General features: G+C 43.4%; 2 long non-coding RNA genes across 2 annotated transcripts, besides 1 other annotated feature; one reads left to right on the top strand and one right to left on the bottom strand.

Annotated features, from left to right (window-relative positions):
• Window positions 1–27375: 27375 nt before the first annotated feature.
• On the bottom strand, window positions 27376–39813 carry LOC102723427 (uncharacterized). The gene is made up of 6 exons (NR_120514.1): window positions 39726–39813; window positions 36406–36454; window positions 35501–35570; window positions 33850–33923; window positions 28374–28502; window positions 27376–27475 (listed from the first exon to the last, which is right to left on the bottom strand). It is a non-coding gene; the product is annotated as an uncharacterized LOC102723427 (long non-coding RNA).
• Window positions 38716–42419, top strand: LOC107986741 (uncharacterized). Its single transcript, XR_001745022.3, has 3 exons — window positions 38716–38746; window positions 40830–41057; window positions 42008–42419. It is a non-coding gene; the product is annotated as an uncharacterized LOC107986741 (long non-coding RNA).
• Window positions 44055–44861: an enhancer, noted in NCBI's record as "OCT4-NANOG-H3K27ac-H3K4me1 hESC enhancer chr7:67480192-67480998 (GRCh37/hg19 assembly coordinates)". NCBI's record gives its function as "activates a minimal SCP1, AML or CMV promoter by ChIP-STARR-seq in naive H9 embryonic stem cells {active_cell/tissue: H9 hESC(naive)}" and the evidence as "EXISTENCE:reporter gene assay evidence [ECO:0000049][PMID:30033119]".

Here is a 72089-nt window from a genome sequence, read left to right as displayed (position 1 = left end):
ATCTCCTGCCAGACCCCACGTTTAACATTGAAGGTCATATTTGAACATGAAATTTGGAGGGGACAAATATTCAAACCATATCACTTACCGTGGGCCAGCATTGCCTCTTTTTCATGGTTTATATGTTTGAGCCCTTTTAATATTCACAACACCCTATGATGTACACATTATTTTCTACTTTTTACTTATAAGTCACAGAGAGGTTAAGTAACTTACCCAAGATCACACAGTCAGTAAGTAATAGAATGGGGTTTTATACTCAGTGTACTTGCCTTCCAAATCTGTCTCCCAACCACCATGCTATACTGCCTCTCCAGAAGGCTTCATGCTATACCAGGGATGTTACAGGGTGGTACAGGCTGTTGCAGAAGTGGAAGATTGAAGATCCATTTAGTTATTCAAATAGTATGTGGCAGGCACTGTGCTAGATCCCAGGAATACAATATTGATGAAGATATACATAGTTTCTGTACCAAGACTTTCAACATATTTATTGAACAACTACACCATGTCTGGCACCATCCTAAAACTAAGCAAAGAAGAACAAGCTTGATTGTTCTAGAAGGCCTTTCAATGGGTTTTGTTCAAAATATTTCAGTTTGCCGGGTGCGGTGGCTCACCCCTGTAATCCCAGTACTTTGGGAGGCCGAGACGGGTGGATCACCTGAAGTCAGGAGTTCGAGACTAGCCTGGTCAACCTGGTGAGACCCCGTCTCTACTAAACATACAAAAGTTAGCCAGGCGTGGTGGTCCATGCCTGTAATCCCAGCTACTTGGGAGGCTGAGGCAGGAGAATTGCTTGAACCCGGGAGGCGGAGGTTGCAGTGAACCGAGATCATGCCACTGCACTTCAGCCTGGGCAAAAGAGCCAGACTCCGTCTCAAAAAAAAAAAAAAGAAAAAGAAAAAGAAAAAGAAAAAGAAAAAATTTCGGTTTGTGTCCATGTATATTTATGTGCCTCATGAGATTGTGGGATTGTGGGGCAGGCAGGCAAGGTAGAAGGAGAGACAGGGAGGGACACAATGAAAGGAATTCACGACAAAATAGTCACTTTTTTTTTTCAGGGCAAGAACTTAGTTGATTTTCACTCACTAGAAACTATGATTAATAATGATGTTACTGTTATTTTGACAAACATAAAACAAAAATAAAAATACATAAAAACATAAAACAAGAACATAAAACAAACAAAAAAAAACAAAAAACAAAAATAAAAAAACAAACAAAAAATAAAAATTCTGGGTGAAATTTTATTTTGACCTGGAGAGACAATTATAGCTATCTTTTGCCATGGGAGAAAACACATCAGCTCCTCTGGAAGCTCACATTCTGTCCTCTCTAGAACTCTACAAGAGTCTAATCCTTGTTAGAAGTAGATGAACTTGGTGTACAAAGAAAAAGGGGCTAGAAAGAGGGGCAGGAGAGAGAGAGGGAAAAATAAGGAAGATACAGAAGGTGGCCAATGCCTTTCTGAAATCTGGTGATCCTGAACCTAAGGAATAAAAATTAGAGAGAAAAAACGTCCTCGACAGGGAGGTTGATAGGCAGCTACAACTGCTAGCCTTGTTTTGCAAAGAGTATCTGCCAGACACTTGAAATTTATACCACATTCAGGAAGGATGTCAAAAAAAAAAAAAGAAGTCTCTGCTTCTTTTTTACCTTAAGCGTAGTGAATTTACATTTCTCTCACATCACCGTTCTAAAGACAGGGACTGGGGTGGGCCAGGGTCCACACTTTTAAGAGCTGGCATCACCACACCAGGATCCAGTCCTTACCACCCTCTCCAGACTCAGGGAAGACAGCTACAAGGCAAGGGGTTCTACCCTAGGAAGGGTGAGAAAAGCAATACTCTCTTTGTAACTGAAAAGAGATAAATTAGCATTAAATCACCAGCAAAAGCCCTGCATATCCCAGCTTCCCTCTGAGCCTGCTCTCCTACTTGAGTTCTCTGCTCATCCCTAAGGGAGAGGACAGGAAAGGTGAGATAAAGAGGCTCTATCAAAGTTTGTGCTGCAGACAACACACTTGAAAAATGTGGCCACCTGCCATAGCTCTCTCCAGCACACCTCGATTATTCCTGAGCAAACAGCAATCCAAGATGAAAAAATAAGCACAGTGCATTCAACGTGAGTCTCCTGAATGAATAAATAGATCAAGAAAAAGAAAGACACTTAATGAGTAAAAGGACAATGAAGACTAGCTATATCAAGAAACAAGACATTTTCAGACACATTTCTCTGGACTCTGTTAGAAATTACAGAGAATATGTATTTTTTTTCTTTTTGTTGAGACAGAGTTTCGCTCTTGTTGCCCAGGCTGGAGTGCAATGGCGTGATCTCGGCTCACCACAACCTCCCAGTGACTCTCCTGCCTCAGCCTCCTTAGTAGCTGGGATTACAGGCATGCACCACTACGCCCGGTTAATTTTGTATTTTTAGTAGAGATGGGGTTTCTCCATGTTGGTCAGGGTGGTCTCAAACTCCCGATCTCAGGTGATCCGCCCACCTTGGCCTCCCAAAGTTTGCTGGGATTACAGGTGTGAACCACTGTGCCTGGCCCAGAAATTACAGAGAATATATATTTTCTAAGAAGAGAAATGGACATTCTTTTAGCACTGAGCTGGTGGGGTGGCTCTGCCATGTGCCAATTGGATATGAACTCAGTAGGAGCCTCTTAAACATGCTCCATGACCCAGCCAACTCTTATTCCCTGAATTCCTAATGAAACATATCATTAGGGATATGTTTTCTAAAGAGTAGTTGCTGCCTCTGATAGATGCCTTCTAATGTCAGCATTAGAAGAGGTTGCAACCATTTACCAACCACTTTTCACATGTCATCTCATATGCAACTCATATTTAACAGGAGATAATATCATCTTCATTTTACAAATGAAGAAGGGGAGTTGGCAAAGAAGCAACATGACTCAGTTATCTATCATCCAGTGTTTGCAGGTGGCAGAATCCAGATGTTTCAGTTATCTCTTGCTGTGTAACAAATAACCCCAAACCTGAGTGGCATGAAACAATGACAATCATTTTATCATGATCTCCTGGGGTTGATGGGTTCGGCTAGATTCTCACCTAGGTCTCTCCTGACGTTGTGGTCATACTGTGGCCAAGGTGGGTTACCTGAAGGCTGGCTTACTAGCATGTCTGTTACCTGAACTCGGGGAAGACTCAAAGAGTTGGTCTCTCCAGCCCAACCTCTTCCACAGCAGCTCAGGGCTTAGAGCAAATATCCCTAGAAAACAGCACAGAAGGTAGTTGGCCCTTCTCCCATTCAGCCTGATGTTGATGAATCAGCATCACTCTGCCACATTCTATTAATTCCTGTGATCACAAATGCCTGCTCAAGTTCAGCATGAGGAGATGAGAGAGAAACCCCTCCTCTTGATAAGAAGTATGGCATAGAATTTGCAGACCTGGTTTCCAAACCACTACACCAAATCTTTTGATCCCAGATACCAATGTGTTCTACTGTGTCATTTTCTCCAGGAGTTAGAGTTACCCTTATGGAAAGGAAGGAAAGGAATTTCCTGTTGATGCCTTGCCAGTTTTTTTGTTTGTTTTTTTGTTTGTTTGTTTGTTTGTTTTTGTTTTGTTTTGTTTTTTTGAGACGGAGTCTCGCTCTGTCACCCAGGCTGGAGTGCACTGGTGTGATCTCAGCTCACTGCAATCTCCACCTCCCTGGTTCAAGTGATTCTCCTGCCTCAGCCTCCTGAGTAGCTGGAATTACAGGAGCCCACCACTGCGCCCAGCTAATTTTTGTATTTTTAGTAGAGACAGGGTTTTGCCATGTTGGCCAGGCTGGTTTCGAACTCCTGACCTCAGGTGATTCGCCCGCCTTAGCCTTCGAAAGTGCTGGGATTACAGGCATGAACCACTGTGCCGGGACCAGGCTTTTGTTTATTCCATTAGCAAAGCCCTTATGAGGGCTTATGTCTCCCTTTTGGGGGGACACAGTGATACAAGTTCAGGACAGAGTTGAACATAGAGAAAATGCAGATGGAAGGCACTGTGGTTCAGGGTGGAGATAAAAAAGAGAGACAAAGTCCAGCCTGGGCCAACATGGTGAAAACCCGTCTTTACTGAAAATACAAAAAAATTAGCTGGGCATGATGGTGCGTGCCTGCAGCCCCCGCGACTTGGGAGGCTGAGGTGGGAGAATTGCTGGAACCTGGGAGGTGGAGGTTGCTGTAAGCCAAGATGGCCCCACTGCACTCTAGCCTGGGTGACAGAGTGAGGCTCTGTCTCAAAAAAAAAAATAAAAATAAAAATAAAAATAAAAAAAGAGAGAGAGGGGGAGTGACAAGAGGATTATGATAGGTGGAATGGTTGAGGCACAAGAAGAAATGATAAATGCCTTCTCCATTTCCTCCTTTATTTTTTTCCATCTGCTCCAATATTCCCCAATACCCAAAGTGGCAGGAAAACTGGCTTTTGCAGGTGTACAGGATTCCATCACGCTACCGTGTCTCTGGCCACAGCTGAGCTTCGGCTGCATTTTTACAGTTGAACTGGCAGGAGAGTAAAAGTTTAAATTGATGCCTGCTTTACAAATCATCAGTGAAATCGATGTTTCCAAGTTCCTGTGTGTCTGTGAGACTAGGCTCTAAACACTTTGTTTATGTCTGGTAGTAAAGTTTTCATCAAACCATCTTTTCTTTTTAATTGAGCTAATAATTTCACTCCTGTCCACTGGGTTGAGTCGTACCAGCTATAACCTGACCAAGTCTGTCTGAACAAATACCTGAATAGAACATGGTGCAGTAGTCATGGAAAAGTCACCAAAATTAGCATGAAAGGGTCTGGTTCCTGCTCTGTTGCCTGCCTGCTGGGAGTCTCTGAGCCACTGACTCAACCTCTCTGAACCTGTCATTATTATACATAATATGGGGAGAAAACCTTCCTGGCAGGTCAGCATATGAAATGGGTATGTTAGAAAACAGACCCTAGGCCAGGTGTGGTGGCTCACACCTGTAATCCCAGCACTTTGGGAGTCCGAGGCAGGAGGATCATGAGGTCAGGAGATCGAGACCATCCTGGCTAACATGGTGAAACCCTGTCTCTACTAAAAATACAATAAATTAGCCGGGTGTGGTGGCAAGTGCTTGTAGTCCCAGCTACTAGGGAGGCTGAGGCAGGAGAATGGCGTGAACCCAGGAGGCAGAGCCTGCAGTGAGCTGAGATCACGCCACTGCACTCCAGACTGGGCGACAGAGCAAGACTCCGTCTCGGAAAAAAAAGGAAAGAAACGAAAAGAAAAGAAATCACACCCCCCTAGCCCAGGACCTGGTATTCATGAAATGATCCATAAATGTAGTTTGAATCTATTTTTAATTAATTTTGTTCTAGATCTGACACATCCATCTTGCCATTTTCCTTGCTCACTCTTCATGCACTTGAGTGCTTGCTTCTCTTTCTTATTGGGAAGGTAATTATTCTTGTTGGATAATATTAGTAAAATACTTAAAAGGGCAAAGAAGAAATTAATAGCCACTGCCACAGAGGAATAGCCTCACTCTAAATAGTCTGATGTCTTTTTATAAAGCTTTATGCATGTAGTTGTATGTGTGTCTGTACATATGAGTGTATGTGTCTTAAGCCATCTGTGCTGCTAAAATACCTTAGACTGGCTCATTTTCAAACAATAGAAACGTATTGCTTACAGCTGTGGAAGCTGAGAAGTCCTAGATCAAGACACTGGCAAGTTCAGTGTCTAGTAAGGGCCTGCTCTCTGCTTCATAGATGGCACCTTCTATCTGGATTCTTTTTTTTTTTTTTTTTTTTTTTTTTTTTTGAGACAGAGTCTTGCTCTGTCACCCAGCCTGGAGTGCAATGGCTTGATCTCGGCTCACTGCAACCTCCGCCTCCCAGGTTCAAGCGATTCTCCTGCCTCAGACCCCCAAGTAGCTAGGATTACAGGTGTGCGCCACCACATCTGGCTAATTTTTGTATTTTTAGTAGAGATGGGGTTTCCCCATGTTGACCAGGCTGGTCTCGAACTCCTGACCTCAGGTGATACGCCCACCCCGGCCTCCCAAAATGCTGGTATTACAGGCATAAGCCATCATGCCTGGCCTCTCCCTGGATTCTTACATAGCAGAAGGAATGAACAAAAAATCCTTTGGGCTTCTTTTATAAGGGCACTAACCCCATTCTTAATAGTGGAGCCCTCGTGATCTAATCATCTCCCACAGACCCCACCTCTTAATACTATTGCATTGGGAATGCTATTTCATCATATGAATTTAAGGAGACACAGACATTCAGGCCATAGCAGCACATATGTATGCATGTGCTAGCACATGGCTTTGCATGTATCTTCATTTGCCATTTTATATTGTTTCCATCATGCATATATAATCAGCTTTCTGTAACTTTGAATGGAAAGTATTCCAAAAAATAAAGAGTAACAACACTACCATGAAATATGACATACATTTAAACATTCAGTATAATAACTACTTACATGGCACTTACATTATATGAAGTATTTTAAGTAATTTAGAGGTGATTTGAAGCAGTGATCACCAGGCCGGGCGTCACTGCTCACTCCTGTAATCTTAGCACTTTAGGAGGCCAAGGTGGGTAGATCACTTGAGGTCAGGAGTTCAAGACCAGACTGGTCAACATCATGAAACACATCTCTACTAAAAATATAAAAATTAGCCAGTTGTGGTGGTGTGTGCCTGTAATCCCAGCTACTCAGCAGGCTGAGGCAGGAGAATCATTTGAACCCGAGAGGCGGAGGTTGCAGTGAGCCAAGATTGCACCACTGCACTCCAGCCTGGGGGACGAGCAAAAAAAAAAGCAGGAGTCATCAACCTTCATGTTGCCGACTGGTACTAGTCCATGGCCTGTTAGGAACAGGGCCAGACAGCAAGAAGTGACCAGCAAGTGAGAGAGCATTACCCTCTGAGCTCTGCCTCCTGTTAGATCAGCATTGGCACCGGATTATCATAGGAGCGCAAACCCTACTGTGAACTGCGCATGCGTGGAATCTAGGTTGCGCACTCCTCATGAGAATTAATACCTGATGATCTGAGGTGGAACGGTGTCGCCCCGAACCCATGCCCCCCACCCATCAATGGAAAAATTGTCTTTTGTGAAATGGGTCCCTGGTGCCAAAAATGTTGGGGGCCACTGATTTAAAGTATACAGGAGGACGTATGTACGTTATATGCAAATACTATGTCACTTTATGTAAAGGACTTGAACATCCATGGATTTTGGTGTCCTCAAGGGATCCTGGAATCCATCCCCTACAGATACCTAGTGATGACTGTATTGTTCACCAGGAACATTTTCCCAGGTCACTCCATGGTCATTAAAATCCTGATTTTTGGATGGGCACAGTGGCTCACACCTGTAATCCCAGCACTTTGGGAGGCCAACGCAGGTGGATCACCTGAGGTCAGGAGTTCGAGATCAGCCTGGCCAACATGATGAAACCCCATCTCTACTAAAAATACAAAAAATTGGTCGGACGTGGTAGCAGGTGCCTGTAATCTCAGCTACTTGGGAGGCAGAGGCAGAAGAATTGCTTGAACCTGGTAGGTGGAGGTTGCAGTGAGCTGAGATCATGCCACTGCATTCCAGCCTGAACAACAAGAGTGAACTTCTGTCTCAAAAAAAAAAAGAAAAAGAAAAAACACACTCAACAAGAAAATCTGATTTTTAGGGGCTGGGTGATAATCGATTGTTTGAACATGTTCAATTTAGCCAACCATTCTTCTACTGTTGAACATTTAGTTTCTCTCTAATTTTCTCTACTAGCTTATTAATAATAGAGAAATATGAATAGTCTTGTTCATACGTCTTTGTCCACCTCTCTGATTATTTTCTTGAGACAGATTCCTCAGCATTAAATCACTCTGCAAAGGGCATAAACAATTTAAAAGAGCATCATACATATTGCCAGAAAGCTTTTCAGAATTGGTATTAATTTATGTTCTCAACAGCTGTTTGGAGAACTACACTCTCACTATAAACTGCCTGATACTATTGTCTGTGTTTTATTTCTTCATACATTTGATCAGGAAAAATCAACTTTTGTGTTTCATTAATTTTTTATGTCTTTGTTTCCTTATTAGGTTGAACGATTTTAATTGTTTCTCATTTGTTATTTGTCTATTTATGTTCTTTTTACATTTCTCCGTTGAGATGTTCTGTTCCTTATAGATTTAAATATCATTTTAAATAAAGAAATGATAATAGCCCTTTCCCCTTAATATTTATGTTGTTTTTTATGATGTTTTGCACAGATATAAGTTTGAGATATTCATAGAATACTGTTTTGGCTAGGCGCGGTAGCTCACACCTGTAATCCCAGCACTTTGGGAGGCCGAGGCGGGTGGATCACCTGAGGTCAGGAGTTCGAGATCAGCCTGGCCAACGTGATGAAACCCCATCTCTACTAAAAATACAAAAATTAGCCAGTGTGGTGGCAGGTGCCTGTAATCCTAGCTACTCAGGAGGCTGAGGCAGGAGAATTGCTTGAACCTGGGAAGCGGAGGTTGTAGTGAGCCGAGACTGCACCACTGCACTCCAGCCTGGGTGATGAGAGTGAAACCCCATTAAAAAAAAAAACATATATATACTGTTTTGTATACAGATGGCTATGGTCTGAATGTTTGACCTATAGATTTATATGATTAGAATAGTAAGTTTTTTTCTTTTTATAGCAATCATTTAACTTATTCAAATTTATTGTGAACTTACTTTTATCTTCGACACTTTAATACATCTGGGATTTATTGGGGAGTGTATTATAAGGTAAAAACTTAACAAAATTTTGCTCCAAAGGAGTTTCCCAAATTTCTTTTTCTTTCATCATTATCTTATATATAGAAAGAGTTTCCTGGCTGGGCACAGTGGCTCACACCTGTAATCCCAGTACTTTGGGAGGCCGGGGCAGGCAGATCACCTGAGCTTGGGAGTTGGAGACCAGCCTGGCCAACATGGAGAAGCCCTGTCTCTACTAAAAATACAACATTAGCCAGGCGTGGTGGCGGGTGCCTGTAATCCCAACTACTTGGAAGGCTGAGGCAGGAGAATCGCTTGAACCTGGGAGATGGAGGTTGCGGTAAGCCAGGATTGCGCCATTGCACTCCAGTTTGGTAAACAAGAATGAAACTCGTCTCAAAAAAAAAAAAAAAAAAGAAAGAGTTTCCCAAATTTCTATCACCAGTTGTTGGGTCATGACCTCCCTTCACCATCGATTGCAGTTGTTTCTTCATCATTCGTGCCGTCGCCTGATTCAGGATTCTGTCTGCTCTGTCTCCCCGATCTGTGTGTTGATTCATTACTCCATAATACATTTTCATCATGTGGCTTTATGATATGCTCTGTCTGTGCCAGGGTGCATCAGATCACACCAATCTTCTTATTTTAAACTTCATATTTTTTTTGAATCTCATAATTCTTTGTAATTCTTACCACTCTTTTTTTTTTTTTTTTTTTTTTTAAGATAGTCTTGCTCTATCTCTCAGGCTGGAGTGCAGTGGCATGATCATAGCTCACTTCGGCCTCTACCTCCTTGGCTGAAGTGATCCTTCCACCTCTGCCTCCCAAGTAGCTAGGACTACAGGGGCATGCCACGACACTCAGCTATTTTTTTGTTTAGTTTTTGTAGAGATGAGGTCTCACTGTGTTACCCAGGCTAGTCTCAGACTCCTGGGCTCAAGAGATCCTCCTGCCTCAACCTCCCAAAGTGCTGAGATTACAGCCAGGAGTTTTGGGCCCAACCTAATTCTTACCTTTTTATTTATTTTAAAACTTTTTTCTTTTCTTTTTTTTCTTTTTTCCTTAGAGAGAGGGTCTTGCTCTCTCACCCAGGTTGGAGTGCAGTGGTGCCATCATAGCTCACTGCAGACTGAAACTTCACACACCTGGGGTCAAGCAGTCCTCCCACTTCAGCCTCCCAAGTAACTGGGACTATGGGTGTGCACCATCATGCCCACTTAATTTTTTGGGGGGGTGGGCGGGGGGGGCACAGACAGAGTCTTGCTCTGTCGCCCAGGCTGGAGTGCAGTGGTGCTATGCTATCATAGCTCACTGTAACCTCAAACTCTTGGAATCAAACAATCCTCCCATCTTGGTTTCCCAAAGCACTGGGATTACAGGCAAGAGCCACCGCACCTGGCCCAAAACTTTTTACTTTATAATAGTTGTATAATAGATACACAGGAAGTTATACATATCGTAACTTTTATCCATCGTCTCCCAACAGTGACATTTTATATAACATAGGACAATATTAAGCCAGAAAATTGGCATTGTTATAATACTGCTAAGTAGACAACCAACATGATTCTGTTTCACCATTTTTACGTGCATTCACTCGTGTGTGCTTGTGTGTGTGATGTTTTATGCAGTTTTATCCCATGCACAGATTCATGAGACATAACCACACTCAAGACACAGAGCTGGCCAGGCACGGTGGCTCCCTCCTGTAATCCCAGCACTTTGGGAGACTGAGGCGGGTGGATCACCTGAGGTCAGGAGTTTGAGACCAACCTGGCCAACATGGCGAAACCCCACCTCTATTAAAAAATACAAAAATTACCCATGTGTGATGGTGGGTGCCTGTAATCCCAGCTACTCACGAGGCTGAGGCAGGAGAATGGCTTGAACCTGGGAGGTGGAGGTTGCAGTGAGCCAAGATCATGCCACTGCACGCTAGCCTGGGAGACAGAAGGTGACTCTGTCTCAAAAAAAAAAAAAAAAGACACAGACCTGCCCCATCCCACAAAGGAACTCTCTCCCCTGTCTTACCATTTATATTTGTACCATCTCCACCAGAGTCCCCTGGCAACCACTAATCTTTTCTATAGTTTTGACATTTAAAAAAATTCTATAAATTAAATCATGGACTATATAACCATTTAAGACTGACTTTTTTTTTTTTCCTAAGCATAATGCCCTTGAGATGCATCCAGGTTTTTGTGTGTATCCGCAGCTGATTCCTTTTTATAACTTAACAGTATTCCATTGTATCAGTTTGTTTAACCACTCATTTATGGAAGGACACTGTTTCCACTTTGGGGCTGTTACAAACAAAGCTGCTACGAACATTGGTGTTCAAGTTTTTGTGTGAATATTGTTTCTATTTATCTGGGATAAATGCCCAACAGTGCAATTTCTGGATAGTATGGTGAATGTATGTCTAGTTTTATTAAAAACCTGCCTGTAATCCCAGCACTTTGGGAGGCCGAGATGAGTGGATCACCTGAGGTCAGGAGTTTGAGGCCAACCTGACCAAGATGGCAAAATCCCGTCTCTACTAAAAATACAAAAATTAGCTGGGTGTGTGGTGATGGGAGCCTGTAGTCCCAGCCACTCAGGAGGCTGAGGCAGGAGAATCACTTGAACCCGGCAGGTGGAGGTTACAGTGAGCCGAGATCATGCCACTGCACTCTAGCCTGGCAACAGAGTGAGACTCCATCAAAAATCAAACAAACAAACAGACAAAACCCTGCCAAACAGCTTTTCACAGTGGCTGTACCATTTTTTGCCACCACCAACAATGTATGAGAGATACAGTTTCTTTGCCTCCTGTCAGCATTTGCCATGATTATTTTTTATTTTAGCTGTTCTCATAGTTGTGCCATAACATTGTGATTTTTGCTCACACCTGTAATCTCAGCACTTTGGGTGGCTGAAGCGGGTGGATGGCTGAGTCCAGGATTTTGAGACCAGCCTGGGCAACAGAGTGAGACTCTGTCTCTACATTATATTTTTTTAAAAATTAGCTAGGCCTGGTGGCAGGTGCTGGTAGTCCCAGCTACCAGGGAGGTTGATGTCGGAGGATTGCTTGAGCCCAGGAAGTCAAGGCTGCATAAAGGAATGATCGCTCCACTACACTCCAGCCTGGATGACAGAGGGTATTAGTCCATTTTCATGCTGCTGATAAAGGCATACCTGAGAGTGGGCAATTTACCAAAGAAAGAGGTTTATTGGACTTACAGTTCCATGTGGCTGGGGAGGCCTCACAGTCATGGCAGAAGGTGAAAGGCACATCTCACATGGTGGCAGACAAGACAAGAGAACGTGTGCAGAGAAACTCCCATCTTTTAAAACCATCAGATCTTGTGAGACTTAGTCACTACCATGAGAACAGCATGGAAAAGACCCACCCCCATGAGTCAATCACCCCCTACCAGGTTCTGCCCAGAATGCATGGGTATTATGGGAGTTACAATTCAAGATGAGATCTGGGTAGGAACACAGCCAAACCATATCACAGAGTGAGACCCTAAAAAGTAAAGTGAGTGACTCTCCAAAAAGTAAAAAATGACATTGTAGTTTTAATTTGTATTTTCCTAATTGCCAATGATATTGAATAATCTTATCTCTTAATTTTTTCCAGATGAACATGATCCAAAGATTTCCCCAAAAACTTCCATTAATATTTTTATTGGATTATGTTAAAATATACCTTTAGTTGTGAATAATCTACAGTTTTAAGACAGGAAGTCTTCTAACCAAAGAATCTCTCCATTTATTCATCAGTATTTTTCTCCATAAGGTTTTATATTTCCCTTCATATAGGTCATGCATATCATAAATATTATTATGTACATTACTCATTTTCACTTTTCTCTATTTTGTTTTGCTTCATTTTTAAAAAACTTTCCTAGGTGGAATTTTCTCACTACATCTTTGAGCATATTGATAGAACATAGTAAATATATTTATTTTAGTTCATTTGCCTTTTATTCAGACACTTAACTGAGCTCCATTATTAGTTCTAATAGCTTTATAATTTTTCTATGTGCACAAATATATGTAATGAAGTAAATGATCTAATAGTTGATGTGTATTGAGCACTTGAAATGTACCAGCTAAGCACTACACTTCACACGCATTAGTTCACTTGAATCCATTTGTCATCTTAAAAAAACCTCATTGCCCAGATGTCCCTCTGTGCTTGAATTAATTGTGCCATGAATTGGTATCTGCTATTAATTGTAATTATAGGTTGTTCTATAAACATGGGGCAGTTAGACTTGAAACCCCTCCAAATAATCATACCTTAGGTTACCGTGTCATATGTGAATGGGTGCAGGAAGGGAGGCAAAAAGGTATAAAGTTCCAGTTGAATAAAGAAGTAAGGGGAAAGCCAGGGTTTGGTTGGGCAAACATAAAGAACTGGAGATTTTATAGAAATAGCCTGCAATTCTGCACCCCTCCTTCTGTGCCCATCTTTGCAGACAGATCTAGCTAATTACAGAAGAAGCAGGCAAAGTCCATCCCTTCCCTCCAACCCTTTCCTCCTCCCCTTCTCCAGGCACTGTTTCTGAGAAAAGGAGGTTTTTTTTTGTTTTTGTTTTATGAGACAGGGTCTTGCTCTGTCACCCAGGCTTTAGGGCAGTGGTGCGATCATAGCTCACTGTAGCCTGGACCTCCAGGGCTCAAGCCATCCTCCCACCTCAGCTTCCCAAATAGCTGGGACTATAGGAGCACACTACCAAAACAGGCTAATTTTTAAAAAAATTTTGTGTAGTGACAGAGTCCCACTGTGTTGCTCAGGCTAGTCTCAAACTCCTGGGCTCAAGTGATCCTCCTGCCTCAACCTCCCAAAGTGCTGGGATTAGAGTTTCTGATTTCTTGAGTTGAATAAGCAGTTTGTTTATTTACTTCCTTCTTGTAAGTGCTGGGATGGGAGTTTCTGATTTCTTGGGTTGAATGTGCGGTTTGTTTATTTACCTTCTCTCTTGTTTAAAAATTTAAGTGATCACAAGTGTACACTTATCTCTCGCTTCTACTTTAACAGCATTCCGTAAGAGTTGATAGACACTGTTTCATTGTCATTATTTTTTTAAATGGCCTATAATTATGGCTCTGATTTCCTCTTGGACTCAAAAACTTATTATAGTTTTTGTTTTAATTTCTAAGCAAGTGGGTATTTTAAGCATTTATAATCATTATTATTATTTGCTTTGTGATCAGAAAATCTGAACCCTACAATTTCTGCTTTTTGAAATTTATTACGTTTTCCTCAAGGCCTGGTATACAGCCAACTCTTTCATGAACGCTTAATCAGAAATTAATTCTCTGTAGATTGGGAAGGTTTACATTACAGATACATAGAGATGTGACAGAAGTGGATAGATAGACATAGATATCAATGATTCCAATCTTAATTATTTTAGTATTCAAATACTGTATTTAATCTTAAACCACAGAAATGCTTAAGGAGTTGCATCTTCTTTCACAATGTTTTTCTGGTAATTTTTTTTCTGTTTCTTTTTTGTTTGTTTGTTTTTTGTTGTTGTTTTTTTTTTTTGAGATGAAATTTCACTCTTGTTGCCCAGGCTGGAGTGCAATGCGATGGCGTGATCTCAGCTCACCGCAAACTCCGACTCCCGGGTTCAAGCGATTCCCATGCCTCAGCCTGCCCAGTAGCTGGGATTACAGGTGCCTGCCACCACTCCTGGCTAATTTTGTATTTTCCACAGAGACGAGGTTTCTCCATGTTGGTCAGGCTGGTCCGGAACTCCCCACCTCAGGTGATCTGCCCGCCTCAGCCTCCTAAAGTGCTGGGATTACAGGCGTGAGCCACCTCACCTGGCCTCTTTTCTATTTCTAATAGCTGTGATTGTATATATTTGATGCTATTCAATATTATACTTATTATGAAAATGACATGTGCCTTTATATCCGGGGTTCCCAATCCCTGGTACCTGGTCCGTGGTCTGTTAGGAACTGGGCCACACAATAGGAGGTGAGCAGTTGGTAAGTGAGCGAAGCTTCATTTGTGTTATAGCCTCTCCACATCGCTCACATGACTGCCTTAGCTCTGTCCCCTGTCAGATCAGTGAGGGCATTAGATTCTCATAGGAGCGCCAACCCTGTTGTGAACTGTGCATACAAGGGATCTAGGTTGCACACTCCTTACGAGAATCTAACGCCTGATGACCTTTCACTGTCTCCCATCACCCTCAGATGGTACCGTCTACCTGCAGGAAAACAAGCTCAGGTGTCCCACTGATTCTTTTTTTTTCTTTTTCTTTTTTTCTTTTTGAGACGGAGTCTCGCTCTGTCGCCCAAGCTGGAGTGCAACGGTGCGATCTCGGCTCACTGCAACCTCCGCCTCCCCAGCTCAGGTGATTCTCTGCCTCAGCCTCCAGAATAGGTGGGACTACAGGCGCCCGCCACCACGCCAGGCTAATTTTTTGTAATTTTAGTAGAGACGGGGTTTCACCGTGTTAGCCAGGATGGTCTCGATCTCCTGACCTCGTGATCGGCCCCCCTCAGCCTCTCAAAGTGCCGGGATTACGGGCGTGAGCCACCGTGCCCGGCCCCACTGACTCTACATTATGGTGAGTTGTATAATTATTTCATTAGATATTACAATATAATAATAATGGAAATAAAGTGCACAATATCTGTAATGTACTTGAATCATCCCAAAACCATTTTCCCACCAGTCCGTGGAAAAATCATCTTCCACAAAACCAGTTCCTGGTACCAAAATGGCTGGGGAGTGCCGCTTTATATTATTTAATGTATTTGCCTTGAACTTGACTGTTTCTAACGCCTTTTACCTTGAGTTCTGCTTTTTCAAATGAGATTTCTCATTCTTGCTTTTGTTTTGTTTGTACTTTCCCCATAACGTCCAATATATTTTTGCTCATCCTTCAAAAGATAGGATAGAAAAAATATGTAGTGATAAAAATGAGTCTTGTATCCTCAGGCAGATAGTTAGAAAACTCCAACCTCATACCTTCCCTTGTATTCTGGCAAATCTACCTTTTGGCACAGATGTCACTAATACGTCCTTTAATATTTTATAGAAAGCAAAAAGAGATATTCACACCTTTACTTGACACCTAATCCAACGGTGCAGAGATTATCTTTCTTTAGTTTTTGTGGGAGCAAATGATGCTGGGTTTCCACAATAGCCTCTTGCTTCTGGTTAAATACCAACTCGGTGGCTGTATGAGTCAGGGTTCTCTAGAGGGACAGAACTAATAGGATACATGTATCTATAAAGGGAGTTTATTAAGAATTGGCTCACACAATCACAAGGTAAAGTCCCACAACAGGCTGTCTGAAAGTTGAGGAGCAAGGAAGTCATTGGTGGATCAGTCTAACTCCTGAAACCTCGAAAGTAGGGAAGCCCACAGTACAGCCTTCAGTCTGTGGCCAAAGGCCCGTGAGCCCCTGGCAAACCAGTGGTGTAAGTCCAAGAGTCCAAAAGCTAAACAACTTGGAGTCTGATGTTCAAGGGCAGGAAGCATCCAGCACAGGAGAAAGATAAAGGCTGGATGACTCAACAAGTCAAGTCATTCCACGTTCTCCTGCTGCCTGCTTTATTTTAGCCGTGCTGGCAGCTTATTAGATGGCGCCCACTCAGATTGAGGGTGAGTCTGCCTGTCCCAGTCCACTGACTCAAATGTTAATCTCCCTGGGCAGCACCCTCACAGACACATCCAGGAACAACACTTTGCATCCTTCAATCCAATGAAGTTGACCTTCAGTATTAACCATCACAGTGGCCCAAAGGAAAGAAGGTAGCATTAAGGTACCGCTAGATGAAGACGGGCTGCCTAATTCTGATTTATCTTTCAAGACCTTTCTCACCTTCTGATTGAGGTCACTCAGACCCTTGACCCAGATGGACATCACACTTGACATAGAAGGAGAAATCAGAGCAAAGCTTTCCACACTAGACTTGCAGTCCTTTTACTGGCATGCATTTACCATCCCACCAATCAAAGCTAAACAAATAGCAGGGTGGCAGTAATTTATACACGGGAAGAAGAACAATTTAGAATTTCTAGAAATGTAACTATGGCAACAAATTTAAAAAGTTAGCTACAATTTGTCATTCCTTAAAGTCATGCATATTACATTATCCTAATAATTTACGTAGTAATTACTTAATAAGCCCAAATGAGAGGAATGAGTAATCGTGTGAGCCTAAGGCTGGATTAATGTGTGGTTTAAGAGTGGATGGCCTTGTCTTTTCCATTCAACCTTGCTAACTTCTGTGCATTGCATATTCAGCAGAATGGATGACCTCTGCTTCAAAGACAAAGATCATCTCTACAAAGATGGCCATAGAAGTTTAGTGCTATATGCTTGTATTAGTGAGGGTTCCCTAGAGGGACAGAGCTGGTAGGATAGATGTATATATAAAGGGTAGTTTATTAAGGAGTATTGACTCACAGGATCACAAAGTCCCACAATAGTGTGTCTGCAAGCTGAGGATCAAGGAAGCCAATCTGAGTCCCGAGGCTGAAGAACTTGGAGTCTGATGTTCGAGGGCAGGAAGCATCCAGCACAGAAGAAAGATGTAGGTTGGGAGGCTAAGCCAGTCTACTCTTTCCATATTCTTCTGCCTGCTTTGTATTCTGGCCACTCACAGCTGACTAGATGGTGCCCATCCAGATTGAGGGTGGGTCTGCCTTTCCTAGTCTACTGACTCAAATTTTTTTTTTTTTTTTGAGACAGTCTTGCTCTGTTGCCCAGGCTGGAGTGCAGTGGCGTGATCTCAGTTCACTGCAACCTCTGCCTCACCTCCTGGGTTCAAGCGATTCTCCTGCCTCATCCTCCTGAGTAGCTGTGACTACATGCGTGTGCCACCACACCCAGCTAATTTTTTGTATTTTTTTTTAGTAGAGATGGAGTTTCACCATGTTAGCCAGGATGGTCCCGATCTCCTGACCTCATGATCCACCCACCTCAGCCTCCCAAAGTGCTGGGATTACAGGTGTGAGCCACTGCATCCGGCCAAACTCAAATGTTATTCTCTTTTGGCAACACCCTCACAGACACACCTAGGAATAATACTTTGCATCCTTCAATCCAATCAAGTTGACACTCAATATTCACCATCGTAATGCTTAACTTTTGCACGTACATAGAGGAATTCACCAGATGACAAGTGGAAATTTTGGTTAAACAGTCATATTTCAGGGTATCTTTGGTTCCAATCTTTAATGGAACTATATACTGGCCACTTTGTGATGACAGAATTATCCACTGCCTTAAAACAGTTGTTTGGGGTATGGGGGGCCAAATTCATTGATTAAAAATGAGCATTGGAAAGACCAAATCTAGAGTCAAGTCATCGATTGCTGGGAGAGGAGGTTCCCAGGGGACCCATTGTTGATTAGGACCTGGGGAAGCTAAGGGAACTTGGCCAATTCAAGCAATTTGGCAAAACTCACTTTTCTAACTTTTCTTTTAAAGTCAACACATAATCTGTTCCTTCTGGCTTTTGGGAAAAGGGTGTTTCTCTTGGCCATTGCAGGCTTACTAGTAGAGATGGCATAAAACGAAAGCAAAGCAGTTAATTCCACAGCTCGTTCTACTCACAGAATGGTTGGAACATTCCTCCCCAGTGAATTCCTTCCTCTGACGTTTCCTCCCTCTTTTCACATTTGTCCCGAGTTCCCAGGTCCCTGGATGATTTTCCACTTCAATTCAGCGATGTTTATTGCACACTTACCATGCGCTGGCACTGTGGTAGGCATTAGGATGTAACAGTGACCCAGGCCATGTCACCTTCTACCCTCTTGGAGTTTACAGTCTACGTAAAGTGGAGGGGGTCACTGATTCATGTGGATGCCATTTCCAGAGCATTCTACCCCTGTTTGCTTCCCAAGACTTCATTCATTGCTGGAGCCACCACTATCCTGGCAGGTGTCATTGTCCCCAGTGATACAGAGACACTTCTTTCTTGCTCAGAAAAAGTACTGCAGCCATAAAGCCCAGCCCCATTGTTATTTCCAACTTCTGCTTATCCTTCTGTTCCTTGGGGCACCAGCAAAAAAGTCAGTCACCTGGAGTTTTGTTCAACTGAATCCATGGGCCCACCCCTAAACCAAAGGATCAGAATTCATGGGGTGGTAAAAAAAAAAAAACTTAACCAGGTGATTCTTAAATACATTATACTAGGGTGCTAAAGGCCCTTGGATCTAGTCCCTAGGCAAGGTCAAGACTCCTGCAAGCCAGGAGCTTGTTACTGCCACATTGGCCAGCTTGTCCTGACAAATACACCATACCAGGTAGTATATAGTAACGATCATATGCTTATATAGAGAACCTTTCTTGCCCTTCAACTGCCTCCACTTTTCATTCATTCATCTTCCTCTATTTGAGAGAAATAAACTCCCTTCTCCTGGCAACCACCTCACCTCTCTTTTCCTAATAGCAGCTTTGATTTCTCCTCTTCCAGATAAATCTCATCACCCTTAATAGATTAAAGTCTAGGCATCCCTTTTCTTCTCCTATATCTTCAATTTTTTGTTTTGCTATAATTATATTCCATAAAATTAGTTTCAGAGATCAGGGAACTCCTTCTTCAAACAGAGTTGTATTTGCAGTCAACACCTTGGCAAAGTAAGCAACAATAAGCATTTTTAAAGGAGGATAAACTAAATCTCTTGTGTGTGTGTGTGTGTGTGTGTGTGTGTGTGTGTGTGTGAGAGAGAGAGAGACAGAGAGAGAGACAGAGAGAGAGAGAGAGAGACAGAGTCTCACACTGTCAGCCAGGCTGAAGTGCAGTGGCGTGATCTCAGCTCACTGCAACCTCCACCTCCTAAGTTCAAGTGATTCTTCTGCCTCAGACTCCCGAGTAGCTGGGATTACAGGCATGTGCCGCCACACCCAGCTAAGTTTTGTATTTTTAGTAGAGACAAAGTTTCACCATGTTGGCCAGACTGGTCTCGAACTCCTAATCTTAAGTGATCTACCCGCCTCAGCCTCCCAAAGTGCTGGGATTACAGACATAAGCCACCACTCCTGGCCTTAAATCTCATTTTTAAAGGTACCTAGGAGGGTTTGCTTTTTGAAATAATCACATATTGGCTGGGTGCAGTTTTAGGTGTTCGTGCCTGCAACCCCAGCACTTTGAGAGGCTGAGCCAGGAGGTTTGCTTGGGACCAGGAGTTCAAGACCAGCCTGGGCAACATAGGAAAATCCCATCTCCACAAAAAAATAATAATTAGCCTGGTGAAATAGTGCACAACTACAGTCCCAGCTACTTGGGAAGCTCAGGCAGGAGAATTGCTTGAGCCCAGGAGTTCAAGGCTGCTGTGAGCTATGATCACAGCACTGTACTCTAGTCTGGGTGAAGGACTGGGATCCTGTCTCTATAAGAAAAAAAAGGAAAAGACAAAATAATCACATTAAACCTTTTTTGAAATAAATAATCTCTTTTTCTTGCTTATATAGACTGCTAATCTATCTTTAAAAATAGAGTCTGTTCACACCCACACACACACGTCCCTGTGCTTGTGTGTGCTTGTGTGTAAATCTGATATTGTTTAATATGGAAGCATCTGCAAAGTGTTTAACAGAATGTCATGTGTGATTAGCTTTTATTTAAGGGGCTTTTTGTTTTTCTTTTCCTTCTGCTGATGATAGTAAGAGGACATGGGAAATGATTAACAGGTTAGAAGCAGACTGTAAGGAAAGACTAAAGGAATTATGGATATTTGCCTGGAGCCACAGGCTGATACGTAGTTAATTACAGTCTTCAAGTTAATGAAGCAATATTTTATGGGTGATCGTGAGCAACTGTATTTTTTATTCTAAGAACAAGAAGACCTTATGTTAGAACAAGACAGACTGGATTTAAAGTAGGAGTTTCAAAAGTAGATGTCTGGGAATGAAGAAAATCAGCACCTAGAAAGATCATGGTATTACTGTCTACATTTTCTTTTTTTTTTTTTCGAGACAGAGTCTCACTCTATCACCCAGGCTGGAGTGCAGTGATGCCACCACGACTGGCTAGTTTTTTTTTTTAATTTTTATTTTTGAAGAGATGGGGCCTTGCTGTTTCCCAGGCTGGTCTCAAACTCCTGAGCTACTGCAGTCTTCCCGTCTTGGCCTCCCAAATTGCTGGGATGAGAGGTATAAGCCACCACACCTGGCCCTCTCTAGATTTTTAATAAGGGATAAGCAACTGCATGGAATGGTTTATGATACTCGTCTGTAGCTGCAGCCTGGTAGCCCACAGCAAACACTGACTTATGTTACAACCTCTGTACCTCTTTTCCCATTATCCTTCTAATTGAATTTCCCTCCTTCCTATTTGTATAAACCTTCTCATATTTTTAATTCTCTAGCTCATTACAAAGTTTTCCCTCTCTACTCCTGATTATTCTTCCACCTCTTGGCATTCATTATCCATTGTATTGTTACAGTGCATTAGTCAATAAAGCTAACCTTTGTTGCAGTAACAAACAAACCTCCAAGTTCCGGTAGTTAAAATGTAAGCGTTCATTTCTTTATTTACACAAAGTTTGCTGAGGTCTCATCAACTCTCCAAGGCAGCCCAGTGACTAAGCAGTGACTCAGGGATTCCTTTTTGTGGCTCCACCAACTCAGGGTTATATGGTATATGAAGTGTCTTCAAAAGGTTCACAGAAAATACATATTATGGAAAAATTATGCACAGATTTTATTTTGTTTTGCATCAAAATAAACTCATACTGACTTGTTATGACATATCTGAACAGGATCTATTTTGAGGCACTAAAGATAAATCATCCTGAAAAGAGCCTCTATCAGAGCAACATTAGTTCTGTTAAAATTGAAGAAGGAGCAAATATACAGTTTATGGTGAAGCTTGGGTGGAAGAATGGCAAAATCATTGATGTTTTACGAAAAGTTTATGGGGAAAATGCCCCAAAGAAATCATCAGTCTACAAATAGATACATCATTTTAAGAAAAGATGAGATGATGAAAATGAAGCCTGCAATGGCAGATCATCCACATCGATTTGCAAAAAAAAGATTAATCTTGTTTGTGCCTTCATTGAAAAGGAGCCACACATAACAGCAGAAACAATAGCTGATACCATGAACATCTCAACTGGTTCAGTTTACACAATTCTGACTGAAAAATTAAAGTTAAGCAAACTTTCCACTGGATGGGTGTCAAAGTGATTGCACTTAGATAAGCTGCAGACAAGGGCAGTGATTTCAATAGAAATTTCAAATAAGTGTGATCAAGATCCTGAAATATTTCTTCAAAGAATTGTAATAAGAGATGAAACACGGCTTTACCAGTACGATCCTGAAGACAAAGCAAAATCAAAGCAATGGCTACGAAGAGGTGGAAGTGTGAGTTTCTCTCCACCACGACAATGCTTCTGCTCACTCCTCTTATCAAACACGGCCAATTTTGCAAGAGTCTCAATAGAAAATCATTAGGCTTCATGTAACAGTCCTGACTTGGCCCCTTCTGACTTCTTTTTGTTTCCCAATCTTAAAAAATTCTATGAAGGGCACCCATTTTTCTTCAGATAATAATGTAAAAAAGATTACATTGACATGGTTAAATTTTCAAGACTCTTGGTTCTTCAGAGATGAGCTAAAGTACTGGTCTCAACACTTACAAAAGTGTCTTGAACTTGATGGAGCTTATGTAAAGAAATGAAGTTTATATTTTTACACTTTTAATTCCATTTAATTTAATTTCCATTTTTCCAGATTTTGAAGTCCTCTCATATGTGGCAAGGGAAGAGGCTCTTGGACAGTTCTGTGCCATCTCTTAAACACATTAGCCTGGAAGTGATGACATGACTCCCACTCATAGCCCATTTGCCAAAACCACTCTTACGCCAATCTGTCTAACTGCAAGGAAATTAGGAAGATGTAGGGGATGGTGAGGGGTTGCCTAAGAGTATGAAGACAACTATCACTTTCTCTACCACATGAAATCTCTCTACTGAAGGATCAGTCTCAAAGGCCTTATACTTTTTTGATCTGGAAGCTTGATCTTGGTACATGCCTATTGATCATAATGGTGGCATCACTTGTTCTACTTATGAATGTCATTTAGATTTAAGGCACAGATTACTGGAACTACAAGTGAGTGGAGGAGAGAGGAAAAAGGATACCAAGAGACTCTGTTCCTCACCTAAACTTCCAACATATATGTCTAATTTCTTAGTATTTACCCTGTATCAGTCCTTGCTAATTATGGCCTCAGATTCCCTGGGACTCTGGGTCTTAGTCTGTTTTTGTTACTTTTCCTCTTCAGTTCATTTTAAACATAGGTCTTGTCTATAACCATCCTCGACTTAGGTGATAAGCCTATTTCCAGGCTAGAATCAAACCTAATCCTGTAACTGGCTTGAAGTTTTGCAACCCAATAATGCCAAGTAATGCTGTCCAACATTTGATATGAGTTTTATTGTGTTTGTTGAAGTATGACTTGAGAATCATGCAGACCTGGGTTCAAACCACATCTGTCCAATGGAGATAAGAGACAAATGGAGATTATATTAGCTTTGTGGATTATTGTGAGAAGGAAATGAGGTAATAAAGTGTAAAGTATCTAGCGCAGTGCCTGAAATACAGTAAGCACTCAACAAAGTTATCAATTCTTATTATTAGGTTATTAAAATCAGCAAGCTTAAAATATTTAGGCAGAAGCATTCTAATATCTGCAATTTATATTGTACAAAAAGATAAGCTAGATTGATGAACAAGTAGATGGATAGAGATGTGAAAATGAAAATGCAGTAAAATGTTAACAGTAGAATCCAGATGGTGGGTATATGGATATTCACTGTATAATTATTTCAACTTCTCTGTATGTCTAAGTATTTTCATAAGAAAAACATTGAAGGATATCCGTAGGTTTATACCTTTCACCTGCCCTCTCCAGACATACATAAGACATACATAAAGCTTAAAATCTGCCTTGGACAGGATCCTACAAATTTAAAAATCTTATAGAGCACCTCCCTGCCCCTTAACTTCCAGAACTGGCAACAGGTTACTTTGAAATTATCAGCATACAATACAAACTTCTCTTGTCTTATACATTATTTGCCGGGGAAAAATATGGATGAAATATTATTCACAATGGGTCATGTGCATTCTATGTGGCAACCACTTGTAGTCCATTTTCTGTTGCCTATAAGAGAATATCTGAAACTGAGTAAGTTATATGAAAATAAATTTAGTTCTTATAATGATGGAGGCTGAGAAGGCCAAGATTGAGAGTCTACATCTGGTGAGTGCCTTGTTGACAGTGGGGACTCTCTTCAGAGTCCCAAGGCATCAGAGGGCAAGTGGAGAGGGGGCTTAGTGTGCTAACATCCTAGCTCAGGTCTCCCATCCTCCTCTTCTTATAAAGCCATCAGTTCCTCTCCCATGATAACCCATTAATCTATTGACCCATTAAACCATTAATCCATGAATTGATTGATCTGTTCATGAGAGCAGAGCCCTTATGATTTAATCATCTCTTAAAGGTCCCCTCCCCTCAATACTGCCACACTGGAATTAAATGTCTCCATTTCACATGAGTTTTGGAAAGGAAAAATATTCAAACCACAGCAGACTCTAATTTAATTTGGAATATAAAACAGACTATGTATTCCACAGAGACACCAGGAATTTTAGGGACATAGAAGAAATTCTGTGTAAATAGAGGTTATGGAAGCACAGCCCAGCAAGTTATGCTTAGAAAATCCACCTCAAAGCGGCCAGGTACGGTGGCTCATGCCTGTAATCCCAGCACTTTGGTAGGCTGAGGTGGGCGGATCACAAGGTCAGATTGAGATCATCCTGGCTAACACGGTGAAACCCCATCTCTGCTAAAAATAAAAAAATTAGCCAGGCGTGGTTGTACGCTCCTGTAGTCCCAGCTATTTGGGAGGCCGAGGCAGGAGAACTGCTTGAACCCGGGAGGCAGAGTTTGCATTAAGCTGAGGTCACGCAGTTGTACTCCAGCCTGGGTGACAGGGCAAGACTTCATGTCAAAAATAATAATAATAATAAATAAATAAATAAAATTAAAATTAAAATTAAAAAAAGAAAAGCAAAACCACCTCAAAACTACAGCTACAACCATCCTCTGGCTTCCTGAAGCCTCTGGTAGCAACCATGAAAATGACAAAAATTGGCAAGATCTACTCTTACAAATCAAACCACAGAATTGACAGACTCTCAAGGGAAACAAGCATGAAATCCATAGATTCATAATGTTTAAAGTAACATTGCATAAAATCCATTAGATTCTTCTCATTTTACAAGGGAAGAAAGAGAAGTCTGAAACCTAATTAAGACATTGAAGGTGATAACGATTTTGATTTCAAACTCATCTCCACCCTCTTTTCTAGTGAAAATGCTAAAAGTGTATCTTGGGGGTAATTTACTCTACCTCTCATTATCTCTCCATGAGCACTCCCTGCCATACACATACACAGCTTCTGTAAATAACCAAGATGTTGAATCTGAGTTAGAGCCCTGATCTGGCTCTGCACACCCATTTCAAGCCAAGTCTTCTAGGCATCCCTCCAAGCCAATTGCCAGCCCCAAGTACCTCCTACATGCAAGTTCTACAGCCACTATTTCATACGTTCAAGTTCCTTGGTTACAGCCCTAGTCAAAGACATAATGACCCCTGACCTGAACTTTCTCAATGTCCTCCTTACACCTTCCCAACCCTAAGTCTCTCCCCTCAATATCTCTTATAGGTCCTGCAGACCAATCTTTCTAGTTATGCAGTTGTGATCTCATCATGACTCCAACTGGATGGTTAGGGCTCGCCATGTCTCATTCCTTCACCTCTTAAGATAAAAGACCACCCAGGAACCCCTCAGTCCTTGGAATGCATTGACTTCCACCTTTCCTGGCATGCCCAGGCAGTATAAAGTATCAGTTGGCACTGGTTGAAACCCCTACTTTTTGTTTATAGTCTAGAATATCCTACTCACATCCACGCATATGGAAATTCTACCTATTCTTCAACACCTAGAGCAAATATAACCTTGGCCATGAGGAGAATCTCTGATGCACAGATAACCTGTGATATGGTTTGTCTGTGTCCCCACCCAAATCTCATCTTGAATTGTAGCTCCCATAATTCCCACATGTTGTGGGAGGGACCCAGTGGGACATAATTGAATCATGGGGACGGGTCATTCCTGTGCTGTTCTCATGACAGTGAATAAGTCTGATGAGACCTGATGGTTTTATAAAGGGGAGTTCCCCTGCACATGTGCTCTTGCCCACCACCATGTAAGAAGTACCTTTGCTCTTCGTTCATCTTCTGCCATGTTTGCAAGGCCTCCCCAGCCACATGGAACTGTGAGTCCATTAAGCCTCTTCCCTTTATAAATTACCCAGTCTCGGGTATGTCTTATTAGCAGTGTGAGAGCAGATTAGTACAACCTCCCTTACCTTTGCCCTCCCATAAGGCATGGTTTGACCTTAGACAAAAGACATATGGCATTTTCCAATATTTTGTCTTAAGGCAAAATGTGTTTGCCTTAGGACAAAATCTTTGTTGTTGTTTTGCTTTGTTTTGCCTCTTTGCTAGATTGTAATCTACCTGAAGCTCCAAGCAGGGACAACCTGGGCCATTCCTGAGGCCTTATCCTGCACCAGGCACTTCCTCCTTGTCATCTGCTTAAACCTCTCTCCAACCAGGCAGGTGCCGTTATGAACCCTCCATTGCTGAGCAAGACAGGATCAAGACAGACAGGGTCTTACCCTTTGTAGGCTCACAATAAACGTCTAAGGAATTAATTAAATTGTGCTCCTTTCCAAGGGCTGTTTATTCAAATGTAACTTTTCAAAGTTTCCCTAAGAACTCAAAGATAAAAATGTGTGTTAGATTTTTTAACTGGCATTCATTAATGATGCCTTATTATATATCCCTCCAATGGCCTTTCTTCACCCCATTCTCAAATACATCTCTATGTTTTTGAAGTAGAAAGGCTCTTTAAAGAGAGGTCAGCCTAGTAATGATGAAATGCTGACAGGGAAGCAATTGACACGCAGTTGCTTAAAAAATACTGACCCCCTCTGACAGAAGGAAGTGAAAAGTCAAGTGGCAAATGATTGCTCTTCTTAAACAGAAGAGACTAATCCTGAGGTTGGGTGCTCTTGTGCTGAGAAGAGAACACAATGAGAATTTACCACCCTCTTGATCTTAAGAAAACAGCTGGTGTAGAGAAAGGGGAAATTATCTCTAATTCACTCAACTGAACCACAAATATAGCTGTCATCTTTTTCAGAGTAAGAAGAGTAGATGCTATTGGGAGATGAGGATGAAGGACCCAGATGGATACAGTCTGGATGGAGAGCTGATGTGACTTATTATTCTGCCCGTGAGAAGCCCTGCACAATTTTCATTCATGCTTACAGCACCAAATGGTACTTTGAGCTGCCATTGGAATGAAAAATACAGTGCAAATATAAATCCATTTTGGCAACGCTTGACTTTTTTTCTGAGGGTATAAAACTTTGGGGTCTGAATCACTTGATGATAAAAGAGATACACAGACAGTTTTTCATTCATTTAACAAATATTAGCTGAGAACCCAGAAACTGTGCCCTAGGGATGTTGAAGTGAAAGTGTTACATGAGCTGAGACCTAACTTACCAGCTGTGTTGATCTAGAAGGAAGAGAGATCTAAGTTAGGGCCACTGCCTAAGCTTGAGGGGGCTTGCAGTATCTGTGGGAACCTGCATTCTCTTCTTTTCTGAAAATCATTAAAATTATATTTAAATTTTAAAATTTTGTTATGATGAGGTGCCTATGAAGATGTCAGCAGTGTGGTTATCCTGAGTGGCTTCCACACTGCTTGAGCCAGAATGCACACCCTATTCATAACCAGTCTGAGCAAGTTGTAACCCCAGATGGTCCTGCTGTCTCATGTTAGGGTTGTAGACCTTTCAGATGAATGTTAAGGATGGGATCCAAGTACCAGCCCTTGTGTCGATAGAATTATTTAAAGCGGCCAAGGATACAAAATCATGGGGCAAAAGAAATCCATTTCTTGGACAGGTGCGGTGGCTCATGGCTGTAATCCCAGCACTTTGGGAGGCCGAGGCGGGCAGATCATGAGGTCAAGAGATTGAGACCATCCTGACCAACATGGTGAAACCCCATCTCTACTAAAAATACAAAAATTAGCTGGGCGTAGCGTTGGGCACCTGTAGTCGCAGCTACTTGGTAGGCTGAGGCAGGAGAATCACTTGAACCTGGGTGGCAGAGGTTGCAGTGAGCAGAGATTGTGCCACTGCACTCCAGCCTGATGACAGAGCAAGACTCCATCTCAAAAAAAAAAAAAAAGAAAAGAAAAGAAAAAGAAAAAGAAATCCATTTCTCAGAGACACAAAATGGAAGAACTAAGTCTGCCCCCAAGTTCAAGGCGTGGAGTAGGGCAGATCATGCATAACAAAATGGAGAGTCAGAAGGTGCAATGATGCATGCCTGGAGCCCAGAAAAAGCCAAAAATTGAGCAAAAAGGAGCCAAGAAAGTTTCTGAAAATGGAGATGGAGCGTCATCAGTATTAAGCCTGAATGCACAGATGGATGGATTGGCTTTTGGATGATGTCATGGGGTAAGGGTGGACACACGTTCATTTAGGCATCACCTTGAGTGGAAAAAAGAGAGCATGATAGCTGGAGAAAGAGCATCCAAGTGTTTCAATGGGAAAGAGCTCTGATATCACCTCGAGATTGGAAAGCTTTTCACATCCTTCCAAGGGAATCACCGCTCCATTCTGGAAAAAAAAAAATCAGTATTTAATATTGCTTTGGAGAATTTCTAGTTCTTCATGTAACAAATCCTTTGAAATTGCACTGAAGTTACACTTGAATATACTGTATTTGCCTGCCATTTACTAATTCACATGGGCTGTTCTTTCTAATCTCTACATCAGAGCAAAATCCTTTTCATGCTCCATTTCCTGGACACTACAGCCTCTTATTTTGTAGATAATGTTCTCTTTTTCTACTATGATTCCAAATGACTGGAAAAAAAATACACAAGTCTCAACCAGCCCCATGTAATAACCTGCCTACTGCCACAATATGGGTTGCTGAGGGCTTTTTGTTTACTATTTTACTCCATGTAAGATGGTTACATGTCAAAGATTTTTACAATGTTGGAGGCTTTTAGAAGATCAAGAGTGGATAAAGAGATGTGATATGATTTTAGACTTTTTGATTTTGGCCTGGTTTGTCATTTGTCTCCACTTGTTTCTTCCAAACAATCCACTATATTTTTCTGCAATTTTATTGTACTTACAATTTTAAATATTTTATTAAAGTACAACATTACAGCATGATGTATTTTTTTTTCCAAAATTTGCCACAGCAATATATCTGGTCCCCAGTAGTCTTTCAGAATTTTGCCAATCCCCAGCCAGAGATAGAGTAAATTTTTTCCTCACTTTGAAATTGGATGGGCGTTTGTGGCTGTCTTGATGAACAAAATTCAGGGCTAGTGACACTACACAGCTTGGAGACAAGGTCATAAAAGACAATATGGCTTCCACCTGACTCTCCATGCTCATCTTTAAAAACCAGTCGCCATGTTGTGGGGAAGCCCAGACCACATGAGGAGGCCTCATGTAGGTGTTCCAGGCAAAAGCCCCAACTAAAGTTTCACCCAAAGCTAGCACCATTTCAATTCAATTTTAACCAGCATCAATTGGAAGACATGGAAGTGAGAAAGCCTCACATAATCCTAGCCCCCAGCCTTCCAGCGGCCCCAGCTGATGATGAATGTAGTGAACACAAGTTATCCCTGCCAGGCTCTGCCCAAATTGCAGATTCATGAGAAAAGTTAATGTTGCTTTAAGCCACCATGTTTTGCAGTGATTTGTTACCCATTACTGGGTGACTAGAACAAACACTCACACAGAAGACACATGTCATAATTATACAGGTTGATGAATTTTCACAAACTGAACACAGCCATGCAACCAGCACTCAGATCAAAAAAATAGCTTCTCAGAAGCCTCATTACTCTTCTGGTCCTCCCTCCAAAAGATAGCTACCATCCTAACATTTTTTGCCTAATTAATGTTTTTGCCTATCCCAATGAAATTTCTTTTTTGCCTATTTTAGTATTGACCAAAGCTGTCACATGGTTGTTGTGACCCCATTAGCAGCAACTTGCCTAGGACAATGAGGTAAGATCCCAGCCAAGGAACTCCTGCCTCTGGGAGGGTTCCCAGTTAGAAGAGGATTGCTGTGTGCTATGGACTGAACCACATCCCCCTAGAATTCATGTTTGGAAGCCCTAATCCCCAGTGTGATGGTATTTGGAAATAGGACCTTACAGGAGGTAATTAAAGATAAATGAGGTCTCAAGGGTGTGGCCCTAACCAAGAGGCATAGTGCCCTTAGAAGCAGAGGAGACACCAGTAGAACATGCACACAGAGGGAAGGCCACAGTCAGAAGGCAGCTGTTTAAAAGCCAGCAAGAGAGACCTCACTAGAAACCAAACCTGCTGGCACCTTGATCTGGGACTTTCAGCCTCCATAACTGTGATAAAATGAATTTCTGTCATTGAAGCCATCTAGTCTGTAATATTTTGCTAAGGCAGCATGAGCAGGATTATACTGGATAATCAATGAAGCCTAACACCACTGTGGTGGAGAGCTTAGTTGAAAATGGAAAAACTGCCGGGAACAGTGGCTCATGCCTGTAATCTCAGCACTTTGGGAGGCCAAGGCAGGCGGATCACTTGAGGTCAAGAGCTCAAGACCAGCCTGGCCAATATGGCAAAACTCCATCTCTACTAAAAATACAAAAATTAGCCAGGTGTGGTGCCAGGCACCTGCAATCCCAACTACTCAGGAGGCTGAGGCATGAGAATTGCTTGAACCCACCCGGGAAGTGGAGATTGCAGTGAGCCAAGATCATGCTACTGACTCCAGCCTGGGTGACAGAGCAAGACTCTGTCTCAAAAAAAATAAAAAATAGAAAAAAGAAAGAAAGAAAAGGAAGGAAGGAAGGAAGGAAGGGAAGAAAGAAAGAAAGAAAAAGAAAGGAAGAAAGAGAAAGAAAGAGAAAGAAAGAAAGAAAGAAAGAAAGAAAGAAAGAAAGAAAGAAAGAAAGAAAGGAAGGAAGGAAGGAAGGAAGGAAGGAAGGAAGGAAGGAAAGAAGGAAGGAAGAAAGAAAGAAAGAAAGAAAGAAAGAAAGAAAGAAAGAAAAAGAAAGAAAGGAAGGAAGAGAGAGAGAGAAAGAAAGAAAAAAGAAAGAAAGAAAGAAAGAAAGAAAGAAAGAAAGAAAGAAAGAAAGAAAGAAAGAAAGAAAGAGAAAGAAAGCAAGCAAGCCACCTGTAATCCCAGCTACTTGGGAGACTGAGGCATGAGAATCGCTTGAACCCAGGAGGCGGAGGTTGCAGCGAACCGAGATCGTTCCACTGACTGGGTGACAGAGTGAGACTTCATCTAAAAAAAAAAATAGGAAAGAAGTAAGAAAGAAGGAAAGAAAGAAGGAAGGAAGGAGGGAGGGAGGGACGGAGGGAAGGGAGGGAGGGAGGAAGGAAGAAAGGAAGGAAGGAAGGAAGGAAGGAAGGAAGGAAGGAAGGAAGGAAGGAAGGAAGGAAGGAAAGAAGGAAAGAAGGAAGGGAAATGGAAGAACTGAGGCTGAATCTCCCCAAATCTGAATGACAGAGAAGAAGGCATGTTTGGGAGTTGACGATCATTAGACATGTTTAGAGTACCTACTCAAGCCGTTGACACTCCAGGACTAATGCCTCTCACAGCCATTGATGGTAGAGAAAGCCTATGGGTTTTTAACTATAGTAGTTGACTGCCGCCCTGACCACAGTTGATGGGAAGAGGGGTGGGAAGCTGATCTAATTGTGCCAAATGAATTTAACTTCTCTTTCTGAAGAATCAGAGAACCTATACATAGCCCAAACAGCTGTAGACACCAGAGCTCCATGGTCACATAATCCCAGAAGTTATAGCTGACTTGACTGGAACATATGCATGATGACAAATAAGCCACCAAAAAAAAAAAAAAAATCAGGACAAAGATAGCAGGATCATGAGACAGATACTCTAAGAGATGCCCATATCATATTCTGAAATGCAGGGGGAGAGAGAGCAGAGGTATAAAGACAGAGACCTGGGGGTACTTCCTGCAAAGGGTACTGTGAGACTCCCTTCTCTTCTTCTAATCCATTTTTTTAAATTTTTTATTTTATTTTATTTTGAGACAGGGTCAGTCTCACTCTGTCACCCAGGCTGGAGTGCAGTGGCACTATCACAACTCATTGCAGACTTGACCTCCCAGGCTCAGGCAATCCTCCCACCTCAGCCTCCCAAGTAGCTGTGACTACCGGCATGCACCACCATGCCCAGTTAATTTTTGTATTTTTTCTAGAGATGGGGTTTCACTAGGCTGCCCAGGCTGGTCTCGAACTCTGGAGCTCAAGTGATCCTCCCGCCTTGGACTCCCAAAGTGCTGGGATTACAAGTATGAATCACTGCATCCGGCCAAATCTATTTCTTTATACTGAGCTGTTTGGCTGTACTGGGTGGCCAGGCATGTGGAACACTGGACCCAATGCTGACAGAGGCAATCCAGACCCTAACTGCTTTGAACCTAAAACAGTTAACACACCCTCTTGCCTATTCAGAACTGATTCTGGACAATTGACAGAATTGAGGCTGAAAATTAAAGACACTAACTCTCTTTCCAGAATCATACAAGCACAGCATTTCTACAGATTTTCTTTTCTTTGTTTCTTTTTTTTTTTTTTTTTTTGAGATGGAGTCTCGCTCTGTCGCCAAGGCTGGAGTGCAGTGGCACAATCTCAGCTCACTGCAACCTCTGCCTCTTGGGTTCAAACGATTCCCCTGCCTCAGCCTCCTGAGTAGCTGGGCTTACAGGCGCGTGCCACCCTGCCTGGCTAATTTTTGTATTTTTAGCAGAAATGGGGTTTCACTGTGTTAGCCAGGATGGTCTCGATCTCCCGACCTCGTGATCTGCCCGCCTCGCCCTCCCAAAGTGCTGGGATTACAGGCGTGAGCCACCATGCCCAGCCACTTCTACCAATTTTCTAAGCATCTCAGGATTAGTCAGGGCTTTCCACACTTTGTATATATCATATCATTTAGCATTGTGAAAATGCTCTCAAGGCATACTTTCTAGTCTGTCCTCTTATTATTTATTTATTTGAATTGGAATCTCACTTTGTTGCCCAGGCTGGAGTGCAGTGGCACAGTCTCAGCTCACTGCAACCTCTGCTCCTGGGTTCAAGCGATTCTCCTGCCTCAGCCTCTGGGGTAGCTGGGATTACAGGTGCGTGCCACCACACCCAGCCAATTTTGTATTTTTAGTAGAGACATGGTTTCACCATGTTGGCCAGGCTGGTCTCAAACTCCTGACCTCAGATGATCTGCCTGCCTCGGCCTCCCGAAGTGCTGGGATTACAGGTGTGAGCCACCGCACCCAGCCTGTCCTCTTATTATTTGTTGATGGATCTCTTTGCTTAGTTGATTGAGAACTTCCTCAAATCAAGCACTGTACCCCAATCAACTCCACAGTCTATTGGGTTTAAACCCAGGGACCATGCACATGAAATGTTCAATGTCTATAAATGAATAATTTTGTTAAAAAAATTTTTATAAAGACCTGGTTTCTCTTCTTGTGTTGTTACTAATTTGCTGTGTCACCTTAGGCAAATCAATAAACTATTCTGGGCTTTGGTGTGCTGATAAAGAAAATAAAGACATTGGGCTATACCTTCTTTTAGGTCCTTTTAAGCTTTGCCTCAATGTACTCTATTTATATTCTGGCAAAGCTGTGAACTACTTATAGAAGAAAAATCAAAACCTCAGTGGCAGTGACCTTAAGGTAGTATCTAAATTAGGCTGTGATCTGTCCATCTGTTTATTTTGGAGATCAGTCATGTTCCTGTTTCAGAACACTGATCCTGCCTATCGCCTCTTCCCCCGGAGGCTGCCTGGCATCCCATTTCAGTCTTGTCTTATGTAGCTGGCTGATGTTTGATCTTCAGTTCACATTTGTTCCTGCTCTTATCACTCTTGGGAGGCTGTTATTACCCTCTTCCAATGCCGTCAAAGGTCTTTAATGCCTACCTTTCAACATGTTGTGTGTCATCTTGTAGACACTGCTGAATGTTAGCTTAGCATTGCCCAGGGACATCCAAGACCTGGTGAATGACAAATGAGAAATGAATTGAAATTTCTCTCTTTTAACTGGTCTCAAAATAGAATGTCCAAATCATAAGGTTGGCTGCCCTTTTGGTGAAGGTATTCCTCAGTATAATTTCTTCACATCTCTGTCTCCAGAACCAAGGGCTTGTGGGTGCAATGGAACAAAACTGACCTGAGAGCCAGGCACCTCTCCAAGTCTCAGTTCCACCACTAACTAGCTTAAGTCTGCATTACACTGTAAGACACTCAACATCATTTATTTCTAGATACTATAGGCAGATATTCTAAGCTTGCCTTACAGATTGTGCCTAAATTGTGCCTAAACTTGCCCAAAGTGCCTAAACTAGGTAGGCTCATGTAGTATCACAGTTTGCTATACTAGATGCTCTGGATGGATAAATACAATTAGACCCATAGCTTCCAATTACAGATTGCTTATCTCTAAACTGCAGTCTTATAGGCAGCATTCCCAAAGCATGTTCCATAGAGCACAAGAGGCACAGGTGCTTCTTCAAAGCAGGGCTCCATGGTGTAGTGGACACTGTCATGTGCTACCCAGAACTTCAGCTCCTGGACAGAGGCACCCATTCCCTCAGCTGCTCCATCTCCAGAACTTGCCCTCAGCTGAAGTGAACTGCTTTATTCAAAGCCACACTCTCTTCCCAAGACAGCCTGCATCCAATGCATCCAATGGTCAACATGGGGTAGCTCTGGGGAGGTGGCAGTGGTATCCAAAAAGAGAGAAAGAAGGAGAGTGGCTAGGGCTGAAAACCTACCTATTGGGTACTATGTTTGCTATTTGGGCGATGGGCTTGATAGAAATCCAAACCTCACAATTTGCAGCATACTCATGTAACAAACCTGCATGTGTTTGAATCTAAAATAAAAACAAGCAAATGAAAAATTGATCATGTATTCATAAAGACATTTTTAGAAAAGGAAGGCACTGGCTGGGCATGGTGACTCATGCCTTTAATCCCAGCATTTTGGGTGGCCAAGGCCATTGGATCACCTGAGGTCAGGAGTTCGAGACCAGCCTGGCCAACATGGTGAAACGTTGTCTTTACTAAAAATACAAAAATTAGCTGGGTGTGGTTGTGCCCACCTGTAATCCCAGCTACTAGGGAGGCTGACAAAGGAGAATCGCTTGAACCTGGGAGGCAGATGTTGCAGTGAGCCAAGACCGTACCACTGCACTCCAGCCTGGGCAATAGAGCAAGACTCTGTCTCAAAAAATAACAATAATAATAATAAAGAAAAAGAAGGCACCATTTTCATCAGATTTTCAGAGTGATCCCCCTAACACTGAGAACAAATATGTCATATAGAAATGAAAAATAAATTAGCCTATTAATTAACTGCTGAGGGGATCTTCCTTGCTCACATTCCAGCTCAAACCTTTTTATTTTTTTAACTTTGAAGAATGCTAGCATCCTAATGCAATTTCTCTTCAACCCCCAATATTGGGAAATATCCGGCTTATGCTTCCTTTTCTTCATGCATCTCCCTCCTACTCTCAGGCACATCTATTTGCTCAGCGATGTGGGTTGTGCTTGTCAATAATGGCACTTACAGTTCAGAGTAATGATCTCTGCTCGCCTTTCCCATCTGTTATTTCCATACGCCTGACGTCTTCATAGTACCTTTTCAGGGAATAAGAAGACGCTCCTTTACAAACCATCCTTCTCTCTCTAAATACTTAATGTCGACATTGTTTGGGCTGCTCTTTATGAAACGAAGCATCATGACTGAAGCCATCATTCTGACTCTTTGTAATAATCACAGCTCAATTTTCCAGCCGAGGCTGATTTCTGGCAGGCCTGTGGTCAGGACCATACATTCACAGGACTTCCTGTCATCTCCATCTTTAGATTCCAGCTCTGGTTGGAACAGTTAATTTCCCTCATTTGCAATGTCACTTCTACCATCCTACCTAGTATATCATCCTCACATGAGCTCAGGGCTGCCCTTCTGAGAGATCCCAAAGCATCCCCAGCTCCTCTAGAGTAGGGAGGAGCTAGTGGGTGTCATGGGGACACCAGGCCTCTGTCTATTTGAAATCTTGTTTTTTTTTGAGATAGAGTCTCACTCTGTCATCCAGACTGGAGTGCAGTGGCACGATCTCGGCTCACTGCAACCTCCGCCTCCCAGGTTCAAGCAATTCTCCTGTCTCAGCTTCCCATGTAGCTGGGATTACAGGCACCCACCACCATGCCCAGCTAATTTTTATATTTTTAGTAGAGACAGGGTTTCACCACGTTGGTCAGGCTGGTCTCGAACTCCTGACCACAAATGATCCGCCCACCTTGGCCTCCCAAAGTGCTGGGATTACAGGCATGAACCACTGTGCCCCAGCCCCATTTGAAATCTGAGTCAGCACAGCCTGGAGACCTGCAGGCACCCACCAGCGATGCAAACTCAGGGATGAAGGAAAGGAACTCAGGAGGGAGAGCTGCTGGGAGCAAACAGGAAATTCACCTTGACTGTTGGCTTAGATTCGGGAGAGTTGAAAGGGCCGGGCTGGAATCTGGAGAGAGCAATACCACCAGTCATTGTAGTAATCATAATATCTAACATTATCAGGCACTTTCTTTATTTATTTTTTTTTTTTTTAGATGGAGTCTCACTCTGTTGCCCAGGCTAGAGTGCAATGGCGCCATCTTGGCTCACTGCAACCTCCACCTCCTGGGTTCAAGCAATTCTCCTGCTTCAGCCTCCCGAGTAGCTGGGACTACAGGTGCCCACCACTAGGCCTGGCTAATTTTTGTATTTTTAGTATAGACAGGGTTTCACCATGTTAATCAGACTGGTCTCGAACTCCTGACCTCAGGTGATCCACCAGCCTCAGCCTCCCAAAGTGCTGGGATTATAGGTGTGAGCCATCACGCCTGGCCATCAAGCATTTTCTATACATCAGATACTGTATTTAGTACCCCTACAGGCTGGGCAAGGTGGCTCACGACTGTAATCCCAGCACTTTGGGAGGCTGAGGTGGAAGGTTCGCTTGAGGCCAGGAATTTCAGACCAGCCTGGGCAGCAAAGCAAAACCCCATCTCTACAAAATAATTTTTAAAAAACTAGCAAGGTGTGGTGGTGCATGCCTCTAGTCCTAGGTACTCAGGAGGCTGAGGTGGGAGGATGGCTTGAGATCAGGAGTTCAAGGCTGAAGTGAGCTATGATTGCACCACTGCACTCCAGCCTGGGTGACAAAGTGAGACCTTCTCTCAACAACAACAACAAAATAAGTACTTTGCATGCATGAAGTCATTTATTCCCCATGACAATCCTATAAGATAGATACTATTATTTCTTCATTTTTCAGATGAGTAAACTGAGACACAGAGAAGAATTCAGATACAATTCTGCTCGTATGTATATCCAAGGGGCACCGACCTGGTGAGTGCAGGCTGACAGATGAGTTTTAAGGCATTGACAGTAACAAAAGTTGCTGGCTGAGCGCGGTGGCTCACGCCTATAATCCCAGCACTTTGGGAAGCCGAGGCTGGCAGATCACCTGAGGTCAGGAGTTCGAGACCAGCCTGGGCAACGTGGTGAAACCCCGTCTTTACTAAAAATATAAAAATTAGCCAGGCATGGTGATACATGCCTGTAATCCCAGCTACATGGGAGGCTGAGGCAGGAGAATCACTTGAACCCGGGAGGCGGAGGCTGCAGTGAGCCGAGATCGTGCCATTGAACTCCAGCCTGGGCAAAAAGAGTGAAACTCCATCTCAAAATATAATAATAATAAAAGTTGCAAAGGCTCAGATTAAAGATTGGAAACCCAAAGCCAGTCAGTGGTTAGGGGTACAGAGTTAAAACTCTGGGCTGAATGGAGAGTCAAGAGGCAGGTCATGGCTTTGGCTCCAAGAAGAGACGCTGGAGCCAGGACTAAGGTCTGAGAGGGCACTGATGAGGATCAGGCCTAGCCGTGGGGATGGGAGTGACATGCTTCGCTAGGCGTGGAGAGAGTGCAGCTCTGTGGGTCTGTGGGTGTCCAGGCTCCAGCCCAGGCAGGACGTACATGGGTTTGGGAGCCACAGGAAGCTGAAATCTCTCAGAAAAGCTCAAAGCCACCCTGCCTGCCCAAAAATTGCACAGGACAAACCAAGACTTTGGGATACTGAGCCCCGCAGAGCAGGTGAGAACATGCTCCTTACTGACAGATGAGAACCAAGATTTCTCAGGCTTCCCACTCGGGTGTAAGAGCTGGCAAGAGCTGCAACATGATCCAACCACTGCCTCTGCATTTGTGCTGAGAGTCAAAGAGAAGCAGAGGAGAAGGGTGGTAAGGACCACCGGTCTCTGGGAGCCCCCTACCACCATGGCAGGTCTCTCTGGTGCTTTGGAGAGAGCTGTGATCGGGCCTGTGATGATGAATATTGAGTGTCAACTTGATTGCATTGAAGGATGCCAAGTATTGTTCCTGGGTGTGTCTATGAGGGTCTTGCCAAAGGGGAGTAACATTTGAGTCAGTGGACTGCGAGAGGCAGACCACCCTCAATGTGCATGGGCACCATCTAAACAACTGTCAGTGCAGCTAGAATAAAGCAGACTCGCTGAGTCTTCCGGACTTCATCTTTCTTCCATGCTGGATGCTTCCTGCCCTTGAACGTCAGACTCCATGTTCTTCAGCTTTGGAACTCTTGGACTTACAGCAGTGATTTGCCCGGGGCTCTTGGGCCTTTCAGCCACAGACTGAAGGCTGCGCTGCTGTCGGCTTCCCTACTTTTGAGGTTTTGGAACTTGGACTGATCCACCACTGTCTTTGCTCCTCAACTTGCAGACAGCCTGTCGTGGGACTTTACCTTGTAATTGTGTGAGTCAATTCTTCTTAATAAATTCCCTCTCATGTATACATATATCCTATTAGTTCTGTCCCTTTAGAGAACTCTGACTAATACAAGGCCACTGCACTCCACCCTGGATGACAGAGCAAGATCCTGTCTCTAAAAAAAAAAATGCTTTGCCATGGTCAGTTCCTCTAACCTGCTCATGGTGCATTTGGTCCCAGGCCTTGCCCTCTTCTGGTTGAACTCCAATTTTTTTAGCTGCTGAGGGTTTAAGATGGGCCCTATTCCAGGCATGTGCCACTGTGCTTGGCTATATATATTTTTTATATTATTCTGTAGAGATGGGATCTTGCTAGGCTGCCCAGGCTGGTCTCAAACTCGTGGCCTCAAATAATCCTCCCACCTTGGCCTCCCAAAGCACTGGGATAATAAGTGTGAGCCACTGTGCCCAGGCTCCAGGGAATAGGCCCTGTTCCAGCACTTCTTGTTTGTTTGTTTGTTTGTTTGTTTGCTTGCTTGTTTTTTGAGATAGAATCTTGCTCTGTTGCCCAGGCCAGAGTGCAATGATGCAATCTCAGCTCACTGCAACCTCCACCTCCCAGATTCAAGCAATTCTTGTGCCTCAGCCTCCTGAGGAACTGGGATTACAGGCACACGTCACCACGTCCAGCTAATTTTTGTATTTTTAGTAGAGACGGGGTTTCACCGTCTTGGCCAGGCTGGTCTTGAACTGCTGACCTCAATCAAGTGATCCGCCCGCCTCAGCCTCTCAAAGTGCTGTGATTATAGGCGTGAACCACCATGTCCGGCCTATTCCAGCACTTCTTTAAGAGGAGACCCTTGAATACTGAGAAGTCCTTAAAGGCCAAGGAAATGGAGCTTTAGCAGTGAAATTTCAGGCAGAGAGTAAGGCACCTTTGTGAGAAAATGTCCTGAGGGTACAGGCCTGCTTTCCTGGGTGGGGCATGCTTTGAGTGTTCTAAGAAAGATAAGGTGTGCACTTACAGTTTTGCTGACATATGGTAGAATATTGGATCACCACAGAGGGAGAAGGTTACTGTGGCAGTGCAGCATCGTAACTGCACAGAGCAGCTGTCACTTTTCACCACCTAGAAGGGAATCAGTAACAACAATCCACTGTTCAGTCAGCACTCTAGAGCACTCAGTCAGCAAAAACTCTAGAGCCTCTGGACTGTCCGTCCCTACGTGTGTGTATGTGTTATTTCTTTCTTTCTCTCTCTCTCTTTCTTTCTTTCTCTCTCTCTTTCTCTCTTTCTTTCTTTTTCCTTTCTTTCTCTCTTTTTTCATTCTTTCTTTCTTTTTTTGTTTTGTGTGTGTGACGGAGTCTTGCTCTGTTGACCAGGCTGGAGTGCGGTGGTGTGATCTTGGCTCACTGCAATCTTCGCCTCCTGGGTTCAAGCGATTCTCCTGCCTCAGCCTCCCAAGTAGCTGGGACTATAGGCACCCACCATCATGCTCGGCTAATTTTTCTATTTATTTATTTATTTTTTTTAGTAGAGACAGAGTTTCGCCATGTTGGCAAGGTTGGTCTCGAACTCCTGACCTCAGGTGCTCAGCCCACCTCAGCCTCCCAAAGTGGCTGGGATTACAGACATAAGCCAGTGTGCCTGAATTTTTTTTTTTTTTCTTATGACAGGGTCTTGCTCTGTCATCCAGGGTGTAGTGCAGTGGCGTAATCATAGCTCATTGCAGCCTTGAACTCTGGGGTTCAAGCAGTCCTCCCATCTCAGCATTCTGAATAGTTGGGACTACAGGTGCATGTTACCGTGCCCAGCTAGATTTTTAAAAATGTTTTGTAGAGATGGGGTCTTGCTATGTCACCCGAGTTGGTCTCAAACTCCTGGGCTCAAGTGATCTTCCTACCTTGGCCTCTCAGAGTGCTGGGACTACAGGTGTGTGCCACCACACCTGGCTAATTAAAAAGAAAAAAAAAATGTGTAGAGATGGAGTCTTGCTATGTCACCCAGTTTGGTCTCAAACTCCTGGACTCAAGCCATCTGCCTGCCTCCACCTCCCAAAGTGCTGGGATTACAGGCGTGAGCCACCACACTCAGCCCATGCTACTTATGTCTTCTCTGATTCTTGTAGTGACTGACTGCAAAACCGTTCAATCAAGAAGAGCCTTTGGCTCATTTTCAGGACCAGCAGAGAAGGGGGTGGAGGAGCTGAATTTCCCTCTGTGTCCATGCTTGGCAGCATCAGGAGCTAAACACAGAGGTACCCAGGATCTCCACTTCATGCTTGGAAACTCCCTACCACTCAGGGTCACCCAATGTAGGCAAAGACCAGTCCAGCTTGCACTCAGCACTCAGTCAGGTATCATTCTTTATTTTATTATTTATTTATTTATTTATTTTTTATTTATTTTGAGATGGAGGCTTGCATTGTCGCCCAGGCTGGGGTGCAATGGCACGATCTCGGCTCACTGTAACTACCGCCTCCTGGGTTCAAGCAATTCTCCTGCCTCTGCCTCCCGAGTAGCTGGGATTACAGGTCCCTGCCACCACGTCCTGCTAATTTTTTGTATTTGCAGTAGAGACGGGGCTTCACTATGTTGGCCAGGCTGGTCTTGAACTCTTAACCTCGTGATCTGACTGCCTTGGCCTCCCAAAGTGCTGGGATTACAGGTGTTAGCCACCACGCCTGGCCGCAGGAATTATTCTTATGACTCTGATGCCCTTTGGAAACCTGGGAATAGACAATGCACCATCTTCAGCCCAAATCAGAGGAGGAAACATTCACAGATTTCTACAGATCATGCTTGTGGTGGTTTTAAAATATGTCTGCAAAGTGTTTAATAGGCATCTCGGCCAGGCGCGGTGGCTCATGCCTGCAATCCCAGCACTTTGAGAGGCCAAGGCAGGTGGATCACCTGAGGCCAGGAGTTCGAGATCAGCCTGGCCAACATGGTGAAACCCTGTCTCTACTAAAAATAGAAAAATTAGCTGGGTGTGGTGGCGGGTGCCTGTAATCCCAGCTACTTGGGAGGCTGAGGCAGAAGAATCGCTTCAACCCGGGAGGCTGAGGTTGCAGTGATCTGAGATCATGCCATTGAGCTCCAGCCTGGGCAACGAGAGCGAAACTCTGTCTCAAAAAAAAAAGTCATCTTATCCAAAGGGATATTCCCAAATGGAATATCCCTCCCCTTGAATACAGGCTGTGTATGCCTAAAAAATAAAATGCAGCAGAGGTGACTCTATGCGGCTTCTTCCCAGGCTGGATTCCAAGAAACAATACAGTTTCTACCTGGCTTTTTCTCTTTCCAGGATAAATGTATCTTTGAAGCCCAGCCACCATGTTTGGAGGAAGCCTGGACCATAGGTAGAGGCCATGGTCTAGGTGTTCAGCCCACAGCCCAGGTAAGACCCAGGTAAGTTCTAACAGCCATCATCAGCTATTAGCTGGTAAGAGAGGGAACCTTTGGATAATGCCAGTCCTCAAACTTTCAGCTGCCCTGGGGGACACCAAGTGGAGAAGAAATAAGCTGTCCCTCCTAAACCCTGCACACGTAATACATTTGTAAGCAAAATAAATGTTATTGTTTCAACAGCTAAGTTTTGGGATGGTTGGTTACATAGCAATAGACAACTGGGAAAAACAAAATATTCTATTCCTATTTTGTACCCATGTCACCATACAAGCACCACCCTATAATAAAGAGAGCAATTAACAAGCAAAGCAGAACTTAGAGGCGGGAAAGCTTTGGATGTTTCTCTTCAAGAATCTCACCCTGCATTCTGATCTTGGGCTCCTTTGGCGTCGTATAACCTACAACATGACAATTCAGCTCTATACAATCGTACCACTTTAAAAGTACATGTGGGCCTGGAGCGGTGGCTCACACCTGTAATCCCAGAACTTTGGAAGGCCAAGGCAGGCAGATCACAAGGTCAGCAGATCGAGAACATCCTGGCTAACATGGTGAAACCCCGTCTCTACTAAAAATACAAAAAAAAAATTAGCCAGTCGTGGTGGCGGGTGCCTGCAGTCCCAGCTACTCAGGAGGCTGAGGCAGGAGAATGACGTGAACCCGGGAGGCAGAGCTTGCAGTGAGCCGAGATTGCACCACCGCACTCCAGCCTGGGCAACAGAGAGAGACTCCGTCTCAAAAAAAAAAAAGTACATGTGTTTGCCTCTTAATGAGTGGCATCTGTATTTAGAGTTGGACTCACTCTCTCTTCCCTATTGCAGCATTCTCCAATAAAGTCATTCTTGTCTGTTTAAGTCTGTCTGATACAACTTTCCTTTGACACAATCCAGGGTTTTCAGCACCATAGTGGTCAGAATATTGCGTCTTCAATGTCATTTAAGGTCCTTCAACACTTTGCCAGCACAATAAAGTGCCTGGCTTTAGAGGGCACTGGTGGTTCTGGCCTTAGATTCAGTATGTCATCACAGCACACAGCCCAGGAGGCCGGCAGACAGGGGTCTGATGCCCTCCTCTTTCTGTTACTGCCTATGTGATTTCGAAGGGGTTACTTCTCTGAGTTTCTATTTTCTCACCTGTAAAATAGGGACAGTGATACCTCTGTGGGGCTTTTATGAGGATAACATGAATTAGTGTTTGTAAACAGCTTAGAACAATGTCTTAGACATATCAGAGCTCTATGTTTAATTAGTCATTTCTTAGCACTGTTTATCTCCAAAAGTTGGGTGGGAGATTGGCGCAGATTTTAACTCCTTTGTGTTGTTTGTTGTTCTATTGAGTATGTATCACTTTATAATTAGCAGGGAAAGAAGGACAGAAGGAGGGAGGGAGAGAGGGAGGGAGGGAAAAATGAAGAAAGGAAGGAAAAAATGGAAGGAAGTAAGGAATGAAGGAAGGAAGGATGAATGGGAGGGAAGAGGGAGAGGAAGAAAGAGGAAAGGAAGGATGGAGGGAGAAAGGGAGGGAGAGAGGGAGGAAGGGGAATAGGAAGGAAGGAAAGAAGGAAGGAAGGAGAAAGGAAGGATGGATGGAGGGAGGGAAGAGGGAGAGAAAGAAGGACGAAAGGAAAGATGGAGGGAGGAAGGGAGGAAGAGAGAGAGGAAGGGGAATAGGAAGAAAGGAAGGAAAAAAGGAAGGAAGGGAGGGAGGGAAAGGAAGGAAAGGAAAGGAAGGGAAGGAAGACGATCTAAACCTCAGTCCTTGTACAGATGTCCTAAGCTTCTCTCCAGAAACACATCACTTACCACTTGCCCTTTTGACCACAGAGGAAGTTAGTTCTATCTGAATGGATGTTCCAGTCCTTAAATGAATTTGGTTAGTGGCTGAGTGATGGGCCATGGTCTTACTGCCTCATAAATCAAGGCCAGGGAATAATTTTAACAGTGCATAAACAGGAAATATGAAAATTAATGCTTGCAGGAACCTTATTTAATTTTACTGTGAACCGATTTCCGTGACATTTATGCTGTTTGTTTTGTGCAGTTGTGTGTGGGTTTTTCTCTCCCCCTTCTTTTTATTTTGTTTTCTGTTTTCTTTTTCCTATTGGCTCAGTTTCAGAGAGGCTAGTTATCTGCACATTCATCTCTGAAATGACCTTCCTTTCTTGAAATGCATGTCCTTCTGCTTGTAACAAAAGGTCATAAACTCGCCGGGCCCATCAAAGCCATTACTATGGCAATACACTACAGGATTGCGATTATTAACCTCTGGATAAACAGGCAGGCAGGGAAGATGGATGGAGAGGAATAAGGCTTGTGTTTATACACATTTATCTTTGGTAATTAGCCATCTGGGGGAAAACCACAAATACAGGCAACAGAAATTGATTTATCTTCAAATAATAAGTTTTGCTTTACAACAAGGTCTAAAAGTGCATCTTCTCAAGTGCTAATTTTGCATGTCACTTGCATGCTTTAAGGATGAAAGTAGTAATTACCAGGCCTTTCATATGCAAAAGTAAGGTGCTAAGAAGCTGCTAGCTTCATCTACAAGAATTAAAATTTAAAAAAAAAAAAAAAAAAAGATGCATTTCCCAGAGGACTTCCCAGGTCCTAAAAGGCTTGTCATTACAGGTCTGTATCTTCCTGGAGGTCCAGGGCCATTCATAAGAAATCAGCTGCAGACAAGTGTGGTGTGAAGTGGGGAGTCACTGACCCCATGAAGCAGGTGTGGTCTGAATTGGAAAGTCACTGATCCCATGGAGGATCCTGTGGTCTTGGACTTGACCCTTCTCCACTGATGCTAAGGGTCAAGGCCAGGAAAGGAAGCACCTAGACACTTGGTGTGGCACAGCCACATCAAAACCAAGGCGCAGTGGCTCATGCCTGTAATCGCAGCACTTTGGGAGGCTGAGGTGGGTGGATCACTTGAGGTCGGCAGTTCAAGACCAGCCTGACCAACATGGAGAAACCCCATCTCTACTAAAAATATAAAATTAGTCGGGCATGGTGGTGCATGACTGTAATCCCAGCTACTCGGGAGGCTGAGGCAGGAGAATCACTTGAACCCAGGAGGCGGAGTTGCAGTGAGCCAAGATCGCGCCATTGCACTCCAGCCTGGGCAACAAGAGTGAAACTCCATCTCAAAAAAAAAAAAAAAAAAAAAAAAAAACAAAGGGCAGGGCTCTTAATAACCAACATGGGGATAGTGGGATAAAGAGGCTGTGTGTCTCATTTCCAACACTGGCTCGATACCTAAGGGGTTAGTAGCTACATTTGCTTGTTGGCCAAAGGCCTTTCTGTTCCAGGAGGAATCAGCCCAAACTAAGAGGGAATTGCCTGGGTAATTCCACTTCCCCTTTATAGTTAAGCTTCAGGGAAGCGCCTGCTTTTAGTGAGCTGTGGTTCAAAACCATCCATCCAGGCTAGCACATGGCACCCTCGAATTTATTCAAAGACAAAGGAAAACAGAGTGAGACACTCTGGAGAGGCCCCGTCGACATCCATCTGCTGCAGCTGAGCTTTCTCCCATTAAACGCTTCTCATAAATAGCACCGGATCCTGTGGTCTGTTGCCAAATGTTTTTTGAACTGTTTTTATTAATAACAGATTGGAATTAGTTGCTGTCTGAAATATGCCCTGCGTGTTTCCACCTGTGAACCCTTTAGGCAGAGGGCGGAGCTGCCCAAGACCTAACACCTGGCCGCTAGCTAAATGTGATGCAAGACCTAATTTTAAACCTTCCACCCCTTGGAGGCCTTCAGTGACCACAGTGGAGCTGCCCCAGGTGGTAGCACAGCCAATGGGTGAGGGGGATGAGTGCTACACCTGTGTGCCAGGTGCAAATCCCATCACTGCCACGTATTGGGAGTATGACCTTGAGCAAGTTAATTAGCCATTCAGATCCTTATTCTGCTCATGTAAAATGGAGATGTTAACAATCCCTATACCGGCCGGCTGCGGTGGCTCACGCCTGGGATCCCAGCACTTTGGGAGGCTGAGGCAGGCGGATCACAAGGTCAGGAGATCGAGACCATCCTGGCTAACACTGTGAAACCCTGTCTCTACTAAAAATACAAAAAATTAGCCGGGCATGGGTGCGGGCGCCTGCAGTCCCAGCTACTCGGGAGGCTGAGGCAGGAGAATGGCGTGAACCCGGGAGGCGGAGCTTGCAGTGCGCCGAGATCGCACCACTGCACTCCAGCCTGGGCGACAGAGCGAGACTCCCTCTCAAAAAAAAAAAAAAAAAAAATTCCTATCCCATAGGGCTATTGTAGGCAGTGCAGCCAGATTATGAATAGGGGTGCTCTATTGGGTCCCAGCGCAGGCCCGCTGAGTGCTGCAAAGTACTTGCTGTGTGATCCAAAGATCGTTTTGCTGAACCTCACTTAATGAAAATAGTATGTGGCTGGGCACGGTGGCTCACGCCTGTAATCTCAGCACTTTGGGAGGCCAAGGCGGACGAATCATTTGAGGTCAGGGGTTCGAGACCAGCCTGGCCAACATGGTGAAACCCTGCCTCTACTAAAAATTCAAAAAAAATTAGCCAGATGTGGTGGTACATGCCTGTAATCCCAGCTACTGGGAGTCTGAGGCAGGAGAATCTCTTGAACCCAGCAAGCAGAGGTTGCAGTGAGCTGAGATGGCACTACTGCACTCCAGCCTGGGCAACAGAGCGAGACTCCATCTCAAAAAAAAAGGAAAGGAAAAAAGAAAATAATAGTATGATATTAATAAGACATACACAAAATACTTACCTAAGCTCTCAGCCAGTGCCTTTCACACATGAGGCAATAAATACATGACAGCTTTCTAAATCATTCGATTGCCCTCTCTGCATATGAATATGTGGATGTGTTCTCACTATAGCTAGACTCATACCTCCCCATCTATAAATGAATGCCTTCCGAAGGTCACTCCTGGCCTTATTGGCTATAATATATCTTGACTAAGATAAGCAGAATTGGTCTGAATCAGAGACTAATCGCCCCCTTCCCTGTTAGTAACACAGCCCCAGGAAAGGCTGGAAAATGTGGTCTGGCATTGGGTAGCCATGATTCCTGCTATAATCTAAAATTTCTATGACTCTCCAAGCACGAGTGGCTCATGCCTGTAATCCCAGCACTTTGGGAGGCTGAGGTGGGAGGATCGTTTGACCCCAGGAGTATGATGCCAGCCTGGGCAGCATACTGAGATGTCATGCATACTAAAAGAAAAAAAAAATTAGCTGGGTATGGCGGCAAGTCCCAGCTACTAGGGAGGCTGGGGCAGGAGGATTGCTGGAGCCTGGGAGGTTGAAGCCACAGAGAGCCATGATCACAAATCATTCTTAATCCATTCTCCCCTTCTTCTTTGAGTAATATAAGCTTTCTTTCCCTTCTTTTGTTGAGACACAGTCTCACTCTGTTGCCCAGGCTGGAGTACAGTGGTGTAATCATGGCTCACTGTGGCTTTGACCTCCCAGGCTCCAGCAGTCCTCCTGCTTCAGCCTCCCTAGAGCTGGGACCACAGGCACTCGCCACCACACCCAGCTAATTTTTTTTTTTAGTATGCATGACATCTCACTACATTGCCCAGGCTGGTATCATACCCCTGGGCTCAAGTGATCCTCTCACCTCAGCCTTTCAAAGTGCTGAGATTACAGGCATGAGCTACCCATGCTTGGGGAGCCATAGAAATTTTAAAACATTAAATCAGCAGGAACCATGGCTGCCCAATGTCAGACCACATTTTCCAGCCTTCCCTAGGGCTGTGTTACTAAATTCTCACCAATGAAATGTGAGCAGAGGTGCTACGTCGCCACCTTAAAAAGAAACTGTTGTCCTTCACAGACTCTCGCCTTCCAGAGACTGGACCATGGTCATCTAGACTTGGCCGTTCTGATGAGAATGACATTTCAGGGGACTCTAGAGCCCAGGAGAGAAGGAACCAAAGATCCTACAACTTCCTGGAGCAGAGCTCCCCGCACACCTCCACCACCTGCTAACTCCTGTCTGTTACTTGAGAGAACAATCAATTTCTCTCTTCTTTATGTAATGGTAATTTTGGGATTCTTTGTTACAGCAGCTTGGTGCTTGTTCTGACTAATACATGAGCAAGGACATTGAGCAGAGGCAATGATCCCTATAACCCAGTGTTTTTCTTCTTCCATCTCCTTTAGTTACTCTCAGATGAAATGTTCCTCCCTTATTCACTTCGCTTTTCATCAACCAGCCATCTTCACCCTTCACTATGTGGCTTTATTACACCCATCACGCTCAGTTGATTTCACTCAAACATAGCTTTCTATTCATATACACACATTTCTGATTCTTCCTCTTCCTTTTCTTTTCCTTCCTAGCTCTGCCTGCTAAGCTTACAAATCAATTTCTCTGACTCACTTGCCATTTTTTCTTTTTCTTCCTTCTCCTACTTCACACCCACACTGACCTTCTTGTCTTTTTCTCTATTGTTTTGTTCCTTTCTTGCTTGCTTTCTTTCTCTCTTCCTTTCTTTTTTTAAATCTTAGCCACTGGAGGACCAGGTAATTTTATTTCTTTTATAAGACAAAATCAGAGCCAGTTAAAGCCAACAAGTGTAAAAAAAATCCACACACAAAACAACATCAATAACAACAACAACAAACATTGGCAGTATACCTATAACAGAAAACAGAGCGCTATCTATACTGGATTCATCAATAGTTCATGCATTGACTCAGACCTCCAGATAAGACTTTTCAAATAAGACATCAGAGGTCATAGGAATATGAGAACACCAGGTTACAAAACAGACTAGACAGGTAAGAATTGGAATTAAAAATCCAGGTTTTGTTTTTTGTTGTTGCTGGGGTGTTTGTTTGTTTGTTTGTTTGAGACAGGGTCTTGCTCTGTCTCCCAGACTGAAGTGCAGTGGTGTGATCTTAGCTCACCGCAGCCTCTACCTTCCAGACTCAAGTGATCCTCCCACCTCAGCCTCCCTAGCAGCTGGGACCATGGGTTCACACCACCATGCCCGGCTCTTTTCTTTTTTGTATTTTTGGTAGAGATGGGGTCTTGCCATGTTGCCCCAGGCTGGTCTTGAAGTCCTGAGCTCAAGCCATCCACTCGCCTCTGGGTCCCAAAGGGCTGGGATTAAGGCATGAGCCACCATAGACAGCCTAAATTCCATGTTTTTTGACTTTCTCATCAAGTTCTCTTTCCATCAGCTTATGCTGTGTCTCCATTAAGACAGTTCAAAGAAACAGAGATTGCATATTCTAATTCTGTATTCTCCGCAGTTGAGAACTGCTTCCCCTCAAGACAGAAGGGAAACAATAATTTGTTCAATATTATGGCTACAGCAGGTCTCAAAGTTAAGCTGGCTGGGGCACACATGGACCTCATTGCCATTCAGAATATCCTCCTGTCGGGCCAGGCGTGGTGGCTCATGCATGTAATCCCAGCATTTTGGGAGGCCGAGGCAGGTGGATCATGAGGTCAGGAGATTGAGACCATCCTGGCTAACATGGTGAAATCCTGTCCCTACTAAAAATACAAAAAATTAGCCGGGCATGGTGGCGGGCGGGCATCTGTAGTCCCAGCTACTTGGGAAGCTGAGGCAGGAGAATGGCATGAACCTGGGAGGCGGAGCTTGCAGTGAGTCGAGATCGTGCCACTGCACTCCAGCCTGGGTAACAGAGTGAGACTCCATCTCAAAAAAAAAAAAAAAAAAAAAGAATATCCTCCTGTCTCTTTTTCGCCCTAGCCTTGACTGTTTCCCCAACTGGGATGTAAATTCTTTGAAAGCTCCTTAGCCATCCTCAGCCTTTAGCACAGTGCTGAGAAAATAGTATGAACTCAATAAATACATACCAATTGATTTTCAATTCCTAGGGAGGATTTTCCTTGGCTTGTTTTTATTACCTCCCCACCTCCCTTGAGTTTGCCATCTCGTCCCCTGCCAAGGCCCTTCTAACTCCCATTTCCTGCTGACCACGAGGTTTAGCAAGTTTTCTTTCTTCCTGACTTGTGTATCACTTACCATCAATGCTGCGTGATGCAGCACTTAATCATACAGGGTCAGGAATCACTGGCTGTTGTTTTAAATGTGGGCAGCCAGATCTTTCAAATAGACCTTCAGCTGCTTCCTTTGGGGAACTATCTGTTCAGACATGCCCCTGAGTTGGAACGCTGACACTGTCACTCAGAATCCTTGGGTTTTCAGGCATGCACTGTCAAAGAGTGCCTACTGGTGACTGTGGCATCTTGAGTTCTTGTTATTTCAGAAAAGTTCCAGAAAGAAGACCAGCCCTGGCAAAACAAAAACCAGTTTGATCCAGAGATGCGTGAGTTGGGCATTGACCCATTTCCTTCATTACTATACCAAAAACTTCACCCAGGGAGGAGCTTAAGCACTATTTTCTCCATATGCAACATACATAGAAGTATGACCAGCCACTGCACCTGCCCTGCCTTGGCTTCACCTCTACATACAATGACTCAACCAGCCATCCCAACAAAAGCCATGTTTTCATCTTTGTTTTTTGAGACGGAGTCTCGCACTGTCTCCCGGGCTGGAGTGCAAAGGCGCGATCTTGGCTCACTGCAACCTCTGCCTCCCAGGTTCAAGCAATTCTCCTGCTTCAGCCTCCCGAGTGGCTGGGATTACAGGCGCCCACCACCATGCCCAGCTAATTTTTTGTATTTTTAGTAGAGACGGGGTTTCACTGTGTTTACCAGGCTTGTGTCAAACTCCTGACCTCGTGATCTGCCTGCCTCGGCCTCCCAACGTGTTTTCATCTTTGTTAGGGGAGGCACTGTTTTGGGAACTATTGCCAGTAACCTCCTTACTTGTTGCAAGGAGTAAAGTCCTCTTGTTAAATCCTCCTTGGTTTTGATCATTGTACCACAACCTGCAAAGCAATCAAACCCACCTACTGTGTGAGTAACATGAGTTACCACCTGCCCTTAGATGTGAGAGATACTTTTTTCCACTGCAGTAACTCTTCTCTCTTTCTTGTTTGAAGGAGAAGGAAGATGCATGCTCTCTATGCAGGGCACACTCCAAACCCAGCCAATTACAAGGGTTCTTACCCATCATCTCTGCCCCGCAGAGCTGAGCTGAGCGCGCTTAATGCTCCAAAAGTCACACGGTCTACTCCATGGGTGTCCTATTTGTAGCCAGAATTTTCCCTCCTTATATTAATGTTGCATTGCATATTCCCAAAGAATGTCTCAAAGGCATGTTTTTATAACTACAGGGATGCTGTTGATGACATTTTGAAGGGTAGCAGAGTGTGCCCCCTCAAAATATGCCAGTTTGCTATAAGGATTATTTTGAGCAGAAGGCAACTGAGAAGAAGCAGATACAGGAGTTCCCCCTTATCTACAGTTTTGCCGTCTGTGTTTTCATTTACCCATGTTCAACTGCAGCCCGAAAGTATTACAAGGAACATTTAAGAAATAAGCAATTCATACTTTTTTTTTTCTTTGAGACAGAGTCTCACTCTGTCGCCAGGCTGGAGTTCAGTGGTGTGATCTCGGCTCACTGCAACCTCTGACCCCCTGGTTCAAGGGACTCTCCTGCCTCAGCCTCCCAAGTAGCTGGGATTGCAGGCATACACCACCATGCCCAGCTAATATTTGTATTTTTAGTAGAGATGGGGTTTCACCATGTTGGCCAGGACGGTCTCGATCTCCTGACCTCATAATCTGCACGCCTCAGCCTCCCAAAGTTGACACCATTCTGAGTAGCATGATGAAATCTCACACTGACCAGCTGTGCCCCACCTGGGATGTGAATGTTTTGTCCAGCATACCTATACTGTCTATACTACTCACCTGTTAGCCACTTAGTAGCTTCGTCAGTTATCAGATCAGTTGTTGCAGTATCACAGTACTTATGTTCAAGTAACCCTTATCTTACTTAATAATGGCCCCAAATTCCATTGTCTAGATCTAATCTATAATTAAACTTGACAATAAATATGTACACATAGGAATAAACATAGTATATATAGGGTTTGGTACTATTCATGGTTTCAGGCATCCAGTGGGGGTCTTAGAACCTATCCCCCATGGATAAGGGGAGACCACTGTGAAAGAAAAGCTCTTTGCCCTCTCCCTATTTACCTAAGAGTAGGATCTAACTTTGTAAAGATATTCCCCTCCCATGGATCACCTGAGGTCAGGAGTTTGAGACCAGCCTGACCAACATGGAGAAACCCTGTCCCTACTAAAAATGCAAAAATTAGCCAGACGTGGTGGCACATGCCTGTAATCCCAGCTACTCGGGAAGCTGAGGCAGGAGAATTCGCCTGAACCCGGGAGGCAGAGGTTGCAGTGAGCCGAGATCATGCCATTGCACTCCAGGCTGAGCAACAAGAGCGAAACTCCATCTCGAAAAAAAAAAAAAAAATAGACATTCACCTCCCCACTCTACCAGGAAGGACAGAAATTAATTACTGGTAACAACTCTAGTCCTTTCTCCGCCTAGAGACAGCACCAGAGTGGATGTGACTTTGTACTTGTATCCCATTGGCTTTTTTTCTTCCTGTTCCTGTGTGTGTAAGTTATTCTGGAAGTGCTTCTTCACTTTGGCAGTGGCAGTTCTTTTCTGTAGCAATGATTGAATCCAGTTAGTAGTTTTTTCAACTTTTGCGGAACTAGCCTCATCACTTAATTTCCCTCCCACTCCTACCACCAAGATGGATAGCACCAGCACCAGCCTGTATCACCCTTTCTCAGGGGTGTGAGGTCCAGCTCCCCAGCTAATATGTTCAAATCACTTCAACCTCTTCCTTTTGTTCCCAGCCACAGAGGGTGGCAATATTTATTTATTTATTCACATTGCTATTCTCTGTAATATTCTTCTTGCCATTTTAGTTGCCTAGTTAACTCCTCATATTCCAGAGATTAAACATATCTCTGTTTAAATGACTGGTGTGGTTCTTTCTTTTGCCTGGACCCTGACTGATATACCAGAAGAGGCCAGTTTGGTAGTTGGACATGAGATTGGGGTGAAGGGGTTTCCTGCACCAAGGTTGGCATAAGCATGTGTGACAGTAAAGCTTATGTTCTTGCTGGTAGTAGACTCTGAAGCTAGCACCTGCTCTGGCCTCTGTGTCATTCACAGCAATTTCTCACCTCTCCACAAACAGCTCTACACACGGTGAAGCTGAAGCTAGGTGTTATACAGAGCCCTGCCACAGGCCAGCTCAGCCACCTAGGCAGGTGCGTCATCTTACTGGAAGTCAGCAGATCCCTCACCTAACAAGTGTTAAGACTCATCCACATTGCAGGGATGGCCTAATGACCTAGATTGCTTGCCCTCCCAGCTTTATCTCTCCATCCCAATATCTCTATCTCTTTTATGTTTCCATTTCTCTAACTTAACAAAACCATGTGAGGCAGCCAGCACCTCCTTAATCCTCCAGCCTGATATACTTCCACTAGTGCCCCTTACGGGCAGAGCTTAATAAGGAGTCCATTCTGCCGGTCACGGTGGCTCATGCCTGTAATCCCAGCACTTTGGGAGGCCAAGGTGGGTGGATCACCTGAGGTCAGGAGTTTGAGACCAGCCTGGCTAACATGCTGAAACCCCGTTTCTACTAAAAATACAAAAAATCAGCTGGGCATGGTGGCTTGTACTTGTAATCCCAGCCACTCAGGAGGCTGAGACAGGAGAATCGCTGGAACCTGGGAGGCGGAGGTTGCGGTGAGCCGAGATTGTGCCATTGCACTCCACCTTAGGCAACAAGAACAAAACTCCGTCTCAATTTATAAATAAATAAATAAATAAATAAATAAATAAATAAATAAATAAATAAGAAGCCCATTCATGGAGCATAAATGTGGTTTGCAAAGCCCTGTCCCAAGCATCACAAAGGAAAGTTTAGAAGGGAGGCTTTAGAGCTAAGAGACTGCAGCTTCCTAACTGGCATACTTTGAGGTGGGAGGTGGGGACAGTTCCCAGACCAGGTGTCCATCTTACAGAGGGGCTTCCCGAAGTTCCTTGGGATAAGAATACCAAATGCGTGGGCATATCCAACTTATAGGGAACACCAGTAACAAAAACCAGAGATGCTGAACTTTGCCAACTCAAAGAGATGAGCAGAGAATTAGAAACAAGAAGTGCTGGACCAAAGAGTGCTTGGACTTGGACAGGAGCAAAACGCAAGCTTGCAAGACTATGGCTGTGACGGGGATGGGGAGGCAGGGGCTCCCTGCACTTCATGGACAGACACGTAAGTTGACTTAAGACAGGGGATCAAAACAGACATTCTCTGCTAAGGCCTCAGATCATATCAACTCTCGACCTTAGTTTTTCCTGTCTCAAATAAACACTTTAGCCTAAAATAGGAGTACTTTTCAGCAGTAGCCTGTAACTCTGTTTCTCTGTTCTTTAACACCTGGCTTGGAAGTAACTGGCAGGTCTATATATTTCCCCGAAGTTTTCATTTTTCCCGCAAGCAGATATAAATATTAAATGAAACCTCTTTATGTATAGAGACAGAGACCAGGAGGGCTCTCTGTCAGCCATGCCTGGACATAATGTCAAAAAATGGAAAAAAATAGAAAATAGGGCTGGACACGGTGGCTTACACATGTAATCCCAGCACTTTGGGGGGCCGAGGTGGGCAGATCACCTGAGGTCAGGAGTTTGAGACCAGCCTGGCCAACATGGTGAAACCCTGTCTCTACTAAAAATACAAAAATCAGCCAGGCGTGGTGGCGCATGCCTGTAATCCCAGCTACTCGGGAGACTGAGGCAGGATAATTGCTTGAACCTGGGAGGCAGAGGTAGCAGTGAGCTGAGATTGCAACACTGCACTCCAGCCTGGGTGACAGAGCAAGACTCCACCTAAAAAAAAAAAAAAAAAGAAAGAAGAAAGTAGATTTCTTGTCATGAAAGTTGAAAGGCTCCCAGAGATTTCGGGACTTTTGAAGTAAAACTACATGATCTTCGGGGCAAGGAGGCAATCAGAGGGTATGAAAACAGGGATTCACATTGCTTTATTTAATTCAAGATCCTGTCTCTGAAAAAAAATGTAAAAATTAGCCAGACATGGTGGCTCATACCTGTAGTCCCAGCTACTGGGGAAGCTGAGGTGGGGGATCACTTGAGCCCAAGAATTGGAGACTGCAGTAAGCTAGAATTATGCCACAGTGCTCCAGCCTGGGTGAAACAGTGAGACTCTGTCTCTAATAAATAATAATAATGGTGATAATCATTATTATATTATATAATTATATAATATATAATTAATTATATATACATTTTATATATCTATATATAAGATATCTATATATAATGTTTGTTTATACATTATAAACATATATAATTATATATGTTATATATGTTGTAAAACATATTTATATATAAATATATAATATATAAATATTTTAATATATAAAATATATACATTATAAAATATATGTTATTATATATTATAAAATCTTTTTATGAAAATATAAACTATCTTTACATATAACATATAATTAACTTATAGTTCATATAATTATATATTATATATTATAATAAGTATCATATTAATTATATTACATAGTTATATAATTAATATAATAATATGTTAATAATGACACATTAATTATACATTATTATAAATATATTCTATATTATTAATTATTAAATATGATATATAATTATACGTAATATAATTATAATATATAATAAGAAAATATAATCGTTATCTTTACTTTACTAAAAAGTCAATAAACTAGCATCTCTGCAATATTTCCAATTACTAGGCAGATGAAGCCATCAAGGAAGTTTAAGGCACAACTTCTGAACTTCAGAGCATTATTTATCTAGCCCATTCACTCATTTAACAAATGTTTGCTGCACACCTGCTGTCACCTAGGAGCTGTCTGATTTCTGCACAAAGGGCTCAGTGGTCAACACGACTGGCAATGTGTCTGTCCCCCAAAGCTTGGGACTAGTGGGAACGACAGGGGAGGTACACTGCAAGTAAATACATAAGCTCATAAATTCATCACAAATGAAAAACCCATATATGTGTTCATAAGAGACAAACAGGAGTCTAAGGAAAAACCCTAGGGGAAGGAGAGGGTGGAGAGCTGCTTTCAAGAAATCAGACAGGGAAGGTCTTGCTGAGGAAGAGCTATTTAACTGGAGACCTGTCAGGTAGACCAGGGGTCCCCAGTTCTCAGGCTACAAACCAGTAATGGTCCACTCCTGTTAGGAACCAGGCCACACAGCAGCGGGCGAGACAGCGAAGCTTCATCTGCCTGTACAGCCGCTCCCCATCCCTCACATTCCCGCCTGGGCTCCACCTCCTGTCAGATTAGCAGCAGCATTAAATTCCAACAGGAGCATAAACCCTATTGTGAACTGTGCATGTGAGGGATCTAGGTTGTGTGCTCCTATAAGAATCTAATGCCTGATGATCTGTCACTGTCTCCTCTCACCCCCAGATAGGACCGTCTAGTTGCAGGAAAACAAGCTCAGGGCTCCCACTGAATCTACATAATGGTGAGCTGTAGAATTATTTCATTATATATTATTATACAATGTAATAGTAATAGTGTGATGGCGAATATTGAGTGTCAACTTGTTTGGGTTGAAGGACTCAAAGTATTGTTCCCGAACGTGTGTGTGAGGGTGTCGCCAAAGGAGATCAACATTTGCGTCAGTGGACTGGGAGAAGCAGATCCACCCTCAATCTGGGAGGGCACCATCTAATCAGCAGCCAGCACAGCCAGCATAAAAGCAGGCAGAATTATGTGGAAAGACTAGACTGGTTTAGTCTTCTGGCCTCCATCTTTCTCCCATGCTGGATGCTTCCTGCCCTCAAACGTTGGACTCCAAGTTCTTCAGCTTTAGGACTTGGACTGGCTTCCTCGCTCCTCAGCTTGCAGAGGGTCTGTTGTGGGACTTCCCCTTGTGATCGTGTGAGTCAATACTCCTTAATAAACTCCCCTTTATATATACATTTATCCTATTAGTTCTGTCCCTCTAGAGAACCCTGACTAATACAAATAGAAATAAAGTGTACAGTAAATGTAATGTACTTGAATCATCCCAAAACCATCCCCCACCCCCTCACCCTCCACCAGTCTTTGGACAAATTATGTTCCAGGGAACAGTTCTCTGGTGCCAAAAAGGTTGGAGACTGCTGAGGTAGAGGGTGGACATCCGGAAAGATTTAGGGATCCAGGCAGAGAAAAAATGCACATCCCAAGAGTCCAGAGGGTAGAGAAAGTTGTTCTGTTGGAGGGCCTAGTGGGGGCTGGTATGACTAGAGCATCAGGAGCCAGAGAAGAGAAGGAAGTAAGGTAAATGAAGCTGAAGAGATGGGCCAAGCTCAGATCACTCTGCTCTGCTTTATATGTTAAGGAGATTACTTGGCCTGCTGGGGCAGAATAGATGGCAGACGCAGGGAGATCAGGAAGGAGACTGTTCCATAAGCGATTAGAGTGGCTTAGGTTATCATGGAGATGGAGAGAAATGAAGGAATTCAAGATATATTTTGAAATAACTGAACTTGCCCATGGGCATGGCAGGGGAAGGGAGATATCAAAGTAAATTACTGAGGTTTCTTAGAGGACAATGTTGAGAAAGAAGTTGCATGTGCATAGATAAGGTGATTAGGAAGGGATTTATATAAGCATTCAAGGCAGCAAGGTAGATGCCGCAGGTAGATAATGCACAGTTTATTTGCAATTGCTTATGACTGTAGCAAATGCTATCTATTCCTAAACACCACGGTATCCAAGAATCATCTCATGGGAAATATGAGACCTGGATAGGACTTGAATGAAGAGAAAGGCTGGAAGAAATTGAGAGGAGAGAGGAAGTTATTCTAGGCATGAACAGAATATAAACAAAGGGAATGTGAGTTGAAGAAGCAGGTAATGGGAATGAGAACTGGACATGATTTCCAACATCACCTCAACTTGGAGAAACAGTTGGATGCCTCCACTTAGTATCATTCAGGTAGCATCCCTGGGGGTGGCTCACGGTTGCTCCCCGGCACTGTCCATTTGGGATGTTATGTGTGTTCTGGGCATGGTTGTCTATCCAGGGCCATGTGGGCAAGCAGAGAGGCATCCAGAGGTACAAAGAGGCATCATTCCTGCCTGACGTCTGTGAGGTGCAGGTCTTGATAGATCGTCCTACTAAGGAAAAATGAAGACAGTGAATGTAGCTTTTCCGTGTGGTCAGTAATTAGAGCACCCTTACATAAATGGGATTAGTTGGGCTCTCCTGGGCTCTCCAAGACTCAGGACAGTTGCTCCTTCCTCGGACAGAGCCTGGGCCACCTCTTGCATTGTGTCTTCTCCCCTGCAGGTGATTGTTAAGAGTCCCAGTGTTGGGTGTCTGGCTTATTCTCTATCTTCTAAGGCAGGTTTGGTAGACCAATGCTGTTTATCCCATTTTGTATGGCTCATGAGCTAAGATTTCTTCTTTTTGTAGAGACAAGGTCTGGCTCTGTTGCCCAGGCTGGAGTGCCATGGTGCAGTCATAGCTCATTGCAGCCTCAACCTCCTGAGCTCAAGAGATCCTCCCACCTCAGCCTCCCAAGAACCTGGGACTACACATAGGCATCACCACATCCAGTGAATTTTGTTTATTTTTTGTGGAGACTGAGGGGTCTCACTAAGTTGCCCAGGCTGGTCTCGAGCCCCTGGCCTCAAGTGATTCTCCCACCTCACTCAGCCTCCCAATATGCTGGGATTACAGGCATGAGCCACTGCACCTAGCCAGATTGTTGGCAGTGGTTTTTTGTAATATTTAAATTGTTGAATACATAATCAAGGGAAGACATTCCACAACACATGAAAATCACAGTTGGCCCTTGAAGTAAACTGGTTTGATTTGCACGGGTCCTCTTATACATGAATTTTTTTCGTAAAAGCTACACTGAGTGTAACTGCCTCTTCTGCCTCCCCTTCCAGCTCTTCCACCTCTTCTGCCTCTGCCACCACTGAGACAGCAAGAACAACCCCTGCCCTTCCTCCTCCTCCTCAGCCTCCTCAACATGAAGATCACGAGGATGAAGACCTTTATGATGATGCACTTCCCCTTAATAAATAGTAAACGTATTTTCTCTTCCATGTGATTTTCTTAATAACATTTTCTTTTCTCTAGCTTACTTTATTGTAAGAATACAGCATATAATACATGTAAGATACAACATATGAGTTAATTGGCAATTTATGTTATCAATAAGGCTTCCAGTCAACCGTAACCTATTAGCAGTTAAGTTCTGGGGGGAGTCAAAAGTTATACACAGATTTTTTTTTATTTTTTGATGGAGTTTTGTTCTTGTTGATCAGGCTAGAGTGCAATGGCGTGACCTCGGCTCACTGTAAACTCCACCTCCTGGGTTCAAGCGATTCTCTTGCCTCTGACTCCTAAGTAACTGGGATTATAGGCGCCCACCACCACACCCGGCTAATTTTTGTATTTTTAGTAGAGATGAGGTTTCACCACGTTGGCCAGGCTGGTCTTGAACTCTTGACCTCAGGTAATCCACCCTTCTTGGCCTCCCAAAGTGCTGGGATTACAGGCGTGAGCCACTACTCAGGTTTTTTACTGTATCAGGGGTCAGTGTCCCTAACCTCATGTTGCTCAAGGGTTAACTTCACATGAAATTCAAATTTCAGAGTCAGTAAATAAAGTTTTGTTGGAACAAGTCACATTCACTCGTGTAAGAATTATCTACAGCTGTTTTCACATTACAATGGGGTAGGTGAGTACTTGTAACAGAGACCATGGGGCCTGCAAACCCTAAAATATTTATTGCCTGGCTCTTTACAGAAAAAAATGTACCCACTCCTATTTTAAGGCAATAAATAGCCCTGATTGAATAATAAGAAGTACAGGAAATGCACAAAAATACGTCAATTGATATTTAAAATATTTTTCTTCATACATGTGAAAGGCATTGAAAACCATGCTAAGGAGTCTGGATTTGATTTTATATTCACTAAGAAACAATACAAGGTTTTGAGCTGTTCAGTGGTATCACAAAATGCTACTTAAAATGCTAATTTGGGTTTATGCACAATTAATTGAACATGGTATCAGCAGGAGAAAAATTTCTAAAGTCATCTATTAGATTCAGAAGGATGTGTTTCAGATGATAAATGTTAAAAATAAATATATGAAGTTAAAATAAGTATCACTAGGAAGAGAGAAAAATTGAGTTGGAAGGTGTACAAGGGAACATTCTGGGTGCTGAAAGTTTTCTATATTTTGACCTAAATGGTGATTACACTGGCGTTACTATAGATTAAAGGTGACCACAAATTGAAAGGGAAATCTTAATGACTTGCTCATGCAAAAGAATTTGATGCAATTGACATTCTGGCACTTTGGAGACCTTACAACTTCCACCTGGGTTTCTTCAAATGTTTGTTTCAGAGAAAAATCCATGCCAATACAGTCTGACTATTCTGAGACTGCCATGTTGTGAGGAAGCCCAAGCTAGCCCCATGGAGAACACAAAAGGAGACAGAGATGTATGACAGCCTCCAGTTTTTCCACTATCCCAACCCAAGCACCATATATGTAAGTAAAGAAGTGTTCAGCTGCCTCTAGCCCAGCCACTACTTGATTGTAGCTCGGTGAAAGATCACAAGAGAGAACCACTTGGCTACATCCAATCAACCCACAGAACTTGAAAGAAGTTATTTAGCCACTAAGTTTTGGAGTTTGTTGTTACTTACCAGCAGATAATCAGATAACTAGAACAGGTATATACATACGTACATTAGGCACTTTCTAAGTGTTTGTAATACTTCAATTAAAAATAAGTAGATAAATAGAAATCACACAAATTCAGAGATAGAGATACACACAATCCCTATTATTCTTTAGTTTGTTATAACAAGGAACTACTGAATGATTAGCAATAGGAATAGATTTTTCTAACAGGAAGAAGATAAATGAACAGATGTGAATACTAGTGCATACAATGCCTATGATAACATTTGATTTTTAATGTTAGACCAGTGAAATGGGCATTATTACTTTCTTTTGACAAATGGGGCAACTGAGGCAAACCTAAGTTAAAAGATTTGCCCAAGGTCACATATCTGGGAAGTGACAGAATTCAAATTTGAACCTAAGTTGGTGACTCAAAAGTCCTTGCTCTTTTCATAGTATTGTCTGGCTACCTGGGACTTTCCTTGAGCATTTAGCAAGTTTTTTATTATTTCAGTAGTTTTTGTTTCTGATCAGTCCAAAGGACTGATCAAACCAGTATGAGCATAGAGACACAATGCAGTTTAGAGGGCAGTTGGATTCAGGAAATCAGAAAAAGGAAATGCTTCATTATTTTCTCCAATCGTTATCTGTATTCATAATCATGAGGTGTCCTTTCTACAATCACTGTCAACATGGAAGGTCAATTTTATCGCTTTTTAGTTATCTTCAGGCCTTAAAAGTCCTGTTGAGTCATATTTAAAACCTCATTCTTAGCCAAGAGTGATGGCGCAGGCCTGTAGTCCCAGTTACTTGGGAGGCTGAGGCAAGAGGATTGCTTGAGCCAGGGATTCAAGACTGTAGTGAGCCGTGATCTCGCCACTGCACTCTAGTCTGGATGACAGAGACCCTGTCTGAAAAAACAGCACCTTCATTCTTGCATCCAGTGCAAAGCTTCTCACCTCTCACCTGTAGCCTGATCTGCTATTTCCCACTTCCTCTCTGTCTTCCCCTCCATCTTTGGACACTTCTACGGTTTGGTTGGGATTGGAGTAGAGTCAGTGGAGATATGTGGGGAAGAAAAAGCAGAAGCATTTTTACCTGCCTTATTTAGCTGTGAATGAGCATAGCTGGGATGATGGTCCAATCTCCAGCTGAGCCACTTTTCCAACTTCTCCTTCCTTTTTATGTGCTGTGACTTAGTTCCTGCCAGTCCATGGCCTCCTTCTGGAGTTTCTCTTATCATACTGAAGCCTTGGCTTGACTCAGGCTCCAGCTCTGGGCTGAACCTGGGCATTCCCCCAACACTTGAGTGCCATATTTTCAGTGCTGTGCTCCTCCAAGGGAGAGGTATCCCACATCCACTCCATTATCCTGGTGTGCAAGAATCCAGGATCATCACAGGTAAATAAAGGCCCACAGGAGGCCTATCAGGGTGCAGAGAGAGACACACATTTAGTCCAAGTATCCTCCACTTAGATGGTCTATTAAAATACCAGTTATTAGATCAAGAGTTGGAAGGAAGGAAGGAGAGAGAGAGAAAGAAAGAGACAAAGAAAGAAGGGAGGGAGGGAGGGAGGGAGGGAGGAAGGAAGGAAGGAAGGAAGGAAGGAAGGAAGGAAGGAAGGAAGGAAGGAAGGAAGGAAAGAAGGAAGGAAGGAAGGAAGGAAAAAAGAGAGAAAGAATGAAAGAAAGAAGGAAGGAATGGAGGAAGGAAGGAAGGAGAGAGAGAGAAAGAAAGAATGAAAGAAAGAGAAAGAAAGAAGGAAAGAAGAAAGAAGGAAGGAAGGAAAAAAGAAAGGAAGGAAGAGAAAGAAAGAAAGTTGAATTGTAATGTGCAAACTCCATCGAAGAATCTAATGAAATGCATAACATATTTTAGGAAGATTTATATTCAAATGGTTTTCAAAATTTACACTTTAGTTATCTAATTCAGTTGGGTGGAATATGTCTTCCCATGGCCACCTAAAATAAATGACATGCCTCTATAGTTTGGGAAAAAAATGTACACAGGTACCAAGCATTTGAATAATTTGTAAAGTCACTGGCTTTTCCCGTGTAGAGGACATTTATTTTCTCTAGGCATTTCTGCTGAGTTTAACCCAAGTGCAAAGAATGGCTTAGTTTGCAACTAAAAGATGGAAGAAATTTTAGTCAAAAAACCTCTCTATGTAGCAAAACAAAACAACAACAAAAAAAAACAAAAAAAATCACATTTTATTAAGAATATTAATATACCTTCTTCAGGGGCCTTTTAAAAATCTTTAGTAGTATTTTCCAATTGCTGTCAAATAATTATTAACCAGACTTTTTCTTAAAAGGCTGTTCTTGGATATGATTATCACCAATCATTTTAACAAGAGTCCTAGATTTGCCTGTCTCTTAGTACCTTTTTCCCTGAGTGGAGATTAAGGGCTGTATGGGGAAATAATATTGATTTATCCAAATGGATTTGTTTTGCAAGGTGAAAATAATCCTGTAATATCACTGTGTAAATATGGATGAGCAATTGACCATGTAATTAACTACCCATTCTTTCTGCTACATCTAGTTTGTTTCTTAGTGTGTCTGTCAGTAAATCCGTATTTTAACGCAGTACATTGTATGACAAGCAAGGAATTTTTAGGATGATCCTTTAACATTTTTTTGAAATTCAAAAAGTCATCAGGACATGAACATGATGGAAGAGGGCATCTCTATACCCAAGGAGCTAGGACACCATTGTGCCACCTCTCAAACCATGTGGCAGCTCACTTCCTTCCAGGCATTTCAGTGACTTTTTTTTTTTTTTTTTTGAAATGGAGTCTTGCTCTCGTCGCCCAGGCTGGAGTGCAATGGCACCATCTCAGCTCACTGCAATCTCTGCCTCCCAGGTTCAAGTGATTCTCCTGCCTCAGCCTCCCAAGTAGCTGAGATCACAGGCACCTGCCACCACACATGGCTAATTTTTGTATTTTTAGTAGAGACAGGGTTTCCCCATGTTGGCCAGGCTAGTCTCGAACTCCTGACCTCATGATCCACCTGCCTCAGCCTCCCAAACTACTGGAATTACAGATGTGAGCCACCACACCTGGCCAGTGACTTCTAACTATATCTGTCTTTGCTTCCCGGTCTCTCCCTCCACCAACATGAGTCCCTCTACAACGATGAGTCGGTTATGGGCCAGCAAGACCCTTTGGATCCAGGACGTAGGGGAAATCACAAAGCAGAGATGACTTCTGCTTTGAAGCTAAACAGATCTGAATTAAAATCTTATATTACTATCTGCTAGCCACGTGACCTTGGGCATTTGAAAATATCCCCCAAGTAAGAGTTTAGTTCCCCTGGTAGATTTGTGTTCCCTAATCCCACTGGGGAGCCCAGGTTCTCCCTTTATTTGTGATGTGAACTTGAAGCACTTGGTTTAAGGTGGCATCCTTCAAGTTTCCCCCAAGTTATTTTTTCATTGTAATAAATAGAGACTTGGTGAAGGGATACTTTGACACTATGTAAATATCTCATTCATCATTAAATATTCAGCCTAGTTTTAGCATCTATTGTTACTTTGTAACTCAGCCAGTTACTACTCTGATGATTTTCTACCTTAATTCTCTCTCCGTTAGTGGCTTTCTACTATAAGAAAGAGTTTTTTGATTGTTTGTTTGTTTGTTTGTTTGTTTTGAGACTGAGTCTCCCTCTGTCACCCAGGCTGGAGTACAGTGGCGCAATCTCGGCTCACTGTAAGCTCTGCTTCCCGGGTTCACGCCATTCTCCTGCCTCAGCCTCTCAAGTAGCTGGGACTACAGGCACCCACCACCATGCCAGGCTAATTTTTTTGTATTTTTACTAGAGAAGGGGTTTCCCCGTGTTAGCCAGGATGGTCTCGATCTCCTGACCTCGTGATCCACCCGCCTCAGCCTTCCAAAGTGCTGGGATTATAGGTGTGAGCCACCACATCCACCCAAGAAAGAGTTTTATCTTCTTGTTTGTTTGTTTGCTCATCTTTTTTGTTTTGTTTTGGTTTTTGAGACAAAATCTCACTCTGTCACCCATGCTGGAGTGCCATGACAGAATCATAGCTCACTGCAGTCTCAACCTCCCAGGCCCAAGCAATCCTCCCACATCAGCCTCCTGAGTAGCTGAGACTATAGGCATGTACCACCATGCTTGCCTTTTTTTTTTTTTTAATTTTTTGTAGAGATGGGGTTTCCCCATGTTGTCCAGGCTGGTCTCAAACTCCTGGCCTCAAGCAATCCTCCCACCTCAGCCTCCCAAATTGCTGGGATTACAGGGGTGAGCCACTGTGCCTAGCCTGTTTGCTTGTATATTGTCATTGTGGATGCATGAATTCTGATGTTACTCAATTTGATGCTCACATTGTTCCAGATTTGGCCAGTGGGAATTCCTCTAAGCTGGTACTTATATCTTTCTATGTGTCCGCCTGCCTTTTTGAAAAATTTTGTATTCTCTTGTAGAACGTGATGTTGTAAGTTTCTCTTGTAAGTTTCTTGCTCCAGCCCTGGAATCAATCACTTCCCCCAAGGGCTAGCTGTATTTATATTACTAAACAATGTGCCTGGTAGACTCAGCTGATCACTGGCCTCCAGGGATCCAGTCTTGTGTCCCCCTTCTTTTAGGAACTCACCTCTCTCCTAAGCCCCATGCCTCCCTAACATGCTCCTTTCAAAAACGCAGCTGTGCAGTGAGCCGAGATCACACCACTACACTCCAGACTGGGTGATAGAACAAGACTCCATCTCAACAAAGACAACAACAAAAAAAAGCAGGTTAACTCAGTCCACTGTGGATTAGGTAACTTACGTTTCATCAGAACTTTGCCACTTACTAGCTGCAGAACTTTGGGCAAGTCCTTTAAATGCCCTGAGAAATGGAGGTAAGGATAACTTTACGGCACTGTTGCACGTAACAGAGATAACGTTTTTGAAGCACTGAGACACAGGATTTTCCTTAAAGGGGTCTTTGACAGTTTCAGTACACTGCTCCCAAGGAGGGAAGTCCATGAAATTAGATTCTAAAACATACACACAGCCATGAATTTCAATGATCTTTTCTTCTCATAATCAATCTAGCCATTTACAAATATGAGATTTTATTAAAACTTTTAAAGTGGGCCGGGTGCAGTGGCTCACGCCTGTAATCCCAGTGCTTTGGGAGGCCCAGGTGGGCAGATCACGAGATCAGGAGATCGAGACCATCCTGGTCAACATGGTGAAACCCTGTCTCTACTAAAAATGCAAAAATTAGCTGGGTGTGGTGACCTGCACCTTAGTCCCAGCTACCGAGGCAGGAGAATCGGTTGAACCCAGGAGGTGGAGGTTGCAGTGAGCCGAGACTGTGCCACTACACTCCAGCCTGGGTGACAGAGAGAGACTCTGTCTCAAAAAAAAAAAAAAAAAGAAACTTTTAAAGTTGATTCCCTACAGAAGACATTTTCTTACATACAAAGCAGGAGTCAGCTGACTTTGACCCATGAGCCAAAAAATGGCTCATAGGTCAATGAGGACACACATTCTCTCTCTCTTTGTCTCTTTTGTCATTTGTTGCCTGATGCTACACAAGGATAAGCTAAAACCTTGTTTTCCTGCTCAAGAACACTGGCATATTTATTCCCTAAGCATCCCTAACCCTTTGGCCTAACAAAAGAATCAGATGCAGCAAGCTTTACTTATAAAGGCTGCCATCAGAAAAACCAATACCTACTTCAAGTGACACGCTAAGTCAGAGATGCCAGCTTATCTTATTTCATCTTTATTATCTGAAATACACGACGTATATATTTTCTCCAAGAAATGAAACTGCAGCTTACAGTAGAGAAGGATTTTTCCAAAATTACCCATTTCGTAAGTGGCAAAACCAAGATTTAAACCCTATCTGGCCAGGTGCAGTGGCTCACACCTGTAATCTCAGCACTTTGGGAGGTTGAGGTGGATGGATCACTTGAGGTCAGGAGTTTGAGACCAGCCTGGTCAACATGGTGAAACCCCATCTCTACTAAAAATACAAAAAGTAGCCAGGCAAAAAATAGGTGGCAGGTGCCTGTAGTCCCAGCTACTTGGGAGGCTGAGGCAGAAGAATTGCTTGAACCCAGGAGGCAGAGGTTGCAGTGAGCAAAGATTGCTCCACTGTACTCCAGCCTGGGCGACAGAGCTGGATTAATTAAATTAATTAACATTAATTAAATAAATTAAATTAAATAAACTATAACTCTGATGCTTGTGAAGTTTCCTAGTTTTTAAAATATATATATTTATAATTTTTATAGTATATAAATTTTTCCTTTAGAATAACACAACATAAACTAAATCCAAGTTACAACAGTAATTCCTCTTTCACCAGCTTTTACCTTTTCTGCATTATTCAAAGCATAGCCCTACACATAGTCCCTGATTAGAACATTTATTTTAAAATCACTGGATTTACTTTCGCTTGGATTCGAAAGCTCTTTTTCTCGTCTTTAGGCTAGTTTGACATCAAAGTGCCTCAAGCTACTTATTTCTGAGCAGGTAGAAATAAGGAGCTCTCTGTTGGGAACACCAGGAAAACAATAAGAATTGCCAGAGGAAAATAGCAGTGTTATGTCTCCCTGGCCAGAAGCTTGCTATTAGTTCTGGTGTTTGTGGATTTTGTTTGTTTGTTTTGTTTTTGTTTTATCCCATCACCTGGTATGAAGAAAGAGGAACATCGCGGTTTTATAAGGCGTCTGTAGGTTGAGGTCATTGGCTATACACCTGGTGCATTTGCGTTCACATTTGGTTTTTCAAACCCATGCAACTGCCAGGTCACTGGAATAAGCTCTTCCTTATTTTATTTTATTTTATTTTATTTTATTTTATTTTATTTATTTTATTTTATTTTATTTTATTTTTCTTTGAGACAGAGTCTCGCTCTGTCACCCCAGCTGGAGTGTAGTGGCATGATCTCAGCTTATTGCAACCTCTGCCTCCCAGGTTCCAGCGATTCTCCTGCCTCAGCCTTCCAACCAGCTGGGATTACAGGCGCCCACCACCACGCCTGGCTCATTTTTATAGAGACAAGTTTTCACCATGTGGGCCAGGCTGGTCTCAAATTCCTGACTTCAAGTGATCTGCACGCCTTGGCCTCTCAAAGTGCTGTGATTACACACGTGAGCCACTGCGCCCGGCCAGGAATAAGCACTTCTTATTTCAGACAAATTCCAGACCTGCTTCCCAATTCCTATCAAGCAGCAGCTCCTCTGTTTACTGTTCTGATTCCTGCCATTTGAGACCTGCTTGGACCCCGTTTGTTTTAGGGATCTGCTTGGTCTCCCCTTTCTGACTTATTAGCCCACTAGACTCTAAATTCCTCATCATTTCCTAACTGAGAGTCTCTCTGCTGGTAAGAGGCAGAGAGCTTCCTAGACATCACCAGGGCCTGCTGTTGATCTGGGCAGAGGCTGGACCATGACCAGCAGGGGTGTTCTGTCAAGACAGTGCAGGAGGCTGGGCACAGTGGCTCACGCCTGTAATCCCAGCACTTTGGGAGGCTGAGATGGGTGGATCACCTGAGGTCAGCAGCTCAAGGCCAGCCTGGCCAACATGGTAAAACCCTGTCTACTAAAAATATAAGAATCAGCTGAGCATGGTGGTGCATGGCTGAAATCCCAGCTACTCAGGAGGCTGATGCAAAAGACTTGCTTGAACCCGGGAGGCAGAGGTTGCAGTGAGCCAAGATTGCACTCCAGCTTGGGCAACAAGAGAGAAACTCCGTCTCAAAAAAAAAAAAAAAGAAGAAGATAGTGCAGGAGGCTGGGGAGCTGAGAATAGGCTTAAAAGGGGAAGAGTTGCCACACTTGTTCTCCAATAAAGAGTCACCTCATGCTGGGCATGGTGGCTCACGCCTATAATCCCAGCACTTTGGGAGGCCAAGGTGGGTAGATCACCTTATGTCAGGAGTTTGAGAGCAACCTGGCCAATATGGTGAAACCCCGTTTCTACTAAAAATACAAAAATTAGCTGGATGTGATGGCGCACGCCTGTAGTCCCAGCTACTTGGGAGGGTGAGGCAGGAGAATCTCTTGAACCTGGGAGGCAGAGGTTGCAGTGAGCCAAGATCACACCACTGCACACTCCAGCCTGGGCGACCGAGTGAGACTATCTCATTAAAAAAAAAAAAAGAGTCACCCCAATAAGAAAGCCTGAAGAACAGTCCTAGATGTTGGGAGCTGAGAATAAAATATTCTGGTGTCAGCAAGAGATATCAGGCAGAGAAAAGAAGCAAGGTATTGGTTAAGCTCCACATCAAGGAAACACTCAGACAAAAGCAATGTCAGAGAGAAGCAGATGGCTCAGAATAATCTATGGACTCAACCCTCAACCCTGGCTGGGTCATCCCAGCCTCCTTTCCTGGCTGAGCCATAGACTCACAAAGGGGAGGAGGCTGGGCTGGACACATCTGTTTTCTTCTAAATCATGGGAAATTAAGTTCTGCCTCTTTGTTTTTTGTTGTTGTTGTTTTGGAGATGGAGTCTAGCTCTGTTGCCCAGGCTGGTGTGCAGTGACACAATCTCAGCTCACTGCAACCTTTGGCTCCCGGGTTCAAGCGATTCTCCTGCCTCAGCCTCCTGAGTAGCTGAGATTACAGATGCCCGCCACCATGCCCAGCTGATTTTTGTATTTTTAGTAGAAATGGGGTTTCACTGTGTTGGCCAGGCGAGTCTCAATCTCCTGACCTCATGGTCTGCCCGCCTCAGCCTCCCAAAGTGCTGGGATTACAAGCGTGAGCCACTGCACCCGGCCTGCCTCACTCTTTGACTCTTCCAGATCGTTAGCTAGGTGCCGCTTGCTTAACTTAATTTCTAAACAGCACAATTATTGGACAAGCAGACTGCCTGATAATTTGCTGTAGCTATGTGTAGCAGCTTGCTTCATTCATAATTTGCTGCAGTTAGAATGTTTTTTATTCAAAGACCCTTTCCTCAACCCGCCAGAATTAGGGTCAAAGCCTGTATCTGCTCTTACTAAGGATGTCGTGTTGAGCCAATCCCTCATTCTCTTAAGACTCCCTTGTTTTTCCTAAATTGTAAAAACGGCATTATTTGCTTTGGGAGGTGGTTTTCAGGATTAGAAATGGTATAAAGTTCTTGGCACCCAGTAAAGATACAACAAATGAAGTCAACGCTATTACCACCTGATGAAGAACAGATGTCATCAAGAAAGCAAGCTCTATTCTTTTATATGGATCTATTAAAAATGCTGTTGTATCTAGAAATGCAAACAAGCCTTTAAGCTTTCTAGGAGGGGTGAAACACAGAGTTCCTTATTCTGGAAAGCAGTTTACTCAACCCCTATATTCTGAAGAAAAACTCAGGTCAGAGAGGAGATGGAGGGCAGTGGTGCAATCGCAGCAATCCTCCTGCCTCAGCCTCCCTAGTAGCTGGGATCACAGGCATGTACCACCATGCCCAGCTTTTTTTGTTTGTTTGTTTCTGTAGAGATGGGTCTTGCTATGTAGCCCAGGCTGGAGTGCGGTGGTGCAATCACAGCTGAGTGCAGCCTCAGACTCCTGGGCTCAAACAATCCTCCTGCCTCAGCCTCCTGAGTAGCTGGGCTACAGCTGTGCACCACCATGCCCAGCTTTTTTTTTTTTTTTTACCTGAGCAATGGGGACTTGCTATGTTGCCCATGCTGGTCTCAAGCTCCTGGGTTCAAGTGATTTCCATGCCTCAGCCTCCCAAAGCACTGGAATTACAGGCATGAGCCACCCACTATGCCCAGCCCCACTGGCCTTTCTCAAACCACCAGAGCAGGCCTGGCCCCTGCTTTCCCTTCGCCCCTGGAATTTCTCATTCAGGTCTTCTTGAGCTAGCACGAAAAAAGTGTAATAAAATAATTCTTTCAGACAACTTTAGAGAGAAGTTTTCCCAAAAGACAGGATTCCGGCTTCGAGTCACATAAAGTGTGTGCTTTGTCAATAACACAGGGAGGAGAGGCATGAATGAATTTTATTTCATTGGACAAGCTGTTCAGAATACAGATAAGGCCAGGCAAGCAGCTAAACTCTTAAATAAATGTTTTAGCACTATCTAGAAGGGAAGACTGCCATTGATTCCAATCTTTTCTGACAGAAAATCAGTTCTTTTAAAACTCCCAGGGCAACAAACAGTAACAAAAAGGTCTTGTTTCTAATAAAAGTTGTAAAGGACTGCAAAATAAAACATTGTCACCAGGAAGCTACAGGCCACAATTAGCATGCACGCAATTTCTCAAGGTGCCTCCCTCCTCTGTCTCTTGTGTCTCATACAAGAAAAAAAAGTTCACTGTGATTTGTACATTTCTAAACTGATATTTTCTAATTGTACATAGTGGCTTTCAATATTTCCAAAGACACAGGGAAACATATTTTAATATAAGACAAGGCTGGACTAATCTGCAACGATAGCACTAAATTCCCGGCCATGACTGCTACTGAGTTTGTTAAGCTGTGAAGGGATTTTATTTTATTTAAACAGCTTAACACTTGTCAAGAGCTATGCATACTTGGCAGGGCGCTGTGGCTCACGCCTGTAATCCCAGCACTTTGGGAGGCCGAGGCAGGTGGATCACCTGAGGTCAGGAGTTCAAGACCAGCCCGGCCAACATGGCAAAACCCCGTCTCTACTAAAAATTCAAAAAATTAGCCAGGCATGACGGCAGGCACCTGTAATCCCAGCTACTCGGGAGGCTGAGGCAGGAGAATCACTTGAACCTGGGAAGCGGAGGTTGCAGTGAGCTGAGATCGTGCCATTATAATCCAGCCTGGGCAACAAGAGTAAAATTACATCTCAAAAAAAAGAAAAAAAAAAAAGCTATACATACTCAATATCTGCTGGACCTGCAGACATCACACAAACGCAGTGGTTCTCCAACTTGAGCAAGTGTGCATTGGAATACCTGGAGAACTTGTTAAAACAGATTACTGGGCCCTACTCCTCACATTTCCAAGTCAGTAGGTTTGGGTGGGGCCTGGGCATCTGCATTTCTTATAAGCTCCCAGGTGACACTGAGGCTGCTGATCCCAGGGCTTCACTTTCACAACTACTGTTCCCACATTAAGAATCACAGACAGGGCAGGGCACAGTGGCTCACGCCTGTAATCCTAGCACTTTAGGAGGCTGAGGCAGGCAGACCACTTTGAGCTCAGGAGTTTGAGACCAGCCTGGGCGACATGGTGAAACCCTGTCTCTACAAAAAATACAAAAATTAGCCAGGTGTAGTGGTGTGTACCTGTGGTCCCAGCTACTCAGGAGGCTAAGGGTGGAGAATTGCTTGAACTTGGGAAGTGGAGGTTACAGTGAGCTGAGATTGTGCCACTGCACTCCAGCCTGGGAGA

The sequence above is a fragment of the Homo sapiens genome, chromosome 7, assembly GCF_000001405.40.
Source record: "Homo sapiens chromosome 7, GRCh38.p14 Primary Assembly".
Taxonomy (NCBI): domain Eukaryota; kingdom Metazoa; phylum Chordata; class Mammalia; order Primates; family Hominidae; genus Homo; species Homo sapiens.
Note: the sequence above shows the minus strand (reverse complement) of the source record. Positions and strands in the feature narration are given on the sequence as shown.